At 35.7% G+C, this 72,089-nt stretch overlaps 2 protein-coding genes across 3 annotated transcripts; both read right to left on the reverse strand.

The window, feature by feature from the left end:
* Positions 1-9,686: 9,686 nt before the first annotated feature.
* LOC129266593 (transcriptional regulator Erg-like) lies at positions 9,687-17,752 on the reverse strand. Its single transcript, XM_054904441.2, has 4 exons — positions 17,552-17,752; positions 11,247-11,324; positions 10,390-10,479; positions 9,687-9,805 (listed from the first exon to the last, which is right to left on the reverse strand). The coding sequence occupies exons 1-4, from the start codon at positions 17,742-17,744 to the stop codon at positions 9,687-9,689; spliced, it is 480 nt and encodes a 159-aa protein (XP_054760416.1). The 5' UTR covers positions 17,745-17,752.
* Positions 17,753-26,240: 8,488 nt separating this feature from the next.
* LOC129266112 (transcriptional regulator ERG-like) lies at positions 26,241-39,704 on the reverse strand. Of its 2 annotated transcripts, XM_054903961.2 has the most exons (3): positions 31,453-32,007; positions 27,369-29,971; positions 26,241-27,304 (listed from the first exon to the last, which is right to left on the reverse strand). In XM_054903961.2, the coding sequence occupies exons 1-2, from the start codon at positions 31,555-31,557 to the stop codon at positions 29,426-29,428; spliced, it is 651 nt and encodes a 216-aa protein (XP_054759936.2). In that variant the 5' UTR covers positions 31,558-32,007; the 3' UTR covers positions 26,241-27,304; positions 27,369-29,425. The 2 variants fall into 2 exon arrangements, 1 of the variants encoding a protein (XP_054759936.2); XR_010294321.1 differs by lacking the exons at positions 26,241-27,304; positions 31,453-32,007 and adding an exon at positions 39,341-39,704 and having other exon boundaries at positions 29,402-29,971.
* Positions 39,705-72,089: the final 32,385 nt, after the last annotated feature.

Here is a 72,089-nt window from a genome sequence, read left to right on the forward strand (position 1 = left end):
ACGGATCTAATTTCCCCCATCTTCAAGAACATTTGTAATATTTTGACACGACCCCTTCCCTTTCTTCAATTCTTTTTCGTTTTTTTTATTTCTTTTTTCTATTTTAAACAACCGTTTTTATCTGTCAACAAAGACTGTTTTTCAGTAGTTTCCCCTTATAGATGGCACCCTTTCCTTATATGTATTACAAATCTTTTTTTATTTCTTCTCTCATTTAGAATTCCCGCGATGCCACGCACCGTACCTCACGCGACATGGACTTGGTCGGTACCTGATCAGCATAATCGATCGAGTGATCGATAATACTTTTTAGCAACACGTTTATTGCCAACTCTTAAACGCGCGCTTGAGAAAAACTCGAACTCCAAATGACGTCTCAATTTGAACATTACATTTCTCTTCCCCTTTCCATAAACAAAGGTAAAAGGGGAAAATACTATGGTGTAAACACGAAAAGTAAAATTCGTCATTCCAATATTTATTTTTGAGGTACTTGCAATTTTCCTCATTCCTCAAACAATAATTTTAATTCGGATATTATTTGCGCTTGATTAATTGATTGATCGATTTCTGTTTTGATTGTGTGTTTTTGCTGTATGTTGCTTTAATGTGTGTTTTTAATATTGTTTTGTCTTGTTTTGGTTTGTACCTTATGTTTTCATTGTTGGTTTCTTATGATTTTCTTTGATAAGAAAAGGAAAACATGATGAACAAAATAGGCAAGGATTTCCTTCGTTAAAACATATAATTCGATTTAGTTTTTATCCGTTTTTCTATATATTTCAGTGCATGATTTCTCTTCTAGTTTGTTACTTGAAAACAAAACTTATCAAGACGCCAGTATCGTAATGAGGATGTGACAGCAATGGCGATTCTGTGTTGGTTTCAGGAAGACTCGCATATGGTGATAAGTCGAGAAATGTTTGCTCAATACATAGTCAACAAACCACTTGAGTCTTGCTTTCGCATTCTTGTTTTATTGCCGGGCTTTTGAGCAGTTTGGCTCCCCTTACAGGCCAGCCAAGATTGTGAACATATGCTGGATGATGCGAATGCACATACATGGATATCTAGATGTGGGGCTGTATTACATTAGCCGCTCCAGGGCGAGGGTAGGGATCTCCGAAACAAGTCCTCCACTTCCTCGCCCGGTCGACTCAGGGGACGACTCCTCAAACGCCTCCATTCTGATTCTAACATCCATGACATGAGGGCAAAGGGCGGGCTCGGAGCGATGTTGGCTTAAGTCATACTCCGTATCGTAGAAACGGTGAAGTAATAAGCTTCATTGACCAACGATTGAGCGGGAGTAACAACTGAAGTTTCGGTGAACACCGTGGGGAGAGACACCGAGGTTGAAGGTGGAATCTGGGGCTTGGTCTGCCCGCCAAGTAGGGCAATGGTGACGAAATAAATGAACAGACGGTCGAATTTGTTCGGACGTGAGATATAATATGCGAACATTTGGCACTACCTTGTCATTATCAGACTAAATGAATGGTTATGAATGTTAAATGAACGGCTGATGGCTCTTGGAGGCACGTTAGATGCGTTGGGTTAAAGGCAAGGGAAATACAAGATGGAGACTGCCCTCTATACAAAATGGCCGCCACGCATGCGAGATGATGGCTTCCTTCCGTTTTCCTGTTATCGATATCAAGATCGCTTGTAGTCGATGTCTTGGCGCACGCTGTCATCATGAAAGTTCCACTCTCTAAGTAAAACATGTAATATGACTGGAGAGAAATGTTGAAACTTAGAATGATGTTCTCTATTCATTACTGGTTGGTCTTTGTTCTGGCAAAAACATTCCGAGCATTCGAGATTGCTTCTAATTCTCATGTTACATCCTCAACTCGTTCTCATCCATCTGTCAGATAGCTAGAGGTGTCTTTAAGTAGTTCAATTATTCATTATCATTCTAATTAAATCTCAAAACCTTCTTTTTATTATAACCTGTTGGATCAATTACTCTTCAACACAATATACCCCTCACTTGAACTGACTAATTATTTTCATTCTCGAGCCACTACCCCTATTTGGACTTGACATAATTATACCTCTTTCGACTTTGAAGTAGCAGATTATACGAAAGAAGAAGAACTCTAAATTTATTTTTAATTAACATTGTGACAATCCAAAAACACGTTCTTTGATATTTGAATTTTGGTTGGCTATGATTTCTTGTTTATAGTATCTAACATGAAGTAAATAACCAGTATGCACATAAATGGACATTACCCAGTTGAAAAAAATATTGTTTTATATTTCATGGTTACATTTTGATCCACATTTTTTAAGAGAATGATTGAAACCGACCCCAAGATAGAAGGAAAATATATATATTACTTTTGTTTTAAAATATTTAGATACGATTCTGCTCGTTAATTTCTAAAAGAAAAAAAAATAATTTGATCGTTTTTGTCCCGCCGAACGCTAGTTCCTATACAACTTGACTTTGTCTCCGCATGCCTGTTCGTCGGAACAAACTCACTAATTAAAATCAAAGGAGACTGTGAACACTGTTCAAACAATGCTCAAGATCATCCAATGCGTATTAACAGTGACTTATAAACCAGGGACACCACGTAGAAATTAGCACATTCATCATCCATGATGCAGGACCAGCCGACCCACCAAGCAAAGACCTTGCCCCCTCCGGAGTGCATCCATCCATCAAATCTCACCAGCAAGGGACTTTGATAGAGTCCTTCTTTGTTTTTATCCTCACGCATTCCCTGCAGACCCCTAAGCGTCCAATTCATATCTTTTTTATGTTGATCATGTTACGGTACGAAGTGTTTTATCTTACAGGTATCAGAGCGAAAGTGTTAAAAAATGATTGAAAGATAGGGGTATGGAAAATGACGAGGATATATGGAAGGGAGAGGGGGGGGGAAGAAACAAAAAGAACGATGATGACGCTGGTTATCAGGGTTATGGTTATCGTGTTACTCATAATAAAGTTGATGACGGCCAAGGGGAAGATTTTGGTGATTTGGAAGGGAGTTGCATCCCGGTTGCATCAGACAAAAAAAAAGTATTTTGTATTAGCATGTTCAGAAGAATAGAGGGGAAAGTGCCGTAAGGGTGATCCACGTTATTATCCAAAAATAGAAAATACACCCCCCCCCCCCGAATAAAATGAAAGTAAAGCGAAGGGAGACTTATCAATAAAATATCAAGAAATTAGACAATTTTAGAGGAAGGACTTATCATAATTCCCTTCAGACCACGAATCTATGTCAAAATATCAGAGCGTCGTTTATCTTATCTACCTAAGAAAAAGAGCGAAGGATTCGGTAAATGGTTGTAGGACAAGGGTGTATAATTTCTTTTCTACGTTATTTTGTCGGGCAAAGAGTTAAAAATCCCCCTGTTGATTTCATCCTTTCTTTTCTCCCCCTTAAATAATGTCCCTATTTGCACCTTGTCTACAGGACACACTGGAATGATCGCTGAATGTCATGTCTCCTCAAGTCAATAATGAAGCCCCATTTATAGAGGACATTCATCAAACCCTAAAAGCCACGTAACTTCTTCTTCTTCTTCTTCTTTTTTTTTGGTGGTGGAATGAGTAACAGTGAAAGGCAGAAGGCCCCCACCGCATCGGGACTTCAGCATCTCAGGGATAATCAATAAACCTCGTCCCATTCCCCTCTTCTCCATCACTGATGCCTCTCCCCTTCCCTCCTTCTCCCCTCTTACCCGTTCTCTCCAATGATCAGCATCCAATACCCTTTATTTGTTCTAGGGTCTTAAGGTTGACCCTCGTCTACTTACAGGACTCAATTTTGACTTGCAAATTCGACATCAATGCAGAATGACTACCTAGGACGCCGTGCTCCTCGTCTACTTTTCCATTAGCACTACTATTAGCCGTGCCTGGACACCACGGCAAATACTTGACTAAGAGCGCACAAACTACATCTCTCCCGTAACTTAATAGGAGGACAAACAGAGCCCGATCGAACATGTACGCGCGGCAGTCTTCCCCCTCTCCCCGCGCCGTCATTTTCGTTTAGTGCTTGCCGAAAAGGGGTCTTTTTGTCTTTATTGCTAAGTCATTATTCTCTTGAAGATGTGTTTTTCATGCTTTTCAGGGGCGCGATTTCTACTTTGGTGATTCCTCAATCAGTGAAGTATTCGATGTTCTTCCATCTCCCTCCATTATGCCGACAGGTCTATGATTAAAATATGTGTTGCCTCTTCAACCCCCCCCCCCCCCCCCTCCCCACATTCATCCTCGCTGACTAAAACGCCCTCAGTCGTTATATTGAACCGGTAAAAGGAAGGATGTTAGAAAGTGCTCAAATTTTCCGCAATCAATTCTTAAAGGGTGATTTCCTTCCTTCGATCTCCTCCCCGTTGTGCGCCCGGAGTAAGCCCGCGTATAACCGCATCCCTCACCGTCGATTTTGCCCCAAGAACCTGTTGATATTTTATCTTCCCCCATCATCCCATTGTCATATTAAAGAAGAAAATGATACATGATTGATGTTCACAGCCAACCTATCCTGACATAATCATCCTTTTTTTACAAGTTGATCAATCGAATAAGTTGTTAAAGATCCCGCTGGTGGTGGTTGTGGAATAAATTAATCCAACAACAAAAGTAGGATTCCAAGTTGGCTTCTGGGATAATGCGTTAGTTACATCGGATAAATCGATTAATGACCGACCAATCTATCCGGTCGGATTCGAGTCGGTTTCGTGACTGTATAATTATTATCAACTAAGCGTGTATAGCAATAGAGGATCCATTAATTCATTCAACTATAGAGTATCGCAAAACTGAAAACATTTTAATAATTTTCTATGATGAGCTACTCGAAAGATCTATGACGCAGCAGATTTTTGTCAGACATTGATTTTTATTATTTTAATGATTAATTTTATTATTTATGTAGACATTAAATTTGGTGATCTTTGCTTAATAGCAACACAAACTATCGATAAGAAAGCAAAATAATGTTATTCGTATTGAGAGACGGTAGCTAAACGGTATTTGTGAAAAAGTCACTATGTATTAATTATAATTAAATCTTGTTTCCCCTGTCTTGAAATGTCTTTTCGATGTTAGCAAATAACTAGTTCAAACAATAAAACGATTTCCATGTTTTTTACAAAGAGATCAGTACGCAGAGGTCAGTAGTTATTGGTTATTTACCGGTTGACCATCAGTGACGTTGAAGTATTTTCTTTAATTCTGATAATTATGTAAAATTAAGTAAAGGTGTCTTACAGAAAAGTTAACATATTTCAGATTTATTATGTTTGCATTAAGATTAACATAACAACATAACTTATCAGTTACATACCATATCTTGAATCAAATGTATGAAGATAAAATCAAATAGAAACGAAAGACTAAATATGTAAGAAAAAAATCACCCCTCCATAAACACTGCCTTAAAAATAGAGCCCTTTCTCCCCCCCCCCTCCCCTTCACCAGGCCAGGAAGCGCCGCCTATTCTCCATACTTCTGTCTGCCTTACATAATTATTTTTATCTTACTGATATAAGCTCTGTAAACTTGAACCTACTCTACCTCAGCATACCTAGAAAATAAACTTGTCCCATTTTTTTATGGTTTGTCAGTAAACCTCTCTGTTCAGCTAGTTTACTTTCTTCTAGTTTGTCTTCTTGCAGTTTTTCTTTATTATGATCAATGATTGTTTTTTATGTTTCAATCATTCTAAAAAACCATATACTTCATTAAGATTATAATGTAATTCAATATTTGAGCATTTCATCTAATTGAGCATCTCCAGTAGTATCGTTTTAGCAGAATTGATAAGAGCAAGTCAATATCGTAGATACAAGATATAGGTTCCAGCATTTCCCGGAATTATCTTTTTTCTTCCCAAAGACTCGTCGGGTTTAAACATGGTAAAGAAATCGGGCGGGACTGGAAAAAAAAGAAATGTTTAGAACGTTATGATTTAATTCCTAAATTTTCCAAACATCTAAGTTTTTCTTCTTTTCGTCTGTTATAATACTAAACTGAGTTGTCATTCAATCAACATTACCATTATAATACTCCATTCGTTTTCACTTGTATATGCAAATTCCATATATCTATCTATCTATCTATCTTGTATATGCAAATTTCATCCATCTATCTATCTATCTAAACTATCTTTAAATGTTTTTTTTATCTCATTATCTATCTGTCCGTCTGTCCTACTTTCAGCCAGCTACCTTCATCATCAGCCATCTTGTTAACTTTCTCCCATTTTTAATTTCACTTTTTTCTGTCATGTAATTCCATTTCTCCAGCCGTCCTACCCAGACCACTTTTTCTCCCGCCAAATCAGGCATATTTCCGGCGGCATCTCGTATGTGTAACCCTACCTCCCAGTCGACTCTTAATAATAGATTTCGTTCCTTCTTCTTTTTTATCATCCTCTCCTTCTTCCTTCCTTTGATATTTTCTCTCTCATCAAACTTTCTTAAACTTCTTCATGTAAGGAAATCGCAGCCATCTTGAGGAAAGTACCTCTTGATAATGTGCACCCTTTTCACAGTTAAACGTCACCTCATATTTTGTTTTGATTTAAAATCTTGTATCTACGCATCATTTCAAGCATGTAATTTACTTAATGTCAATTCAATCTATTTTCCACATTTCTAATACGTTTTTATTAATAAAACTTGGTTTTTCGATAAAATAAATTTATTTCCCATCTTTTTCATAATCTTAATAATAATTTTTTCTTTAAAATGAAATTTATTTCCCATAATTTTTGTTATATTGTTCTTTATGAAATGTTGTTTTCCTATTCACATTTCTTCATCCTTTCCTCCCAGATTTCCTAATAAGTTATATTCGCTAATTTTGTTAATGAGAGGGAGGAGATTCAACAATTTGGGAGGGGCTTCGCTTGCTCCCCTCCCGCGCTGACATGCTACGCATTTTTGCTGCTGTTGATCTCTTTTAATTTAGGCATGTTATAAAAAAAAGGTTTTTATTTTTCAATAAGTAAGTTTTCAAAATTAGGCACAATCAACATTCAAGAAGACTTCATATCCTCAATTAAAAACTAGGATTGGATCACGAAGATCCAAACTGCTGTTGAACCTAAGCAGCGTTTATAAGATAATTTGATTCTTCAAATACCCTTAATAATTCACATGTCTCGTTGACGGTCTCTGGGATGCTTATTTCGTATATAATTTACACAAGTGTTGCGCTTTTCCCCCAAAAAAGTGCCATGAATAACATATTGTATGAAATGCTCAACTAATGAAGGAAGTTACGTGCTTTAGCTAGGTTTTCCCCTCGAGTGCCCAGATATTAACAGTAAACCTTACATTGACGACAAGAGCATGATCCCAACCAGAGTTCAGGGCTTTATTAGTATTTGCATAGTCCTCTCTCCTGGAGCGAGGTGCTCTCGCCACTCGCACGGGGATCTGTCGGCCAATTAAGTCGGCGCGTGGCCGATACAATACCCCAACAATGTTTGGTTCGCGGTAAAAGGGGGCAAAGAGAGGAAAAACATAATAGTGACCAAATCCCCACCTCGATCGACAAAGCTAAACTTTCCAATCCGATCAGGATTCTCACTTTCCTGTCTCTTTCCTCTTCTTTTCAGAATAGTCAGGCCAATGAAACGATTTTCCGACCTGAGCTCAACTTTTTTTTTTAATAATCACAACATACATAATTCGGGCGCGTGGCAAAGCTAACTCTTTTGTATTGACAAGTCTCTCGTCTTATACACACAAACCACCGCAATACACCAACTCGAAGAACTCCTTTTCTTCGCGGTTTTCCTGTCAGCGATCTATGTAAAGAATTTTCCATTGGTGAGAAGTGGGATAATTTTGGTTAATTGACGTCTAGTCGGGGGTAAACTTAATTTCATTTTGAAAGACTCATGAGCAGACAATATTGGAGATGATCCTATGAATATGGCATAGTTACTGAAAATATCAACCAGGGTATTTATGTGAGGCATGTCACGGCATGCAAATATTTCAAAGAGGCCAAGGAAATATTATATTTGAACGAATACATCTATTGTACCCTTTACAAAAGGATATCAAAGGAGTCATGATATTTCGGAATAGATGTGTTAATAATAGAAGAAAGAAAACTTCAAAAATAGTCATTCCTGATGATTTATAGTACATGTAAAGGCTTAATACCTACTGGATACTTTCAAATCAATTAATATAACTTAGAGACAGATCAATATCTCATTGATTAAGAATTTGGTCTATGTTATTCGGAGAATGAAACATGAACTAAGTCAGACACAGTTACCCGATCTTTGCTGCACTCAACCCAGGTGATATTCCTTGAAATGTAGTGCGCGCAAACCGTTGCTTTGCTAATTAAAACCGGTGTAGTGAAATTGTACTGCATTACTGTAGAGCGCTTATAGATGCTTCGGAAAAAGAGAGTGTCAAGTGCTTTATAGCAAGTATCATTAATATGATTAATTCTGAGAGGAAATGTCATGTTTTATTTCATCAGGTCCTACATGCAGATGAAAAATTGTCAGTTATCAATTGATATGTGGATTATTGTCTGTAGATGCAAATGTCAGAGTATACTAGTACGTATTCAATTCATGCAATCAATAAATTACAGGTTTTTTTTCGACACTGCCCTCTCGATCCAGATGAATGCAAACCATTGGTATAATAATGGGCACATCAATAAATGCAATCTTATATGACTTTGTTGAGTGCATGTTTTTTTTTACAGGTATATCTTGAAATCATGTACCAGTTTCAGTGTTATAGTCATGGCTCAAACCCTCAAGGTCAAGGCCGAAGCCAGCACATGGAAACCCCAAGGACTGAAAATTTTAAGGTCAGGGCCAAGGCATTTCAAGCTTACGATAAACAGAACAAGGGGAAAAAAACAGAAGGAAGACATGCACAAAACATTCCATTTTTTTTCATCCTAGATTGTTTCTTTCTTTCTCTAGCCATTTGTTTATATCAGTTTCCGAAAAGAATGGTTTCATTAAAAAAAAAACGACGGACATCGTTCGTAAATAAACGTCGAGATCATCATGATTATTATAATTATAATTATTGATTCTAATATTATTATAATTATTATTACTACTACAACTTTTATTATTGATATTTTTGTCATCATCATTGTTAATATTATAACTATCATATTATTGTTATTATCATTATTATTTTCATTTTTATTATTATTATTATTAATATTATCATCATCATCATTATTATTATCATGAATATTATTATTTTTATTAACTCATTACTATTATCTGTATTATTATTATCATTATTAAAGCTATGTCTTCAATCAGTTTGTGTTGTCGTTGTTATGATGAGAATAATGGTGCTATCTATGATGTAAAAAAGTGGCACTTTTTGTCCACTTGCTATTACTATTGTTGTTGACATTTTTAGTTTTTTAACATACACAGTAACGTTTTAAATCATGAAGTAAAAACAAAAAAAATGTACAAAATCCAAAATGCCTTGGGCCTGAAAACACCTTGAAATGCCAATGCTTCAAATCATCAAGGTCAAGGCCAAGGAATGAAAGTCCAAGGCCAATGCATTGAAAAGGTAGACCTTAGGGCGCCTTAAGGCCAAGACGTAAGTGTCAAGGCCATACAACATTGCCAGCGTCCGATCATTTAATAATAGGGCATGCTCGTAAAGAGAGCGGGCAATAGTGTATGCTATACCATGTACCGTAGTGCTATAATTCTATATTTATTCATTTTACCTGTGCGAGGCAAGCGGTGTACACTATCAACAGTGGTAGTGGTGGAAGTAGGATATGGAAAGGCTGACCCACCTATAAAAAAAAGAGAAGAAAATGACAGGTAAAGAGATAATGATTCGGAGTTAAATGAAATCATATCGACCAACAAGATAATTATATATTTCACTCACCCCCTCTCCATCCCTTCCTCTCATGTACTCACACTCTCTCCTTACTCCTCTATACAACATCCCCTGCCCCCTCTCTTCCTAGCTTTCTTCGTCTTTTCTTCTTTTACTTCCCTTTTCTTGTTCTTCTCCATGTTCTCGCTCTTCTTCATTTTCTCCCCCTGCTTCCACATTCCTACCAACTATTTATTCATCTTACCCCCCCCCCCCCCCCCTCTTTGTAAGCCATTCGCATTTTATGTCTGTGTCTAATTCAAGTTTTTAGACATGTATCATTAAGATATGTATTTATTTTGACCGAAAGACGTGACAAGGGCTCGAACCATGACTCTGCATCAAATTGTAACTTTCCCAGCGTAGTGTGCACCTGTAGGTGCACACCACAACGCCTATTCATAACTTTCTTGAGTATTTTTTGTGTTTGCTTGTGTGAGTTACGTTCTCCCTCTGCTTCCAGAGGGGTAAACGCTGATAGAGGGCGTGCTTTACCTGATGGATTTGTGTCCAGTGTGGTTTGGTGATCTGCAGCGTTGTATTTGTCGTTATCCAAATTACTCTTCGCTCCTGGAGTGTAGCCTGCTGATAGAGTGAAGGAGAAATGGAGAGAAAGGGAACGAGAAAGAGATAGAGGGAAAGAGAGTTAGAAACAAAGATGAAGAGAGTGAGAGAAAGAAAGGGGCAAATTTAGATTTTAAGTCATGTATAAAATTAATCATTTCGAATAAAAGTAAGAAGATGAGGGTTTGTATGGCCAGAAACACAGAAGGGCCCAAGAGGAAGACAGAACAATGAAAAACAATCTTCCCGTTTTCTAGTAAAACGAAATGAAGAAACCAATTACAATTGGTTGAGACTAAATAACATGTTAATGATAACAAAAATTAACTTTCTCTTGAAATTATCTACATTCAAGAAACTAACTGATTACAAATTTCCCGAGTTCCCTTCAAATAATTTGAAGCACCCTTTAAATTTGACCATTATAAAGAAATTAAATTGCGCAGCAGGTATTTGAGGATATTTTACTGAAATGAGAAGGATTTGTCGTTAATGTTAATGGAATTTCGTTGATAGGAACAATGGTTTAGCGGCTATTTTTGGAAAGAAGGTCGCATATTTAGGAACTTCCTTTCAGCTCCCTCCGTGCAAGAGCATTTATTGACTCACTATAAAAGAATTTTGGTTATCACTATTTTACTCTATCAGTTATGATGATGTTAAGTTTAGTAAGTATTGGTCTGTTAGTTTCACGGGGTTCCGATTGTCTACTGCGCATGTCTGGTGACCCCGGGTGTGTTATAATCTATTATATGCCATGTATTGCGCATGTGTGATGACCTACATACCTTGTGAGGAGGGCGGGTTCCTGGGGCTGGGTTGCAGCGCTTTGTCTATATCATCTGAGGTTAGATTAGGCAGTGGAGCTGCAGAAAATTTAGACAGAAATTGTGAAATTATAAATAAATATGAAAAATCATAACGTCCATCTATTTATATACCGGTCATTATACGGGACACAGAAGGGAATTCGAATCAGCTAGTTTCTACACCCCCTATTTTATGTTTGATTATCTTCTCAATGGGCCCTGTTGCATAAAACTTACTATTGTAGCAATTATCCAATCCAATGGTAACTACTATAGACTCCTTGATTCTGATTGGCTGTTAAGCATCGTTACCATGGTAGCTAGAATTGGATAGCAAAGTTACCATTATAACACAATGCAACGGGACGTTGTTCAACACTGTGGTTGCTATGAACCTTCCCATTCTGACTGCAATAGTGAAAAATAAACATAATATTTGCAGAGAAAGCCATCTGAAGAATTACACAGTGATCACCATACGATTGTTCTTATTTTCGACATAGTGAGAGTTACAATAACGTTAAAAACCTCCCCAACCATAGAATAAAGATAACCATTGTCCATTGAGAGAATTGATCAAAAAGAAAAACACTGAAGGTGAGATCAGGAATCGTTTCAGATTTGTTTCGATAAAATAGGTATATACATTTCAGATGCAGGTCCGATAGCAACTGAGAATGTTAAACCATACCATACAATATGGTGATTAAAAAATACAAATTGTTAGTTTACATTTTTATTCTCCATTTCGATGTCCAGCTTGATTTGTGAAAAGACTCAGTCGTTCTTATAATGACCAATCGTGTGATATAGATATTGAAATGTGAAATGTTTTGCACAAAGATTTGTAAAAATTAATTTGATAAAATTGTGTTTGTTGGATATTCTTAAATAAACATGATATTCGCAGTAATGAGACGATTTAAAATAATCTGGGTAATAATATTCAAGCAAAATATTACGTTCCTTAACAGATGCCACTGAATACCATGCCGAGTTAAACATGAACTTCATGACATCCCTCGCCGTCTCTCCTGTATACAATTCAATCATCTGTCTTTCGAAATCTTGAAGCCCTTATTAACCAAAAAATAAAACCGTGTCTGTCTTTGATTTGAGCTGTTGAGGACTTCTTCCATTCATTTCGCTCCCCAGCGAAGACAGACGACGAGGTTGTGATGTAAGTCATATCAATTAATTTCTAACCAAACCAGAGCGGGAGAGGAACGTTCGATTGCGCCGCATCTCAAGGGCCAAAGCCCTCCAAGAATGCGATTAATTCAAATTTCAACGGGGAAAGGCCACTTCTAATCCCAAGCAGTTATTGGGGGTAAAGTCCACGCTTTATGACACCTCCTCCACTCTTATGTACCCCCCTATACGATGGCTCTCTCTCACTCCTTCATAGAATTCAAATGAATGTCGAGTAAGCCAATAAAACATGGCCATAAACATCAAGCTGTGGGCGTCAGAAAGATGTTCAAACATTGTCGCAAAATGTCGCAGTTTGTAATAATTGTAACATAAGTGCCCGCTTGGTTTTTTTTTTCTGTGAAAGGCGGGGTGTAGGGATGTAAATCGGATCATATTAGACCACGACTGCCATATGTTTTATTGTATTAACTCTGATTTTAGATGATAATCTAAAAGAATGGATTTGTAATTAATTGTCGGAGTAATTGAATTACATCCTTCGAATTGGGGTTTAACATATTCAGGATTTATTCTTCATATATTTAACGGTTGTAGTCCTCACTAATATAACCATTCTAATTAAAAAAATATATTATAAAATAAATGTAGCCATCTGCAATGGATTGTGATTTTAAAAAATATGATTTTAAGACTTTCAGAAACATATCACTCGCCTGCGCTCCGATATTTCGAATTCGCCAGAATTATTTCGGCAACATTTCTTCTTGTGTGTTTCTTCCATATTGCTGTTACGGGGCGTGAATTACTGTGTTTGTTAATATTGTGTGAGTCATGGCTTTTGCTTACTAAACTTCATTTCATAGCAATTATTTGTTTTTATTCTTTTTTTTTCAGTTGAAGTTTACATCTAGCAAAAAGTATCACATTGGCATTGAACAAATGAGTGCAGCTTGTATATTTTATCAGTGGTCAGGATCAACTTTAAAGTAAGCACTATAGCGCCATCTGTTGTCTTTTTGTTACCAACCACACTTGATTGTGGTGGCTCCAATAACTATACCTTGGCTGAAATACTTGTGAAGTTTGTTTGTATGAAAAACTATTCTCTAAGACTTGACAGAAAAACAATTTGATTGCGCATGCTGTTGCTTTTGTTTTACATAGATGTCGTAAGTACTGCTGCTGACTTCATCAAATGTCGCACTTCTAAGCATAAGTATAACAAAATACTCCTTTCTTACAACTGAATTAATATATTATACATGTTTTATCATCTGTTCAAATTACTGTAGTTATTTTAAAATGAAAATGGTCGAACATGTACTTTACATTCTAACCGTTTCAAACATCCAACCCTATACCAATCACTATGAAATTTACACAAGAACACTTGAGGGTCACTATGTTCGAAATAGTATGGACGGAATAGTTTAAAAATCCCTATTGCATGACCTGATATTTTGTTTAATAAATGTTATTTTATGAGTTTTCCACTTTTTAGGATAGGTGCAAAAAGTGCAATTTAAGTCTCCTCCCAATTTCTCAAACGTAGAGAAAGTCCAGTTTTGTTTTAGGCATACAATCTACTGACATTATACGTTACATTGTCTTTGTAGAAGATATTAAATTGCATAAATATTTCGGTCGATGCTCTTTAGACATTACTGGCCATAGTTACTTGGAATCTTGAAGAATTTCAAGAATTCAGTTAAAGAGTCGTTTCATGGTATAATATTCGAACACATATGACACAGGGAAATGCTTAAAGAAGCTTCCCAACGGTCTCTTCTTCTATTCCATTTCACGTAAGAATCTCTTTAAACCAAGGAGGGAAGTTGCTTGTTAGCGAAGCTTGTATTAACATACATCGTCCCCATAAATCCCTTAATTGCGTTCATTGGCAGGTTATGTATTAAAGCTAGAGGGATGTGGGACTGACTTATATGACGAGAGATACACCTTCTCCGCTGTAGGCGCCATTTTGTTTTCCCCTCAAATTTTAACTTTTTTTGTTTCTTAATTAAGCCGTTGATAACACCACTCCTGTAAATAAATCTGAAACAAATGCCAGTCTATATTATGCGTAAATGGAGGGTTAGTTAGTGTTCAATACTTAATTGTGTCTAAGGTTTAATCAAGTTGAGTTGCATTTTGACTGGGGGGGGGGGGGGGTCTCAGGCATACTATTTGATGAATAATTATTTCCTTAGATTGGTTTGCCATCCTTTCAGATTGAGTGTTAAACCTTTAAAAGTAACAGGACAATAATGTATGCATTCGACCCTATTCATGTATGTAAAGTTTAATCGTGCTTATTACAAAGTATTCGTGGTAAGGGACTGGTCCAAAGATACATAGGTTACTACCCCTCCCCCTTTACCATCCTCCGTACCTATGATATGCAGTGTCCCTCCCCCGCCCCCCCCCCCCCTTTTGCATGTTTTGTGGACCAAGAAAAAAAAACTCTCGTGTTTATTGTTCGTTTGATTGTTATTATTTATTCGTGTACGAATACGCAAATTATGGCGGAAATTTGTTCAAATTAAATTGGGTATTTTTTTCTTAACAGAGAAATTTAAAAAGGAAGGAAAAGAGGAAAGAGGCAATTACATTAGACAGACAGGGGAGATGGAGACACAAGAAATGAGAGCTAGGAAGAGATGATTGGGGAAAGTGAACTATTAAGAATAGAACAAGAGGAAGGAAAGGAAACGGAAAGTGACAATAATCATAAACAAGGGACTATGTTTTCTGCTTGGCTAAATGTCACAGAAGAACTTGGTTTCAGCGACAGTTACCAAGAAAAGACAAAGGCAAGTTGAGACAAAATAGAGGAAGAACTCAATGATCTCCCCCTTCCTCCAGCCCCCCCCCCCTCCCCGCATAGAAAAAAAGAGAAAGTCGATATACAGTAATCATGGTAATAGCTGACAACTTTAAGCGTAAGCACGATTAGAGTGTTGGTTCTATTTTATATTTAAAAAAAAATGTTCCCGCATATTCTAAAACACAATTTGTGTAACTTTAACAAGGAACTTCAAATAAATGTAGATTTATAATTGTTTAAATGTCTTTCCAGTCATTACACACTATGATAATTTAACGCTTTATAGATCGATGGAGGTACCTCCATGATAGATCAATGGTGATAGTGATAGGCAACATTAGGCGTCTTATATCACAATGAAATTTGAAAAGTCGCCCGACTGGCGATTTTTATTCTACAAATTACTTTACCATTAATTGTGTTTTTGTTTATAAAGATCGGAGAAAGGTTAAACAGCATACGGTATGAGCAGCTTCTTGTGCAAGCATTTATTATCTACGTAATATTTGTTGTTATTTTAGCGAAATGCAGGTTTAGATAAGGCTGGAGAGGAATATTCACGGATATATTTAAACTTTGCTTGAAGGAATGGAATTATACTCCAGGATTGTATTAATATCATCTTGGTCGAAATAATGGAATCTGTTCAAACCCGTGTTATCATGGAATGTGCCCCTCTGAAGAGATTATTATTACCCTTATCCGATAGGTGACTTCCTAATTAACAACGCGGTGCTATAGAGCCAATTAGAGCTTTCACGGACACTTGCAAAATAAGAACGAGCAGGTGCATGGCTTAGTCCTTGCAATAGTGGAAATGAAAGGGGGGCTGGGCCTACCCCTTGGAATGAAATAAAATTGAATTGAGTTTCTTCTCTACGGGGGGAGGGGGGGTAAGTGTGAAAAGTCTTTCATCTTCAAGCAAAGAGAGGTTATGTTTAAATGTGGAGAGAGGGTTTTCTTTTTCTTATTACAATGTGTTGCTTTTCATTGCACAGACGTAGGTCAATCGAAAAGACAAGAAATACTTTATCAAAAGAGTAGTAAAAAAAGAATGCCAATTTTATATAAAATAATAAGTGATAATTATGGTCAAACCATTAGCCGCGTTGCTCTTTGCCAGTAAAAAGGGAACATCTGTTTTTTTTCCCTCATTTTCCCCTAACCTTGTTTTTTGAAAACTTTATTCCACCTGAGCACGCCCCATTTTGAAGAACCTGTTGCCTTTTTCCTAAACCACAGGAAGTCAACGATTGCCTTGTAATTAGCATAGCCCCTCCCACCTCGTTTGTGGCGTTGTCTTAATGACAAGGTGAGAAATTGCAAGCAGGAAGCGCGTGTGTGATCAGGTAAACTGTAGCACAGGTCAGGTAGGATGGTGGCGCTATATCGCTCATAATACACACTGCAACAGGTGCAAGGGAAAGGTATGGGAGACGGGGGTCACGAACCGGCAGAGTTTTCGGCGTAATCCTTACTCTAATCGGCTGAAATATTGGTTTCATTCAGCAGTGATTGGTGGCAATCTAATCTATGTTCTACCCTGTAACATAATCATTATTTGATAAAAACAAAATGAAAATTGGAGCTACGTGCTTTGTGCCCATTGTTAATTGAAATTAGACTCTAGCGCGTATTTTTCGGTGATACTTTATCGCATAGGTCTACATGTTATCTTCACAAGATATGAAATTCGCCGTAGTTAATTGAATTTATAGAATAGCTTATTAAAGGTATTGGTTAAGCATTCTCATGATACAGAGAGCATGATCTACTCCCAATCTCGCATATTACTTTTAATTTAAAGCATTTAATCATCATTTGGATTGCAACTGTCCGCCACAAGATGGCGTGGTTGTGTTATTCTGGTTGCTCGAGCAAGAATCATCTTTCTTTTTCCCACTTCTTCTTCAATCATCTTTATGGTATCTCTTTGTATATATGTGTTTGTGCGTGTTAGTTTGTGTATATCCTACTATCATTCCAATACTTATTTTGACAACTATTATTTTGCTCATGCTGTTGAAATATCAGGCAAGACACTAAAACAGGAGGCCCTAATTAATATGACTTGATATTGAAGCTATAATTAGCGAGCAATTTGCTTAAAAATAATTTTCGCCAATAGGAAGATAGGAATTGCCCTTTGTTGTATTTTGTATTAATGTTATCACCTAAATTAATCTTTTTCCAGATAAGTTGGCGATAAAATGAGCAAAAATAACGGATATAATTTTTCTGTGCAATGATTGATTGATTATTAAGCAGATCATCATGCTGAAGTGAGCGAACATTTTCTTACTTTGTTTGAGGAAGTTGAGATGTGAAATGAGGACATCTACGTTGACAATATTGGTGAGTCTGCTGAAGTCATCTTTGGTCATCTTGCAGAGGTGTTTACCGTCCATGTTAAACCTTGCAACCTGAACATCTTGAAGACTGTATTCCCTGACAGCCCACTGTACCCACTGCTGCACGTGCTCTGCAGTCCACATATTAGGATCTGAGGACGAATTGAAAAGAACAACATGTAAAAATCAGCGAGTGGGACTAATATTGACTTTTGAGAGGTGAAATCCTGTGAAAATAACATTGCAATTACAGTAGTCATGGTAGTTGGCATTATCAGCTTTACAACATGATAGGAAGAAGCTAAAATATAGCTCATATCAATAAGGCTTCTTTTTCTTCCTGAAGAATTAGCGTCGATTATGGTTGTTAGTTGTTATTTAGGTTTAAACGTATTCCTCACGTTACAGAAAATACAAATAATCGACTTTAGGACGAAGTACAGAACATTGTTTTATACATACCAATGTTTTCCCAGCTTTTTGCCCGGAGCCCCGCATTTAGCACATGCATGAAAGAATCGTGAAATAATTAATGAATTGGTAAAAAAAAGTGAATGGGTGAACCAATCAGTTTTATCACCAAATTTTCAAGTAATCAATAAACACTATGGAGAAATGGATACTTGGATAAATAGAAACAAAATGTATTTCACGAAGAATGGTCGAACTTTCCTCTCACCTGAAAACATAAATACCATGAGTCCTTACACGCAGAATATAAAGTATCGGTCAGCACTAAGAAATAATCCCATGAATAGTCGAAATATCAACCTATCATTCATTGTCGAATGCAGCTCGGTAATTTTTTCAGTATTTGATACTGCCATCGTAAAATACAGATCATTTATGCATAATGTTTGAAATCAAATATATATCATCGTACCTTGAATGCTAGAGTGCAATTCGTATTCGTTTGCGTCCTTGTTCTTTATATTTAAACATTTTACAACAATCAAACTCATACAGATTTAAATTCTATATTTATAACACCCAATCGATTGTCGATATCGATCACTCGACATTAGCGATTAAAACGTCTGCGTGGTTTTATCTTGTACATAGCTGTAATGCAGTAAACACACACACGCACACAAAACCCCTATAGGTAATTCATACCTTGTTTGATTGAAATGTGTGTATGGTGCATCAATCTATTGATTTTTATATATTTATGTACTTTTCATACTGTTCAAATGCACCTGTTTGAGTTGTCCTTGGGCGATATTATTCAGGGTCGATATTAATACGATTCATGACTTATTGTAAGGGAATTTCTTTTCATGAATTTAAGACAGAGATTTGGACTGTCATAGCAACCGAACTCTTTATTCCAATATCGAGAACGTTACTAATAATAAAATCCCAGCGTATTTGAAAAATTGAACTTCAACCATCTATTGTTATTTAGTTTTAGAAAGTCAAAAAGGGGCCTAAGCTTTCGATCCTAGCAGAATCTTCGTCGGAGGCAAAATTACCTTATTTAGTTTTAATAACTTTTAAATTGCCCACCCCCCCCCCCTTCCCCCAGACACCCATTGCACCCTAAAATGATCACCTTTGCCCCATTAAGAGTGCAGAATTTTTTTTTTATTCAAAAGGGTGTAAATTTCTGCATTCCATATATGAGATAAAGAGGGGCAAAATATATATTTTTTGCCAACTGCCCCCCCCCCCCCGAGTAGAAAGGCATATCCAAAAGGCATATCAGTGAAAGGTCCCGACCTCTTGAATTTAGACATAGTGATTAAAGGTTTTACCAATATCCATCCATTATTAGATTTCTTTATTCAAACATTTACTTCTTGATAACTTTTATTCTATCTGAAAATAAATTTATTTTAGAAAATGAATAATCTATACATGTATATGATATTTGATTTTCCAAAACTTATAGAAGTAAATTTTTGTTATACAACACACATTTACGTCTTATAGGAAACTAAGCTATATCAAATAAACTTTTCGTTCAGTCAAATAAATAACATGGCCACAATTTGCCTACACGCAATCATTCCAAGAAACTTTCATCTTAAATTGAATGCATACTTGTGTTCTACTTAGGAAACACAAAACACAAGTCCTTTCATTACCAGAGGCAAATTATCGAAGGTGCGTGGGCCGTTATGCCTTGCCTGTTTTGTCAACAGAAATATAAATTCATCCCTTAACCTGCAATCAATTAGGGTTTCATTTTGCCTTCAAAATATTGACCTTTATGGAATTCCTCACAATATATATTTGTAGGATTCATGTCCAATTTTGTTGGAGCATAACTATAATTTCAAATTATTTTGCATGCAATAATTGTTTTAGATGGGACGTTCATACAATGGGGTTCAATTTTGGGGTGGTTAAAAACAAACTTCAGAGAGTGCATAGAGAGGGGGCGGGGTGATAAATGCTTCATACAACAAAGTTTCACAAGTAAAAACTTTTTTGTCTACTAGCGTAATCATCGGCTGAAAAATTGTCGATCTATTATGGTATGTAATTATCTACAACAGCTCAAGTTTTCAATTTTTATCCTGCTTTTTTCTACTTCATTTAATTTAGGCTATGATCTTGGTTTAAGATTAAAACACTCACTCACTGTCATATCAAACCCATTATAATTTTCAAAATTTCAAACATGCGAATAATTTGATGACAATTATAAATAGATGGAGTTAGATACATGTCATACATGTAGCATGCATGCACACGCTCTCTATCCCTCTCTCTTTCAACATTTATTTTGTTACACATTCAATCTTTTCCTCCCTCATCCACGCGCCCACGAGCGCGGTGCAGGATCCATCAGGCCGGCAGACACGGCCGACAATTGATGCCGTTTCCGGTAAAGGTCTGCCACTGAGGGACACGTGTCAAAACGAATTTACTTTCCACGGTTTCCTAAAACTTTCGTATGAAAGTTATTCCTCTCCTTCACAGTGATATCATTAACATATAACAAGACTTGCGTATGTTCAAAGGGTGCATTTAGCTCAAACCTCCACTTTCGGAAAAGTTTTGAGATGGCCTAAAACTTCCCTAAATTCTTTGAAAGTATTACTTGGCAAGAAAAGAAATCGCCCTAAAAGTTTAGAAACTTTAACGCTCTGTTGTAACCCCGCATCACTGTGGAGTTAAATCTCATATTTAAAACCAAATAAAGTTGATCAGATAAATGGTCAAAATTTTAAGAGTGTTTTTCTTTATATCCGAAATCTAAATAGCATACTCAGATTGATAAAATACGTTTTTTTATTGCAAAACTATTAACTTCTGCAATATATATTTTGAGGGTGTGGCACCCAATGTGTCCCAAGATGTGCGTGATCAATGGATTTGAATTATTCATCTTTAATATCAAAAACCTTTATACATTATAAAAAGTATCATATAGTCAAATATTTATTTATTTTAATCATGCATATCTTCATCGAAACATTAATATTCTGCTGCATATTTATATTTTACCGATTTTAAAATAATATACTCCTTCGTCAAATTGATGTTCTTAATTCACTGATTTTAATTGACTTTCCGATAATATGCCTAATTGCACAGGTGTATGAAGTTATAATTGTGAGAAGATCGCTGCAATAATTTTTTTAGTTTCAAAGATTGATTTTCATCAAATTAATGATTATCCAAAGAAGAAAATATTTGTCTGGAAGATACTGCATTTGTGGGGGTATTTCATGCTACACTATGTTTTTCATACTAGATAACTACGATACCATGCTAAGACTGGTAATAGAATGTTCTATCAAATATAAACGCCAGTATAACGCCAATAACACCAGTTACTAAAAAGAAAGGATCAATTTCGAATGTTGTTTATAATAGCAGTTGCAGACAAAATGGGATTCTATTCATGGCCTGGCTACTGCTCAGTGGGTGTTATTACTCACAGGTTTGCTGCTTCTCAAAGAAGAAACTTTGTTTATTCCTCTTCCCATTTCTCCCCCTTATACTCCCTTATTCTCTAGACTTACCAAGAATAGTGGCTCGACTCAGACTTTGTGTTTACATTTTGACGTTTAGATTGAAAAATGACATCCTATTTTTACCCCCGAGCGGCCCTCGGGAGACGCCCCGTAGGGTGCCGAGTATCAGTCGCTGTGTGCTTGATCGGCAACTCAGGGTATGAACAAGTGCTAGTATTGTACATCGTGAGATGTGGTATGAGTATTTAAAAAAACGTTAAATAGCTACTTATATGGGAATTCTATGTTACCAACGACTTTTTTAAAGATGAATGCACATTCTGTGAATGTTTAGTGTATATTCCACTCTCGATAAAGTTTACAAAAATCTTTAAAAAATACACAAAATGAAAAATCAATTTGTGAATTAACAAAAAAAAAATATATAGAAACATAAGTGGTACTATGAACATTACACCTAAAGTTAACATGTCAAAATCCAAGCTAAAAACATGTATAATTTAAAGACAAGCACATTTGAGCCATTAACAGATTAAAAAGGGGGAAAACAAAATAACCAAAAACCATGCTACAATTTCAATTGGCATTGCAACGAAAATCTATGGGTATATTGATTTCCTTGTCAGAGAAACAATTGGAAACTGTTAGAAATTGAGTGGTAGGCAATATGAATATACTACATGGCATAAACACGGTCAAGATCAACCATAAATTCAAGTCGATCGGGCCATGCAGGTAAAACCAATTAAAATCAAAATGCGAAACACCGCACAAAGAAATACCCATGCTGACAAGGATTTTATTAAATAAGGGGTCAAAATGATACGCTTTCATTGAAGAGTCTTGGGCATTGAGAAAGGGGTAAGTCGCAGGAAGAGGAGGGGAGGAAGAGGAAAGGGAGAGGGATAAAGGAAAGGGGTTTGGTAATGCATTCTCCGGGGTCGCTTTCTATCTTACCATAAGATAAATTTCACTCCTTAAAGGGGAAGATAAAGGAAAAGGGGGTTATCTTGTAATCTGAGAGGAGTTTAATCCATAAAGGGTGATGACGGAACTTATCGAATATTTACTAAATCTTACCTTTAAATCTGTGCATGTGCATTAACTATCGCCTCTGTAATGATTGTCGTTCCTCTCTTGCATTACGATTGCTTGTCTATATCGCAGGTTATTAGTTTGAATATGTCGATCAAGAGCAATTTGAGATTAAGAAGTTATAATTCATTCATACCATACTCAAGGCCCCCAATGCCCTCCCCCTTTTTCTTTACTTTAATTTCTTCTTCTTCTTCTTTTTCCTCTTTATATTATTAGTATTAGTATTAGTAGTAGTATTACTATTATTAGTAGTAGTAGTAGTAGTGGTGGTAGTAGTGGTAGTAGTAGTAGTATAGTAGTAGTAGTATCATTATTATTTTTTTTTATTATCATTATTATTATTATCATTATTATTACTATTATCATCATCATCATTATCATTATTATTATTGGTAGTATTATCATTCTCTTCTTTTATCCGCCTTGTGGTTAATTTTCTCAATCATGTTTTGATATTTCCTTTCTTTTTTCGTCCCCTGCTAAATATCCCCCTTCCCGTCTTCTTCAGGTTCTTTCTATCTTTAGTCTATTTTCACCTCTCCTTGTGCAGCCTTCGGAAGATAATATTTCAGAGGGCTCATTAAGCCGCATCCGTCCGTGGCTTTATTCTTCAAGACTGATGGGTATCTCCGCGGCTAGGGGCTTTCAGCTTCCCGTTTATGTCAAGTCCAATAGCTGATCAAAGTATGCGATGCATTGAACATTGCCACTAAAACCCATCGAACAGGACTGAGAGGTTGCCCGGCCAGTCGACCCCGAATGGTGTTGTCTAAAAACGAGGTCGCGCGGGGATGTCGGGTATATCGAGAAGAACACAAAACAGCGCAGACAGTAATAATTACTGTACAAATAGAAATACAAACGTAAAAACCTTGCTTTTTATCCACACTTTCAAATATGACACTATTCTCTTAGAAATAAATCATTTGTCATAATTATCATGAGTATCCCTCTTTAAAAGACTTAGGAAGTAGGGATTGCTGGCATTAACATACAACAAAAATATATGAAAATTCCTTGAAGGTAGGCTGAAAATGGCGCTTTGGCCCAAAGCGGCAAGACAGGTGGTATTGCTAGCGATGTCACGTGGGGTCGTCTTTGTTTATTCCCGCCTTTTCATAAGTTAAATTCGGGAGGGAAAAAATACGTCTGCTATAAAGCATACTGACTGCTAGACAAGACTTCAGCCACAGATCGATCGTCTGTAATAACAAAAAATCAAGGGAATTTGTGGCACTTTTTATCGTTCAGCTGCTACGAATGAGGTAATAATCCAGCTTCATTTTGCAGTCTGTTTCTCATAAACACACTTATTTTGTTCAATCATACATGATTTATGAAGCTACATGAATGTATACATCCATTAATTTTAAATTAGTCCTCACCAGTTCTCCATCAATCAAAACGCCTGAATGTGGCATTTTCATTGGAACCGACACAATTGCACTATGGGAGTCAGGTAGACCTCAAAAGCATGGTTATATGGAATCAAACTTTTTTCAAGATCTTTCTTCATTTAAATTAATTAGTATAGAGTATATAGTATAAACCCGGTTTCATGTATATTATTTTTTGCATATGAACTTTATTTTTCAACGACAACTATGACTTATTTTTATATTGGAAGATACAATTATTTTTATGAGATTATAATTTTGCTATGGACATGCGCGATATCAGTGTCTTCCCATATCTGAATAAAGTCATGTACAACAATGATGACAACTAAAATATGATGGTTTGCAAAAAAAAAATAGAACAGGGCCCAACATTGCCATGATTATTAATAGTTAATAATTCTTTGTTTTTATTACTTCATGTTTCGTGTTTATTTTCCAATTTGAAAACAATGTTTTGGAGGCGGTCGCCCCTCCCCCCCCCCCCCCCCCGAAGTAGTGCTGCTGGAGCTCCTACAAGCATGTGTTATGATTACATTGGTATTGAACAGCAAATGAAAGATATTAATATTTCTCCATTTAATCTTAATAATGATGGTTCGAAATTAACACAGACCGTGAATGTTATTTGTTCTTTTAATGACTCAATCTTACCAAAATGCTCAATATCTCTGCACTAAAGTTGATGTTAGACTCTCTAAAGGATTTAGAATATTTCCCTCTCTTCATTTGGCACCACGTGATGCCTTTTGTTGCGTGTGCCTATGCGTTCCCACAAGACGTTCGTGACGTCACGAGTTATTTCAAGAAACGGGGGCTAAATTCAGAACAAAACGAAAGGGGCCAGGTCTTCGATTAGATCACAAACGATTTATTGGAAGAGATACACCATCTCCAGAGAGCCCTATCAAGTGTGAAGAGCTTCAATCGAAGGGTTTGCTAAGGCTTCGCGACACATGCAAGATGTGCTGTGGATCAGTGGATATGTCTCCGGACTCTAAACCACTAGTTTCGCAGTTCCAATCCCACTGCGGCTCTCCCGGCCTTTGTGTTAATCTACATTTGCCACTCTCCACCCAGGTCTAGTAAATGAGTATCGGGTCGGAAGGAATTCCTTGAATGCTTGAGCGCCCACCACCAATATCGGGGTAGGCGTGCTTATGCCAGGATATTGGTATGCAGATTTTGGAAACATTGTGTTGAGCAATATATAAATATAGCACAAATTATCACACAAACTTTAAAGATAGGCCTTTACAGTGCTTCGCAACAGAAACCAAGAATCGCCGATGCTTCATCAACAGTCGACAATCGTAATTTATAAATCACTCATTCCTCTAAATCTTAGATATTCTTCTTCCAGAGTTTTGATACCAAGTGATACAATTTGATATAAGTTACGATTTGTATTTCACGCATGAGCGAGTTAAAACAATTTGAAGGGAAACCAAGAATTACCAATAATATTTCATCAAATGTTAATGAGAAGCATAATTGTTAAATCACACCTCCTTGTAAAGCTTAGTAATAAGCCAGTTCACGGTTAGCTCATGATCAACTTTTCTCCAATGACCTTTGTGATTTTTCATTAGGATAAGCACTATCATTTTCAGATGTAGATGTTGCGTAAGCTTTACCGGTAGAGTATTCGAATTCTAAGAACAAAAGGCATTGTATAGACCAGGTGACTAGAATAGTACATCAGGGATAAAGTTTGAAAATCTGTTTTATTGTCTGCCTTTGGCACATTTTACTATTGTTTAGGCTACTGTCAAATACCAGTGGTTATGAAGGCTCTATTTATTACTCTTCAGCTTGGACGTGATAAATATTTTGAAAGGAATACATGAATAATCATCAAATCACAAATGCCTATATCAGTGAATTTGAAAGCCACCTTCATGGTTGTCTCCAATGACCTTTTTCTGCTCGTGCGCAGTTCACAACCGTGAACAGGCCTATTCTTCTTTCTTTTGACATATTTTTTCTTGTCATATTTAAACGAGAAAAGCAATCTGAAGAAAGTGTACTATATGTGATTTTTTTTTCAGGCGGTAAATATGGTACATAAAGTCATGTACTTTTGTATATGAAATCCAGGAGATTTCCAATCAGAATATGACATCTACATGCAGCAAAACATAATGAAGCATTATTTGGTCCAAGTAGTAACCTGAAAGAATGGGTTTTTTTTTTCATTATTCTTATTTTCCCGTATAAAATTCATAATTTTGATATCGTTCGTCAAGTACATTCTCTTCAAATATTCTGACTCACTAATGCTTGAATTATGTATAACGAAATATGACGAATACAAAACGGTGGCCTAAGCTTCGCAATGATGTGCCAGTTATCCAAATGATTTAGCTTAACTTATTTTAAGACAATAATCGGTTTTCCTGAATAAAGGATCTAGACAAATGCAAGTAATGTTATTTCGTTATTTTATTAACCCTCCCCTCCAATTGACAACTTTGTAATAACATCCCACATTTAGCATGGGTTTCGAACCACAGACCTTAAGGTGGGACACAAACCACACTGTAACCTCGACATTGAGCCCGAAGGCATGGGTAGAGTGATGTATATGCTTTGATAGAACCTAGTAACAGCCTATATAAACCACAGTAAAGTAGTTTCTAGAGCGATAAGAGGATGGTTTATTTTCACCAGAACCCTAATTAATTGTTGAGTGAATTTTCCTCTCCCGGGTTCTTCTCTCCTCTCCTAAATATTAACACCATGAACACCATAACATACAAGTTTGGAATGGGACTGTTCCCATTGATAGTTTGTGTTGTGGCCACTGTGTGGGGGGGTAGTCAATATAAACCGCATATAATCAATGGTTAAATCACAAGAAAAACGTGAAAACAACGGCCAGTGAGGAAAAGGGGAAACAATGAATCAAAAGTGTTCTTTTTCTGACTGCATCCAATTGAGGGGGAAAATTACTAAGAAACTCTTTGCTGCTTAATTCCCCCAAAATAAAAAGTAAAAGAGATACTAAATAATCTGATTCCCTCAATATCTGATTTCTTTAACGAGCATGCGCGCTTAACAGTCAATATTGGCTAGATCGAGTAGGCAAGTAAATGAAATAACTTAATAACACGTATCAAAAGTTGACAATAAAATCAGTAAATATCTAAAGGTCTTTACGAGTTCATGTAGCCTAATTCTGAAATGAAAATTTAAAAAGTCGTGCAAGAAGCTTGAATTATGTCATTGTATAGACTACATAGCTGCATTTGCTAATTTGATTTGTAATTCACCTCTCTCTCTTGTATCCTTCCTCCGTTAAGGTCGGAGATCGCTGGTAACAGTTGAAAAATGTAGACACATCCGAAAAATCAACCGTTTGTTCGTTATTCAAGTCTTGCATAACTTTGTTTCTATGTGGCTTTCAGAATTGAATCTCTAATGTTAATCGACCCCTCCAAAATCAAATATATCCCAATCAATTTTGGACAATGAAATAAACAAAATTCAAGATACAAGAATAAACAGGGGTTTAACAAGCATTTTGTTTCTACTGAATGAAACATTTTAACAAACCGTTGACAACAAATGCGGGTCAATTAATGACAGTATGTATATCGGCATTCAATTAATCTCTGGACTTGTTTTAATTCATCATCGAGGGCTTGACATTCTTTGGCAAAGTTTTTGGCAATGGGGATACGTGAAAAACATGGAGGGGGTCTGGACCAGCAGGTAGCGGTGCACTAATGGGACACTTCCTCCGACCCTTATCAAGTCAAAACCATGATATTTATGATGAGCTAATGACTGGTTAACTTTTAGTTAAAGGTTTTATGCAAACTATATGTGTACCAATGCTGCCATTATTTGCTAGCTATGCAATCAACTGTTTCCCTAGTATTCCAATCTACCTATACAATATCACAACAGGTTGAAGGTGAAATACCCATATTCCATCTTTTATTCCATCAAAGATGTGTAAACAACTACTTGCAAATTTCATAATACGGGGTTTGAATATAAAATACAAACAAAGCCATAGACAATTATAGTGCAATAATCTTCCATTGCTACGCAGGAGAAAAAACATTGTTTTCAACAGTGGAAAAATGGGATAGTTTGGGGTAAGAGTAACACATGAATTAGTAACAATATCCTGAATCAACTTCTAACCAAATATTTCTACTAATATCATTCAATCGTCACCACCATCAAACCCCGATATATTACACCACTCTTATGATTATACCAATAATAATGATGATATAATACATCCTGTCCTGCCGAACTCCTTTGGGAGTTACCATAACAGAAGCAGAAACGTTTACACAATCTGTACAAATTGTTTTGGTATTATACAGGTGGAGTTGTGGAAAGTGGGGGTACATGTACATAATGATGTAGGAGTCGAGTTGGGAAGAGCGAAGGTAGTAGAAACAGACTTTAAATCATGCGGAGAGAAAATGAGTTACAGGGGCAGGGAAATCTAAATGATATGGAAAAGAAAATGAAAATGAGCAAAGAACAATGTTAGCTAAATAAATTACTTTGCATCATTATGCAATAAAAGAATAAAATACAAGGCAAATGAATCCGACTATACACAAAAAATCAGACCTGAAAAATGATTAAGCTTGGTTCCCTTTAATTAGGGTTTGAGATTTAAGACGCGTTGGATCACTTGGGCTTCTCTGTGGTCTGTCAAATCCATAATGGGATCTGAATGACAAATGTCATCGGCGAAAAATAGCTTCGATAGATTTGTACAATTGCTGACGACTGCAGCTTGTGAACGTCAATTCACTTAAGCACGTAATACATGTAATATGGTATTTCATCATATGAGTGTATAGGTTGTTACTCACGATAATAACAAAACAATGATGACTTATTTCGTAGTACAGTCATCGTAAGATAAAGAGGGACGAGAAATGGGGGAATTTTTAACTATTTAATTCTGACAGAAAAAGAAAAACATAGACCTATTACGAAATGACCATAATGTGAAAAGAGTGCAGAAGCTGCCGAATCATGTAACGTAAAAATGCCCTTTAAACGAATTTCGTTGTATGTAGTGGCGTTCGTGTTTCTACATTAGGGAACTTTCACTCCGGGGTGCACGAATGATTCAAGAATATTCTTAAGGTATTGAAAATGCCAGAAAAATGACAAAGAACAGCTTGGAGGTCGGAAAATTGGTGAACCAGAAGACCAGTTTCGTCCTTAGTTTCGGAGTTGACGAAAAATTGCAAATACAGGTATTTCCTTTTGCCAATGTCCAGGACGACACTGCTTCACCTTCTTGGCTTGGCTTTGTCACGAAGGGCATTTGACAATACATTGTCAATGTTCTTGAATCCGTCGCGCGTTGTGGAGCGATAACTCCTTATTGGGATACATAATTATGACGTCATTAAAGTATTGTATTTTGCTTACCTGCAGGGACTATGACCCTTTTCTCATTGGTGGTAACATTTGGTGGTGGTGACCTTCCTGTGGTACCAGCTGATGCTGATCGCTCTTCAGGTGTGGAACCTGTATTACCAAGGTACGGCTGTGGCGGACACGATGGGTATGGTGGTGCCGCCTGCGTGGGCTCCGCATTGATGGCGCCAGGTGGTGCTCCATGGGGCGGTGGCTGCTGGCGGGGTTTCGCAACGCTACAATCCAACGGGGACTCGGGTTCCCCTCGGCTGACCTGTGGTGGCGGGAGCCCGTCATGGGCGCCAGCGGTAGGTTGCTCAATCTCTTGTTTCATCCTTTGGTCCTGTACGCACGAGCTCCAGATGTGGCTCTCGTTGCTGGGTGATGCAACCACTGAAAGCTTCGGTTTATGAACGGGTGTTGTAAGGATGTGATTGCTGCTTTGTGGTGAAGACACGATGGTGTTCGATTTATTCACGTCCCGATAGGTGTTCTCAAATAGCGTCTGATCGTCTGAGACTACCGATAATGCTTCCTAATCAGAAAACACAAACAAGATGAAAGTTAAAATATGCTTACAAATATGTTCCTCAAGGTGTACGTTGAAACTTTTTTTTCCAATAATCGATTATTTCTATCAGGTATAGTTAATAATTATATTATCCTGGACAGGCGGTAAACCAACTTCTTACAGTCACAACAGTTCTTTCTTGATGAGACCGTCCGTGGATTGGAAATATTGCAAACTTGCGGAAAACCTTATTCTCTGAGTTCACGTTTGGCACAAGTGCCAATAAACGAGAGCATTTGAAAAGGAAATAATGCGAGGAATAGAAAGTACCTCGCTATGCTTTGCACCCCACCACATTATCTCCCAAACTTTTCCATCTCTTTCCCCCTCACCGCAAATCTTCTGAGAAGGGGAAACGCTTCAAGATTGACCTCTACAACTCCTAGTGGAATATGGGAAGGCGAGACGCCACTAACCACTTCCGGGTCAATTATGAACAAATTCGCTTGCCCTCTCAACTGACGTAAAACAGACTTTGCTCGACCGCTGTCAACTTTCATTCTATTATTTCAGCTTTGACAAATATTTTCTATCTTATACTACGGAAAAAGAATATCTCATATGGCTATGATAAGTAGGTTATTGAACCTCTAAAGTATAGGAGAAAAAAACGTGTTCTTCTTTTAGATGGGTGACCACTGATCACTTGAACACTGCTAAATGGTTTGACTGTTCTACTCATACTGAATGTAAAAAAGAAAACGAGTAGGGCCTATGCGATAAATACTAATATTCTAATACTAATATTTTATTATTTTTTCATGACCACTCATATCAACAAATATTTACGGACAAACGGGTATATGCAAGTAAAATGAACCACCATAGGTAAATGAACGAAATACACAAAAATAAACGAGATTAAAAAAAGAAAAGTGAAACCCCTGGTTTCGAGGATTCTAAAGACAGCTGGCACAAACTTCTGAAATCCTAATTGCTTGTGATTGGCTGAGACAGAATTTAAAAGACAAAATGGCCGACAAGACGTTCCGTGAAACAGCCCCCTGATGTGAGTCTTCGGCGAACAGATAATCAACAGAAATTTGATAACAACGTAACAAAAGAAATAGGAAAACCAGGATTCCTTTGGCCGGCAATATACTATCCGATCGATCTTGCTATAATAATTTATTTGATAGGCCTATATGGAAGCTGATTTAGAAAACTATCTTGTAAAAGCTGAAGTATTAAAACCGATTCAAGTTTGTCTCCCTATAGAGGACCTCATCCTGAGGTGTTAAAGTTACACCCTAGAGATTGAACATAACACCAAAGAGCAACCTACTAATAATTCACATTGGTGTAGAGCAACATCCTATAAGGTGTTAACACCGGAGTAAAATGACCGGTGTAGTGTTGTACGAACAACGTTTCTATGTGCGTCCTTAAGATTGAGTACCAATGACTTAACATTAATCTAAGATGCATTTAAAGGAGTATTGTACCAGTATGGGAAAGGTAGATATTGTTCCAAAGAAGCAGGAAGATGATGCCCTCGTCATAGTCAACGGTTCTTCTTCCACTTTCCGGTATAACTCGGTAGAACACATGGATATCGGTTAAGGTTCAACGAAAAGAAATGATATACAAACGTCCCTAAGTTGACGATTAGTACAAGAATCCCAAGAAAAGTTATTATTTGGAGTGATAGATCAAGACCAGAATACTTTGTACATGGTATACAGATCAATATTCTAGAAAGGCTATTTTTCATCAAGTGGTACTATTTATATTTGGGATATTTTCGAATAAATCTTTCTCTATATCATCACTTTCTAAATTCTCAAAAGTTTATTTTCTCAAAGGTCCATCTGCTCCACTGCCTCGGCCGAATGTATATTATATTCCTCGATGGTCCAGGGTATATCCAATGAGTTGTTAATGCACACGAACTTTACTCGCAGCGGAAGAGTTAATAGTTTTTAATATAAACCGATATATAGAACACCCATTACAAGACTGGTGAAAGAAGGTCTTTACTGTATGACATTTGAAGTCTCAATGCTTAAAGGACTATACATACCGACACAACTTAGTCCAAAGTCGGAAATAAACATTGTCATCTCTTTCCGCGTGCCAAATAGGGGGAAACTCCACGAGAGTTATAGCTAGAGAGAGGTTATAGTTTCCTTTTGCTACAGATATCTCCATGAAAAAAGACAGTTATATCTCACAATGAAAGTATGAAATCACGAGGACACTATATGCAAGGTATTGATAATGTTTTAATCTCAAAGGCAGATCATTTCCTTGATTGCTATCAGAAGATTAATCACACCTCGATCGATGCGTAGCAATGTGTGTTGCATTTCGTAGTATCAATACGGAAGTATAAGCTGTTGCGACTCGGTTTCTTCTCTTTATCGACTTATTTTTATGTTTATTATCTCGTCTTTTTATGTAAGAGTTTGTTTTTAAGCATTTGACACAAACAATAAACATAGCTTACATTAAAATATGTACAGACACCGAAAGTTTGACGAAAACTTGAAAGCGGAATAAGAACAGAGATTATCAAAATTTTAATTATCAATCCATTAAACCGGGGCATGCTACCGTTCGCTATGCTTTTACAATTTCTGAAAGTAATGAAACTGAAAGTGAGATGCTGTATTTTTTTCGTGTGTGTATGTATTTCGAGGGAGGGTGGGGTGTATGTCTCCCTCTCTCTCTCTCTCTCTCTCTATATATATATATATATATATATAAAAGGGTGTGTGTGTGTGAGGGTGTGTGTGTGTGTGCGTGTAATGAATTTTTTTATCATTAATGCTGCTATTAAAAAATTATAAACTTGTTTGGTTGTTTTCATACATTTTGTAACTTTTGTTTTACGGACTTGCTGAAAAACAGCCTTGTCGGCTGATAACAAATAAATTCAGAAACTTATTGCATATCTCCTGATTTTATGCCTCAAGAGGTTTCTGTGTTTGTTATTTTCATTATCGTTATCATCATCATTTGTTTGCAAGTTCTATGTTCAACGTATTTATTCATCTTCTCAAATTAAAGTCACTTATGAAATCCCTGTTTACCTAGTAACAATAGAATATGAAAAAGTAATGCTTACGCGAATTTGTTATGGTCCTATTCATACGTTGTTGTTTTTTTTTCATCAAGAGGAATGACTTGGTGATTGAAACAAATTTGTTTTCTCAATTACGATGATACCCCGAAGTACTTAACCATAGTATGCTGAAAGAAATATACCAACCCAGAAATCAGTTTTTCGAAAACAAAACTATGCCGGAAAATGATCATCAACGCGGCACGCGACCCGGGACATGTTACAAGAAGATGTGGTTTAAAAGTTAGAAGAAAACAACCTCGCTCTCCCCCTCCCTCTCTCCGTCTCTCTCTCTCTCTCCCCTCTCTCTCTCTCTTGATTGTTGTATTTTGTATGTGATGGTATGTTCTCCGAAAGACCGCTGATGGTTTATTAATCAAATATTGTTTCCTTTCAAACATAAATTGTAACAAAAACAACAATACCAAAATCCCGGACTTATTGTTTTAAATGAAAGGAAAATGTTTAAGATTAAGCTTTGAACTATTTTTAAGTTGTATAAGCTTCCAAAACTGTCGATCGAAATATAAAGTGCATACAAATCAAGTGAAAAGATCGCCAGGATATGTTGTATTTTTTCAGATTAGTGAATTACTGTATTTATCTTTCTCTTAAATGTAAGATCATGAACATTATCAAAAAGAAAAAAATGGTAATAACAACAACAGCAAAAACAACAACAACAATGATAATCATGATATTAATAATGACTATGATGATAATAATAATGATAATAATAATAATAATGATAACAATAAAAACAACATTGATGAGAATAAATGGAATCATACAGCGCGTGTCCAAAAAAGAGATACAACGCGCTTTTTATGGCCTAAACCGAGGTAAAATTTATGATTTCCTTTTTAGATAATAAATAGTAATACCCTCTAGCGATTATTTCAATCCGCAATAATGAACCTATTTAGTATCCTTGATTCTATTAGAAATGTGTTAAAATGTGAATACATTGACAAAAAAATCGAAATGTTGGTCTAGAATCTTGGATTGTTATCAACATAGAGTAAAGTAAGTGTTAACTTATTATAAGAACGGGATCCTGTAACTGTGTGTGCACTTTCGTACTCCCCCCGCCCTTGTTAAAGGATTTATTTAGGGGAGAAATGTTTGGTTATCGTTAATGATATTATTTTTAAAAATGATAAAAAACTGAAAATATCAGCTCACCGTTGCGATAATCTGTCAATCAATTAATTATGTATCAGTGTTATTCGCCATATTTTATCACGTCTTCATACAAAAATCAAATTGATATATTTCTACTCAGATTGATGACATTTGACTGCTAAACTCCTACGATTGAATATGAGAATGGCCTTAAAAGGATTCTACAAGAAAAAAATGGTGGTATATACTTAGTGCATTGCGGATCAAGAACGATTAGTGATCACACATAGTTAAACACGCGTCTTAATCCGATCTAAATCCCGATTAACAGGTTAATCCCCATTTACTCTATCGCTATCGTGGCTATACGGGGGATGAAGGAACGCACCTTGATCAGAAGTGTTTATTTTCACCTCACAAGAATATTTGATTTGCAATAGTATATCATAACATGCTCTTTCATAAACGACCGGGCCCAAAATTATGTTTAGATACGATAGGTTCATAAATGGTAAATTAATAAACACGGAATACAAACGAATTAATAAATGAAAGAATGGATGAATGAATGAATGAAATAATGCATGAATGAGAGAATGAATTAATAAATGAATGGTAAAGATTAAGATATATAGAAATCAAAATCAAATCAAATACAAAAACAAACAAATAGATAAAATAAGGAAATCTATGAAAATAAGTATAAGCATAGATAATGCAACTCCGTCACACATATGAATGTTTCAGACATGAAGAGCTGGAATTTACACCTTTTTTATTAATATTCTCGTATAATTTACAAAGAAACGGGAAGGTTGATAATTTCCGCTATCGAAGCAGGAAAGGTCTAAACGGAAAGGTCGCACGCGAAACAGGTCAAAGGCCATGCAACTACAATACAGGACGCCCTTGGCAGATAACGGTCTGTTGAACTACCCTGATTTTCAACACCTATTCAATGTAGGATACAAAGGACCACCTTTCACAATACCCATATAGACAATGACCTCACCCTTTAAGATACCGCCACATTCTTATTTTGGTCTGAGCGAGTTGGAATTGCTTGTATGATGAATGTGACGTTATTATGCTGGTTCAAGCTTAGAAGAAAGTATCATTTATCATTGGATAGAATAAGAGATTGTATTCTGTATTGAAGCAATCAAATTCACACGGGGATGAGTTAACCAATACAGGTAGCATGTGTAGCATGTGATCTTATCTAGGTCTACAAATTGTGTCTTGGTGTACCATTTATTTGGGCATGTTGTCAATCGAAAAGAAAATGTATGATTATCTTTTAATTCAATTCATTCAAAAATGGTCTTTATTGATAATCAAACATGTTAACAATCATACATGAAAAGACAACATGAGCTGGAAAATCATGTTTACAAGTTGGTGTTGGCACAATTAAATACACAGTAAAAACCATTGTAAAATGCATTAAAAAGGCTATACATTTAAAAGTTAATACAATTTAGATAAAGCATAAAAGGCAACAAATTATCCTTTGTACCGCAAGTAAAACGTTGTTTAAATCCACAGATATCTCAAAAAGAAGCTATATTCCCTTATGGGAGTATCCCATATATTGATTCATTCCGGAGGATAAGTAGTATTTGAAATTTAAAAAAATCACAAATATTGGGAGCAATAATCAGCTGCCTGCTAGGCGCTACCACGGTCCAAAACTGAAACCGTCGTTTCAGTTTTGGACCGGGCTTTATTTTTAGTTTATACCTCGGTCACATTTGGTCTACGGCGGCCGTACGGCGAGTCGAAAACAGCCGTTTTATTAACTTTTATTCAAACCACCTATATGTAGCTGGTACAAACAAAACAAAAATGTTAAAATGGCTGTTTTCGACTCGCCGTACGGCCGCCGTAGAGCAAAATGTGACCGAGGTATTCAGCTCCAATATGACTTTTTTTGAAAATTGTGTTGGTGTATGCCTTAAACATGAGAATTGTGTATTGACAAAGTATACAATGTAAGCCTATTCATAAATGCATAGTATTGTTTATCATTTTTTTATATGGACGTTCCATCATATATCTTTATGAAATTGCACGAAGGACAACATATATTTTGATATGAGTATGAAAACACTAAAATTTTTAATGCAAATTGAAATTAGACCTTCTTGATCTATAGATCAAAGCATGATTATCTTTTTTTTCCGAAAGCAAATAAAATACTTATAGATTTTACAACGGACTTAAGTATGAATTATATATATTTCTCATACATCAGACATGTATATTTGATATCTATGCGATGATGATGAATCTATACCTGTTGAATTTACTATATCACCTTTCTGCATGCAAGTTATGGATATATGCTGTAAGATAAGACATCCCTCTTTCTAAATACATCACACAAAAGGAATGATTACAAAACTGATAATTTTAAGCTATATGTAGTTTATCGCCGGCAATGACCATGATTACATCGCGCCTGAGCACTTCTGAAGTCCTTTCGCCTTATTCCTGTTCTTTGTTGTTTCTTGTACATGTTGTAGTACGTATTCCTCGACCCATTCCTTTCACTGCCTTACTTAATTCTCCTCTTCCGAGATAAATCGGATAATTTGCCCCAATTAAAAACGAGAAGGTCGCGCTACACCATAATAGTTCTTACACTCGGATTTCTCAATGCAATAATCCTAAAAAGATGCAGTGCAGATTGATATTCCACACGAATAGTTACCATGATTTTTTTATGATTCCCTTTGTATTTTGATAAAAAGTATCAATATCCATTTATCATTATATTTCTATGTTTAGACTGCAAAGTTATATCATCAACTTCTACTATCAAAAGTGAATGATTTCATTTGCCCAATCGTTTGGGTCTTATTTCCCGAGATGCAATATAATTACTAACTAATAGCTAAATACTGGTATTAATATGGATGTTATAATGGCACTACAGTACCTGTACTTCCTGCATTGTTTATTTATATAATAACTCCAATGTGATATGACATAAGTACAGAAAACGTATACATATAAACGCATAACTTTGTAGAATATCATTACGTTTGAAATGTAATATATGCATGCATATACACGCACTTCCATTTTATGTGCTTTATTGAATGAAACAAAGTTTCAAAGTTTTAGGATACAATAATTTTATAGAATGCTGGGCCGGCTAATGTATGAAACGGAATATACACGTAACAACTAGATGCAAGTAAATGTCTTTGTTGATATGACGTTTTACTTGACTTATGGTCGATATGCCATGCATTCATGTTTCGGTGTGTGTGTGTGTATGTGTGTGTGTGTTTGTTCTGGTTTTTTTGTGTGTTTTTGTTTGCTATTACACGGGTAACACGTGCAATATACATACAATACTACCTGGGAATGTACATGCTAGCAACTTACAGTACAGATGTTTTAGGAATACATACTATATCACGTATTATTCACCTGTTTTTGGCGAGTATTTCTATAACGTAGAAAGCAAGTGAGGCATTTTAGTTTAAACCTATACAGAGTGATAATTGACACTTTGGAGGTATACTTCCGGTCAAGAGTGAGCGATTAATAGCGCCCCAGCGGAAGACTTAGTTTTGCTCAAAAGGAAACTCATTATTTTACTAGGTATATCACAAACAAAACAAGGGATCAGGAAAATACAAAATATATTAGTTCTAAGCAAGTAATTATGTTTATCTTTTAAAGCAATACTTATCATAAAGAACCTCATGGTTGTCTAAAATATAACACTTTCTTTCCAAGGGGAAAATATGTATAATCTGAAGCTTTCAATTTTCATTTGTTCTGAATACGTCTGCTTGGTCAAAAGGAAATGAATAAGTGTGTACAGTTTTAAAGATATCGGCCATTTTGAATATTTGCACTCCATTTCAAATGGTGCCGTTTGAAATGTTATGATCATAATGTGTACATGGAATTTGATGGAAATATGGAACAAAACAGGAGGAAAAAAAAGTATATGGAAACTAAATCAAGTTCATCCTCCCCATTCCCCTTGCGCATACATTATGTATATTCGATAATTAGAACTATGATCCTTGTGAATCAAGTAAGTATTATCTTGTTTTTGAACTATGAATTAGAATATAAATTACTGCTTGAGATTCACCCGTAAGTCACAAGTATTTACACTAAAGCCCCACCCGATTGCCATAACATCATCATTTAGCCGAGCCATTTATTACAAAATAATGCGTGGGAACAAGTCAGATCCGCAAAAATATGTTATTCTGCAGAATAATTTAGAATTTAAGAGGAAATGGCAATGGTTTGCCCGGATAGATTATAAATTGATGGAGATCGTAAATTTAACGGTGAAGGGCAAGATTTCTATTTTCTGGAATACGGATGAAAAAAAAAAAGGCTATTCGAATCACCTGTTCCGTATAGATTGGATTGATGATAATCATATTGAGGTAAAGCCATGATCGAATAAACAAATCCTATATCATCTTCGCATGTATTTTATCTCCTTATTAAATGCCATGTACGGACTTTGTGTGAGCTCTGTATTTTATATATTTAGAACCAAGGGGCCAATTATCGTTTGAAAATATCAAAATAAAAGGAATGGGCTTGTGTTTGTGACTAAAAAGTCATATTGTGTCATCTTCATGGAACCTAAATTGAGGCATGCGTGGTGTATATAGGAAGTACTTTCTTTTCAAGGAAGTAAGCGAAACATACATATTATATAACGTAGAAATATTAATAATTTCTGATCAGGTAAAAAAACTGAATTGTCTGAACTTCTACACTGATGTCTCGGTATTTTTTTTCCAGCTGTTCCATGTAATTTTCAGAAATATTAATTCGGTCGAATGCAATCGTAAATGTACAAAACGCAATGTACTTATAACACGAGAAGCTTTTGAAGGTATTACACCCGCAAGCCGTCCTGTTTGAGTTATATATTGATAGATAGAAGAATAATCATTCTCGCGATTGCTAGCTCAATATGTATAATTCAGATAAGAAGATTGGCTCCTTGAATGGCGAAAATACAGAAACAAATGATGATAATGTTGAACTAGGGCGCCTATCGAGCAGATAAAGCGGCGACTATTTTATAACCGAGAAGAACGCATCGCGCTGACCATTACTACTAGACAGATGTAGACACTTACCACTTTATTAGACGATGTGCGATCAAAACTCCCAAAATCATGAATAAATAATCACCAATCGTACACGACGTTGCTTTCCTCAAAAGGCAGTCGGATGATAATACACGACCGATACTAATATTGCACGAACCCCCCTTTGGTAACAAGAAGCGAAAAACTGAATGGGTATCCTCCTCAAATCTCCTGGTTCATTTGACCCCCTTCCTCGTCTCTAAACTCTTAGCTCGTATTACCCCTCAGCCAACAACAAAAAAAGTTTTGAAGGAGACACTTGCAAAGAAGTTTTTTTGAATTGCAAAAAGGAAAGAGCGCCGGCGATTCGTTAATGACCGGACATAATATAAGTGGTCGCCAAGAAATTACTCGTCCGGTGTTTACGTGTGTATCATATAGGGTGTAGAGTGTGTATAGAGTTTGTATATGGAATATTGTGTTAGAACTATGTGTGTGTGTGTTTGTTCTTTTCAAACTCAAAAGCGTGCGCGCTAATTCTAGTGAGGTATGGACTCAAATCACTACTTTGTTGATGACTTGACTTAAGTGGGTTCCGAAGATGCTACAGGTATTTTAAGGACATGGAGTCAAAATGCCAGTTATGTTACCTTCTTTCTAATTTCATACAGTTATACATTCATAAATTACTTTTTAAACAAATTCATTTGTTTATTTATTTATTGAAATCCTAACTGCATTTGTATTTCAATAGCTTTATTCGCCAATTGTGTCATATATCAGTTTATTCAATATTATTTTTTAATATCTATATTTATATTTTTACAATAAAGCGCGTAGAAAACTACTCAAACACTGTAAAACTCGTTTTTTAATTTAGACAACGTTGTTAATGCCTGTCACTCTTACAACTATCATCTAAATTTTCAAACAAGTCGTTTTAAAAAGTATATAAAGATTTTGTTTTAAAGTTTAAACAATATGTGCTAGAGTGACGGGCTAAAAAAGCATTGCTTAATTTTTAAACAGCGTTTTTTAAAGTGAGGTATTATGGAATTATGCGCTTAATAAGCATTCTATATTTTATAGCATCCGTTTATTATTATGAAAATATTTATATGCTTATATACGCTTGTTTTTAATCATTCATATGAATTTACATATTTCTTATTTTTTATACAAATTGATGTATATTACGTGTATATAATCATTATTTTTCACTTCCTAATCCAGAAGCAGATTTGTATCAATTCTTTATTTTCCTCATATCAATTATCTCTATCTATATATCTGTCTATCAATCTATATATCTATTTACCTATCTATCTGTCCGTCTATCCATCTATTTATATATCTGTCCACCTGTTCATCTATCTATCTATTTGTCCATATATTTATATATATGTACATCCATCCATCTATCTGTCTATTTATCTATCTATCTATCTATCTATCTATCTATCTATCTATATCTATCTATCTATCCATATATTTATATATCTGTCCATCTATCTATCTATCCATCCATCTACCTATCAATCAATCTATCTATCTATCTATGTTTCTAAATGTCTTTCTGATAGTTTTATGTCATTCTTGTCTTCACACGTGACCAAAACCTGAAAGATGTAAAGGGTTAACTGTTGTAAGGTCCGTTGAGGGGGGTTAAACGGAAATCGTCATTTCTTATCAGGCATAGCAGCGCGTCTTCACTTCAACAGGAAGTTAAATAGCATATGACGTATTATACCGACCTTCCCCTCTCTCTCCCCTCTCCCCATCCAAACTTTCTTTGCTACCCCCCCCCCTCCCACACACACATTCCTTCCAGTCTACATCTTTTTGTATTATTGATATTTACATCTATTGAATTATCAATCTTTCTTATTAAAAAAACCCACAAGTACAATTCATTTCTACCTTTACCATTCACAGTGACATCGCTCTACTTTTTGTTTTATCATTAACAATATATAGAGATGTAATTTAAAGAAAAAAGTTCCGTCGAGAGTTTGAAAAGTCTCAATTTACTTTCTGATGGGATGCTCAATGTTACTTCAAAATTACAGGTTAAAGCTGCGATATAACGTTTTAAGTGTTTTGTACACAAAAAAACTTTTTTTTTTTCATTAGTTCCCTTCTAAGCTCAATATGTATATAATCAGATAATTGGAAAAAATTGTTGACACATATAACTTATTCAGTTTACAAAGAATAAACATTATGACAAATAAAGGATGAAAATACATATTTCTATTTTTTTTTGTCTTTGTATACTTTTGAACTGAAATACTGCCAAGCAGGCTACATATCCTTAAATATTTGACTGATTTACTCATATCCAAAATAAAAATTGTTATTTGACTTTGACAAAGAAAGGTATTGTGTAATAAAATGTCGTATTGATAATTATATAATAAGTATGTCGTCATAATAATCATCATAGGTTTATACTATGTGAGAATGGCAAGAGTCAAGAGGCTACTTTTCATTAATCAATATAATTGATGTCACATTTCTGTGTGGATTAATCCATACTAGTCTTCAACAAAATGATATTTGCTTCTTATGACACGAATGGGCTCATGCGCTTGAAAATTTGTCCTCATTTTGAAATATTGTGTTATCACTTTAGTGAAACGATTATAATGCCAACTTGATCAGAAATGTTGTAAATAAGGGAGAAGAGCCCATTACTATTATTTATTTTGTAATGCATTATAAAATTATGAATATTGACTGTTCCAAATTATATAAACATGATAAAGCAAGGTTTTCCTCTTCATACAAGTCATTTGTTTGCAGATTTGTAAATCCCCTCAGAACATCTATTGAAAGTTTATCAATAAAGAATTTAATTCAATTCAAATAATTACTATCTGTATTAGGATGAGATAGATTTGATTCTGCAAAATACGCAATATCAAGCGTCATTTGTTTGCAGAGAAGTTTGAATTGCGCGTCACATAAAACTATTCTATAAATCAAAACTTACAGCCCGATCAATCAATTTGGGGAATATTTTCTTTCTTGTTATAATTAAGCAACAAGATTTGGTTGAAGGGTCCCTTTAAGATGCACATCAAGTTAATTTTGGACAGTGTATGGACACATAGTACAGCGAGCTATAAATACTATGACAGGTGAAAAAAGCGCGCGCTTTTCACCCCTTAACGCGCCAAACAATAGACGAACAGGTGAAATGTACGAGACGTTCCAATGTGATGTGACTGTACATAAATTAACGAGGGGCAAAATTTTGGTATGTCATCAAAAAACATGTCATGGAAAACAATATTTCCATTTTCTCTGTTGGCAAATTTGTGTTAAAAAAGCTACGGCTGCTCAATGAGGAAATATTTTGTTATATTAAACTATAGAAATACTTAAAAAAAAACACTAAAGTAGCAGGACATCTTACCTTTAAACATGCCTAAACCAACTCCACCCCCTTATGGATGTCTATAGTTACTTGAGCATTTTGTAATTAACTATAATTACGCATATGATAAGAATTTGTTTAATTCTTGCTTTCAAGTCTCAGGATTAGAAAGGCCTTTGCCCTATGCTGGCTCCCTCATATTCTCATTTATTCTCTTGTTAAATGTATTTCTGTTTTTTTTTGTATCTTCATTTGTATATAGTGTATTCTATGATTCGTATGTTGTATGTATGGACCCCTTGAAAGAACAGTATAGTCATGTCGACTAAACTGAATATGGGCTATCCATTCGTTTTGCATTTGTGTGTGTGTGTTTTTTTTTATACGGAAAATAAAAATATACTATGAGAATTTGGAATCAATGAATAAATGAAATGAAAAAAAAAATGAAAAGAAGCTTCAAGATTTTGCTGGACCCGGTGCTGCACGAATCGATGGGGAATGGTCATAATCAATCACGATTTAATTTCAACATACCTTCCGAGATATCGTTGAAGTATGAACTACATAAAGCAGGAAAGCATTCACCCACCCCGTACACCTGTGTTTCCCTCAATAGCACGACGACCGAGATTCTCACCCCGGCCCTTTCGGGGGAATTAAACCCGGGCTAAGCCAGGATACCGGGCTTAGCCGAATTTCCTTCAAATTTTGACTCGCCAACTTACGACAAGAAAAAATCTCTTTCCGTTTGTTGACGACATAATTAGACCGGATTACTATGTTTATTACCTTGCACAATTTTTACCCTCTCTGCTTTTCGTTCAGAATTTTCTGGCATCTTTAAAAAAATGTTAAATATCTTATAAGTGTTCTACGCGTTCGCTCTATATTCTGGTGAGCTTAGTCTTCGTATGATAATGTCAGACAAGTCGGGTGATGACAATTCTTTGAAAATAGAAAATAGATTGTAGATGTAGAGATTTATAGATATGATTATGTCTATGATGTCCTGTAAGTCACTTGAAAAAATGGGCTATACAGCGTCATGTACATATTATGGGTTTACGTCATGTATCATAAAATACTTTCTTCCCTGATGCCTTTCATTTTGTTTCTATCTTCACCCTTATCATAATAAATAGATAACCCCCTGTCCAAATTGCGATCTACTCTTATCCCTCTAAGCGTTTGGCTATACATTATTGTTAGATATTCCTTTATTTAGATTCTATATGATGCTACCATCCTAATTCTTTTGGGTATTTTGCGAATGAAAACACACACATTTTTTGTTCACTTTTCTTAAATTTAGTAATCAAAGTTAGCCTATACATTTTGTATTACTTTCTATTTTATTTTAAACAGAATATTGGCAGATGCAAACGCTGTTTTAATAATTATTCATTAATCCACCCCCTTCTCTCTTTATCTCACTCTCTGCTTCCCTCTATTTCTGTCTTTCTCTTTCTTTCTCTTTCTTTCTCTTTCTCTCCCCCCATCTTGTTCTTTATCCACCACAACATTTTACCCGAAGACACCCTCTCCATGTCAAAGTTGTTGCACGGGTGACCAGCGGGGTGACCACTGTCTGGCCCGCCGTCAATTGTAACTCTTCCTGCTTTATGCGTGTTCATTGTCACTCCACATCAAACGCACATAAATCAAAACAGCCATTGTCTGTCGCTATGGTAACGCATCAAATAGGGGTCATTCGATCGAACGCGATAACTGCAGACGTTCACTGTTGCCAATTCTGTCAGGCAAAAGTTGTAAACGCTTTCCGAGAATAAAGACGCGCATGCGCAATGGTCCAAATGATGAGAGAAATCACTCATATGTGACATTACAATATTTGAAGTCATAAGAATAGAACAAGAAAATAGTGACATGGTATCATCATTAATCGTTTAAATACCCCCCTCCCCTCTATAACTTACAGCTATACAGGATGAGTGCTCAAAATGTATTTAAATAGCATCTTCTAAACATTAAGAGTTGAATATACAAAACTTGTTGCGCATTTATTCCCCTTTAAAAAAAATTCCTCCCATATTTGTAGATTTTGAAAAGTTAGGGGGTTCGATCTAACCCCAAGCCCCTGGCTATTGGCTTGGTCTTTAACACCGTCGCAGATCAACTGTTCTTAAGTAATCATTGTCATTGATGCTATAGGGTTTCTGCGTGTGTTATGTATAATGTACTTTGTTGTATCGATATTTCGTATCATTTTGTATCATGCATTTGTATTCTTAATGTTTGTGACTCGGGTGTATCGATCGGTCATAATTATATCGCGTTAATTGCTGTAAATGTTAAAAATTGTTATTTTTTGTTAATATTATCAAACAGGGACTCATAGCTAGAGGACAACCAATTTGGAGAAATGTCATGTGACACCCATATGTACTGTACATGTACCAGAAATAAATGAATAAAAAATATTCCTGCTCTATAAATTAACACTGTCATGGTATCAAAATCATTCTTTTTTCGAAGGTATATTGGGCAATAGTGATATAGTGGATTTGCAATAAACTTGTTTGTTGGTTATACCATCCTCAATCATCACTCAGAACTAACATAGACTTCCTCCATTCACTGACCTCTTAAATACTTTATAACGAACGAGAATAATTGACTTGATTATGAATGACAGCCATAGAGAGTCGAGAAAAAAGGGTAGTCTGTTTCCAAGACCAACGACTATCATCTAATATATACTCCTGAATAATCGCCACTCACCTGGCATTTCAGGTTATAACAGTTTACGTTGTTGTAGTTCTTGTAAGTTCGTTTGTTTGTCAAATTTTGTTTTTCCCCTGTTTTTATGCTTCTTTTAATGTGATCGAAATATGAACTATTAAGATGATTGAAAAAAAGCTTGCTAGTCTGGCCCATTCAGACCTGAGAAAAGTTTCAGAAAGTTTACTTGGCGTTTCTTTTCATTGTATATTTTCAATATCCATCATTTTCCATAAAAAGTGTCGGTATTGGCATAAAATAACATATATCAGTGAAAGGAATTTTATCATTAAAAAAATAGTTTATGTTTTTTTTTGTGTGTCGAAAACACACTGATAACAGTTCTTTCTCAATTAATCCGTAAGTTATCAACTTCTTTTCTCTGAACTTTTATAGGAGAATAATACTTTTATTCATATTAAAAAAAAGTTAAATCATTGTGGTTTGATTCTGCATGGATCCAATCCTCTATCGATTGTATAACAATTCAAATCCTATGACATCAATTACGTAAGGGGTTAACAACCCCATAGCAATGACATAGAGGGTTTCAAATTCAATATCAATGAATATTGTGCATTCGAATAAGGATTGTATTCCCTATATCACTGAGTTATTAAATTCCCCATGTCATTGAGTTATAGGAATTCAAATCGATATAGCAATGACACAAGGGGATTTTTATTGCGTCAATGACCTATACAACATATTAACTAACCCATATGAATTGGCCGCATCCCATCCTTATAACAAATGTAACGGTAATGCATAAGAGATTCAAATCCTTATACTGACATGGCTGATATAGGATAGGGCATATGGGAATCAAATCCCTTTATCAATGACGAATATTAACGGTTAAAATCGATGACAGTGACAAGTGGGGGCAATGGCCCTTATCTTGATATATTTCAAGTAGTAGAGTAAAGAAAAGAAGGGAAAATATAGAAGAAGGAAGGGAAAATGAAAGAAAATTAAAAAAAGAGCACGATAAAGGGGATCTCTTCACCAAATACCCACTGCGCCTCCATCAAAATACACTAACACCGTCCCTGATACAAATCACCCCATCAGTATTCACCAAAGTGTATTTTATTTTGGAGTCAGTATCAGGTTCGATGGTATATTAATCCAAATCTCCCAGCGGATTTACAATATTAGGATCGTGGCATGTACTTTACCTTTCGATTTCATCTTTGAACTAGTTTTCGTCACCTCTCAAATCAATTTGTCTTCAGAGTCATCCTACAGAAATCATGATAATGCCATTTTTTCTCATACAAGATAGCGAAAGGCAATTCCTTGTGGAATTCGATATGTATGTGGAAGAGCCGTGGTGTAGTGGTTCTGACTCTCGCCTTGTAAACATAGGGTCGTGTGTTCGAATCCCACCGCGGTCTAGCGTCCTTTGGCAAGGCGTTAATCCACACTTTGCCACTCTCGACCCAGGTGCTAAATGGGTACCCGGTAGGATGCGAAAGATATTGTATGTTTGAATTTGCCAGCGCCATAATGAGGCTGCGATGAATGCAAGGAATGCTTCCCAGGGAGTGGAAATTGTGCACTTTTAGTGCGGGGATTGAAAGGAATCCAATGACCGGGGTAATAATATGCTGTAAAGCGCTTTGAGCCGTTCTGGGAAAAACGCTATATAAAGATTGGCTATTATTATTATTACTATTATTATTTTGTTAGTTAAGGATTTATTGTGGCATAATAACATTGTATATAATCCATTTTCGCGTCATAACGTTTAAAGACTACCGTCTCCTAATATATTATTTTATGTTATATTATAATATATTTTATTATATTGTATGATGTTACATTATATTATATTACATCATATTATATTACACATGTTACATGTATATTATATTGTATTGTCATGATTATTTACATCTTATAATATGTCACTATACTCATGATGTAACCTTGGTGTATTCATATCAGCTCTTGATAAGGAGTGCCGCACACGTTTTTGTTTTGTTTGTTAAGTTTCATCTCGCACATTTTATACAATTTATAAATTAGGCTTTGGAAAATGGCATATATGAAAGCAAGTAGGGGCATTAACATAGACAAAAGCCGACGCCCATCTCAAAACGAATGTATGAAGTTTCTTGCTAAAAGACAAATTATCATTGTTAACATGTTTGAGCGCCCCACAGCGATGTGTACTTTTTGTTGGTGTATGGACTGGGGACCATTTGCGTGCGATCTCTCATCTGCCTCAGTAATTATATAGTGTCTGGCGATGATAATCTTGATTTAATCTAAGGGAAAAAAAGAAAAAGTAAAATCAAAAGTCTGATTCTGCAATTTGACAGCTGCAATGTATTTTAAGCAGCGACTTCGAGTTGAATATTCGCCAAATAGAAGAACATTTTATGTTCATGAAGGTGGTGTTGCAGGAACATATTTTAAAAGGGGCAAACGCAAACCACTGTGGAAAATTGTTCATTAATCCTATGAAATACAATCATCATGCAAACATAAGCAACTATAGCCTGATTTTTAAAACCAGTTTTTTGCTAGTCATTTTGGAAGAACCTTATCCCCTATCCACCAAGTTGACCTATTTCTAAATACTTCTGCGGAGATTTACCCCTTACCAGGTATAAACCCCCATATAAAGTATGAATAAGTAATATCTTCATCAAAATATGTATAATAAATTGCTGTGTACCATACATTTGTACATGTATATTTGTGTGTGTGCGTGAGTTCTTTTGGGGGCGGGTCGCGCATGGGATTGAGCTTTCGTGTCTTTTACATGCCTAAAAACTATTTTATAAAGCATGTAAAAAAAATTGTAGTAAGTTTTTGAACCGTTAGACGATTCCAATTCATACCAGTTTTCTTTCCATCTTCACATTGTATTACGTGCCCGTTTATCGTTTATTGTACATATCACTCTTTTGGGGGCTGCCACATGCGCCCCTGTTCCCATGGTTCCCTTCCCCATTCGCTGTGCACCGAGTATCCCCCGCGCTCGACAATGATCAATGCGGACCTTAATATGGAAATCATTACGAATCCTCTCGACACAGACAGCATAACATACATGTGTCACTGCGCGAAGATTGAAGTTCACTTTTATTGCAAAATTTGTTTTATCGTGAAGGGGGAGAAATGGGGGAAATTGGAAGAGTAATCCGGGAAGGAAAACAGTTTTAGGACGTTGAAACTCGAAACAAGAAGTTTATCAAGTGAATTGTTCACATTCATTGGGTTCATTTGTTGAAATCATGGATGGCATTACCTGATTAGATTTGGCCAAAATGGAGGTTCAATTGAAGCTCATAAACACCGAGTTCTTATTTTATTGGCTAAATTCGAATTTCGATAAGTTTGCCATAATTTTTTTAATTACTGTTCGTTATCTTATGATTATTAGTTTTTATTATAGGATTTCTCTTCTCTGTCATATTAGCTAGCTGACCCTACTAGAAAGATCACAGTGCCCTACAGTGTGTTCACAGTGTGGAACACAATGTGAAATCACGTTCAGACTGTTAAATATGAGCATTTGAACAGTGTGAATCACATATTCACATAGTCGACCATGTGAACACGGTGTATACAGTGACGCCGTCGAGGTGGTCACAATGTGAAAATATCTCCACACTGTGTTGAATTCGAACATTTTAACAGTAAGAACACATACATATTCGACAATGTGAACACGCTGTGGTTAGTCACACCGTCGAGGTGTCCACAATGTGAACATATATTCATATTGTGAAATTTGAGAATTTTAACAGTGTGAATAATATTTCCGCATAGTCCATTGTGTGAACACACTGTGGTGTTTCCAGCAGGAGAACCATTTTTCATCATCTTGTACCAGTAATAAGAGTACAATATAAATATCATAAATATAATCAAGTCTCCGTATTATTATTAAATTAATCATGCATACCTTGCGCACTGTTGACATGAAATTTAAGAGTTTTAACGTCAATGTCAAATTTTTTCAAGCAATTATTTCTGAAAAAGGTCGAAAATATATAATATATATATTTGCAATGATCGTGAGTCACTTTATTTTTTGTTTCTTTTTTCTTTAAGATGAACTCCTCAAGAAGAGTAATGATTTATAATCATTATCACGAGTCCAGGTCCAGACATCGTGGCGGAGAACCAAAATGATGTTGACATCGCGACAAATTGCAGCTCCCATTGCGAATCTTATCATAATTATATGATTTACGACAATCGGTCACCAAGCATCCCCCGCATTAGCCATGTAGAATTAGGTCGCTAATTAACTAATGATTTTCCAACTATATGCTCTTCTTAAGTTTCTCAGGGCAAGATGTTTTTCTTCCTACTTGCTCTTACAGACTTCTGATAAAGTATTAGGTGCTATATAAGCAAGTATGACCCCTCCTTTCATTGTGTACACCTTTTATGTTATTTTCAGTAGCTTAGATACTGTATATCAAGTTTTACCCCATTTTTACCCCTGTGAAGAAACCTCACTTGTCATTATCCACGAATAGTTGATTTCTTTTTGTAAGTAAAACTTTATTTAATGTTGAGGCGGTTTGTTCGGATTCAGAGGACATAATTTCAAAATAAAAGACATGTTAATGAACCGTTATCTGTTGAAAAGATTTGAAATCTAACATAAAGTAAATAAAAACTCACTCCTTTATATCTGTCATAAATAATTTGTAAGCAATTAATTGTGTAAAGTTACAATATATGCGGCAAAAAGGGTATGAACATTATCAGAATGTTTAACCAACCCCAAAGTTGGTTAGAAAATCCAACCAACTTACATTTTAGTTGGTTATCTAACTTAGAATATGAATCTACCTAACGTTGGTTAAAAAGTCATTCAAATTTGCATGTGTAATTTTGTTTTAACCAATAATTGGTTGGTTCATATTCTAAGCAACTAATAGGCTGGTTAAACAATTTGTGAAAGTGTAAACGTATATTTTATGTATCTATAATATAGATACATAAATACATAAATAGGCATATACCTATGTCATGTCCAGTTTAGTTATCACATACGCTTGAAAAATAACTACGTTTTACGACCCTACTTTTCCATCTGTTTCGGGTTCTGTCTCTCTCTGCATTTATCTTTCTTTCTCTCTCTATCCTCCCTCTCTCACCGTCTCAATTATTGTTTATCTATAATCCACCCCCTTCACAAAACAACGGTTTTTTTCTATTTTCAATTCTTTTCATATATATCTCAAACATCATGAGAGTAGTTAAAAAGTTGATAAATTATTTGTGACTCGGGAGGACGGACTAACACAAATCTTTCCTTTCCGCTGTCTTCATCAAAACCAGCCGAAATTCTTAAAATCTGCCTGCGATTTTATTCAAAACACATACAACTCCCTTAAGGTATAAAACCCTCCGAAGGGGACAAGTATATGGTAGCTCTAAATCTGAAAATAAAAAGGACAAATTTTATCAAGCGTTGCTCGGGGGTTCGGGGTAACTTTCATCCATCGCCCTTTTCTTGTCTCTATAATCCCGTTAATTCTTCAAATCCCTTCTTAGCTTTCATATTACGTCTACGCGTGTCATCATTTTCATATTTCGAGAGAGAGGGATACTTTTGAGAGCTGTCAGTTGGAATCAAGATTTTGAGGATATCTGGATCACATCTGATCTAACTTCAGGTCCAATCAGACACTTTCAAAGTGATACGTACGTTTGGTATCTTGATGGATCCTTCTAAATCAACACCAAAGGCGTAAATTGGCACGTACTATTCTCTCATCTTGTCTCAAAAACGTCAATAAGGCAATTGCCAGATTAATGTAGAGTTCAGATCCAGAATTATTGGCGCATAATATTGCTTGAGATATTGTCAATCGCTATCATCGTCATTTCATCCACTATTAACGTGATTAAGTTAATGTATTATCAGATACGCTGAATGAACGGATTGAACTAATTCAGATTTATCATATTATATTCTTCCCCGATTATTCATGTCATATTAACGGATTAATACACCGATGATAGTACATATATTATACATGTTATATTCAAGGTATGAAGTACTGTTCGGCAGGGGCATCGACCTATGTCCAGTACGGTTACACTTCGTAATTCCGAAGGTTTGTAATTCCGAAGGTTCTTTATTCCGAAGGTTCGTAATTCCGAAACACGTAAATTGCCTATACCTCGATGTTCGTTAATCCGAAAACGTAAAACGGTTCGTTAATCCGAACATTTGTGGCGTTATTCCGAAGGTTCGTTATTCCGAAGATTCGATAATCCGAAAACGAAATAAGGTTCGATGTTCCGAAGGTTCGTCAATCCGAAAACGAAATAAGGTTCGTTGTTCCGAAGGTTCGTTAATCCGAAAACGAAATAAGGTTCGTTGTTACGAAGGTTCGTTAGTCCGAAAACGAAATAAGGTTCGTTAATCATTAGTTTTCGGACTAACGAATCTTCGGAATTACGAACCTCATTTCGTTTTCGGATTAACGAACCTTCGGAATAACGAACCTTCGGAATAACGAAGCTTCGGAATTACGAATGTATGCGGTCCAGTACACCACATTCACTTTGAATTGCGTCTCAAGTTCAAGCCTACTCAAATTGATCCCGTTTCATTATCAATAATGCATCAATGATCCACTGCGCTGAATAGTTTCCCAGCTACTTATTTTGCCAAGAAACATTATACGCAGTCCTTCTAAGATTTCTTGTTTTGTAATACAGATCGAATTGACAATCATAATTTCTTAGCTATAATTTGTAATTTCCAATTGTGTTGAAGAATATAATTAAGACGATCCTAAAACACAGGATCTTATATCTAAGGCGATTCATTGTGTGATTCAAGAGGACAGACACCCCTCCCTCTAAAGGGATGGTCCAGGCTGAAAATATTTATTTCTAAATAAATAGAGTCAAATTCCCAAAGCAAAATGCTGAAAATTTGATCAAAATCGGATTACAAATAATGAAGCTATTTAATTTTAAAGTTTATCAATATTTTGTGAAAACAGTTACATGCACACCGTCATGAATATTCATTAGGTGGGCTGATGATGTTATATCCCCACTTTTCTTTTTGTTATGTTATTACATGAAATCATAATTGTTTCATTATTTTCATACATGTGTAAATGATGTGTCTCCATTATGATGAAATAAATGACTAATGCACTTAATCAGTTTGTCAATCCAACTGCTTTAGTTCTTGGTAGAAAATGTTTGAATAAACCTAATTTTATTTAATAAAATACAAAAGAGCAAGCGGAGTTATGACATCATCAATCCACCTAATGAATATCCATGAAGACATGCCTAGAACTATTTCACCGGAAAAATGCAAATCTTTAAAGTTCAATAACTTCGTTATTTGTTATTTGATCAAATTTTCAGCATTTTGCTCTGTGAATTTTACTCTATTTACTGAGATATAAATATTTCCAGCCTGGACCATCCCTTTAAGTTTTGATGAAGTAAACATTTAAATGGTGGAAAAGAATAAATAGCAGATATAGATTTTTTTATCGAACAATGATAATTCTAATCCAAGCCTAGACACATTTTTTGCATTAGAAAGTAATAAAACGAGAAATTTTGCTGTAGATCTGATTGTCACTGTCTTGTGCTTTTGAACAAAGCAATTAACGTTCTAAAATAAAAATGGGTCAAGAGTAGGCGGGGAGACTGAGGAGCTCTGCGCACACTACGCACAAAAGTGAAAACAGATTGCGGGGGTATATCCACTGTAATTTCCCTCACATATCCTCTGTTTACCGATTTAGCACTAACTGAGCTGAGGGGAGGAGAAAGGCTCGACAGGCCCAGTTTATCATGACGTGTCTCGTTTATCATTTTCTCTGAAAGTTTGTCTCTTGGCCAATCAGATTAGAGTATTTCAGGAGCTTATAACAATTGACGGTGAAAAGTACAGAAAAATCTCCTCGTGAAATGCACCCCCAGAGCTTTTTATGCATCGACGGATATTGAAGAAGTAACGTTCCGTCTAGGGATAGATAAATGACAATCAGTATTATATCTCTGGATAAAAATATTCTTAAGAATAATAAGTAATATACATTTTCTATTGGAATTGCGTTTTATTTTCGAAAAAAAAGCCTACATACAAACTGTATCCATTTTCACTACATATAGTTAGGGTTTATATTGTGAACAGATTGAAACCCAATAATTAAAGTATATGACAATAGAGAGAGAGAGGTGTGTGTGTGTGTGTAATAGGGTGCATTATTGAAAAAAATATATATAAATCGTATTCATTAGGTATACATGAATCTTGACAAGAGATTGAATAAAAATATTGATTGATTGATTGACAACGAATTTATTCATTCCAAAATTTCAACAAAGTTACAAAGTAAAGCAAAATATAATATAACATTTTGAAATGAAATAGGAACCTTCTGGAAAGCAAAGCTTGTTATTGAAGGTTTCCTTTAATAAATAAGACTTAATGCAAAAAACAATATATATATATAATATACTAATCATATCGTTCTTGTTGAGGTTCAAAATAGATAGAATAAACAAGTCATCATATCTTTCTTGTAAAAATTATATGTAAAAATTATATGTAAATCCTTGTTAAATGTATTTTTTTTTTTTTTTACATATTCTCCCAAGTAAAAAAATAAACAAGGCTGGATTATCTTACAAGATATGAAGAAAAAGTGAAAAGGACACACAAGACAAAACGTTACGAAAACAGGACGTGACAGAACGGTACAAGATCAAGACATGACAAAAAGTTATACCAAAACAAGACAGATGAAGTATTACAAGAACAGACAAATTGAAAAAAAAAGACAACGACAACAACAAAACAAAGGACAAAAACGAGTGAAAGAAAGAAAGAAGAAGGAAAGAAAAAAACCAAAAAAAAAAAACAGGTAGAGCGAAAGAAAGGAGACGGGAAAAGAAGCGAAATAAAGGCAGGGTGGGGGAGGGGGGAATCCAGAAGAACAGAAGATCCACAAGATATCCTAAGTAGGATGAATGATGGGAGTGTTATAGTTATTGGTTAGATTTTTTTTAAGTGCTCTATTGAAGCTATGAATAGTTGGCTTATTTCGTAAAGTTTGCGGAAGTGAATTCCAAAGTTTGATACCAGAAGATATAAACAGTTTGTTTGTTAATAATGTCCTCGTTCTAGGTAAATGGAAAAGTCCAGCAGATCTTGTAGGGTAGTGATGTACATTGATATTTCGTGTGAACATAGAATAAAATACGTCTGGTAGTTCATCTTTACTAAGGTTGAACATAAAAGATCATATTGCACTTTGTAATGTGTTTTCTCGTAACGCAATTGTTTATATCAACTCATTTTTCTTTAATAGAATGATGAGTGTATCGTTTATCGTTCATGTCGTAATCTCGATTGTTTTCTTCCAAATAAGATTGCAATAAGTTTATTAACCGTCAATTTGTTATGATTATAAATTCCTAAAATTAAGTTATTTTTTTTTCTATGACACCCCATCGATAATTCGATCAACATAAACCCTTCCCCTGCTCCTTCGCCTGTTTCACTACCCCCCCCCCCCATTATCTCTCATTCGCATCAACCTAAATGACCGTTATTCCTGGAAATTATTTCGACATGAAAAATTATCTTTCTATCCTAACTTCAAACTTTCTTTATCTTTGTTAGTCTTTTGTTTCTTTCGTTTGTTAATGAACTGGACCAGGAAACAATAGGGATATTCTAAAACTGATACTGGCAACAAAAATTGCTTCCTTCTTCCTCAATCCTACATACGCTTCGCAATCTTGATAGATTCATCGGATCTGATCAAATATTCATGCATCCCATAATATGTTTTTCTTTGAATGAAACTAGGTTTGTTTCCTGTAACCCGAGAGTGAACCTGAATGAAATATCACAGTTCAAAGCTTGAGAAATTAGGTATATATTATAATCATCTGGATGCTACACCGTAAAATCTAATCTAAATATGTATCTATCCAAATTTCCAACTGAAAGTGCAAAGGCAAAAAAAAATCACGTAAGTATACTTTAAGTTACAGATCAAATACACTAAATATACATAAAGATATTACCATTTTGATCTTATAAACAAATAAAAAGACGACTGTTCCATTTAGATATTTCTGTTGCAATTTACAAGGAATATCTCTTTTATCTATTTTTCATCGCCATGTTTTTCAACCACATATACTTTGGCTCTGGAAAAAAATCATCCTAATTTGTATTGTGTCTCTCAGTCAAATGCCTGCATATTCCTATCAATACTGTTCATTAAATCTTTATATTTGAAATGATGATGGAGAAAGATATTCTTCTTTAAAACTTGAGGACATTGAGGACTTTTTTTTTTTAATGTTCCGGTTATACTTAACTTCTGATGGTTAATGTATCTAGTCCGAAGCAGGATTAGGATTGTGCTTCCTGAATGATGACGTCATGGGCGTGACCTTTGACAGCCACGGCGGAAATGGGTGTGTCATCATTGCTCTTTTTAAAAACCTTCCAGACATGCTCTCATCTCTTCTCTCCCTTATCTCTCTCTCTCTCTCTCCCTCTCTCTTTCAATATATCTTTGCTGCTTCTCATCATATCCACTAACTCCGTTTCGCTATTAATATCCAGTAACTGTCAATATCTTTCAAGGATAAATGCACTCCAACATTCATAACCTATCCAAAATTCCAATTTGAATATGGCCTAAATTTGAATTTGGTTAAAATCATGCATCGTCGTCATCCATCATGTTTATATAAACTAATTAAACAACAAAAGGCAGCATTAACGTCAAAATATTAATCATTCATAATGACTACTGCGAGAGAAAACTGTGAATTTAAATCAGAAATCGCTTGAATGGAGACATTGATCGAGTCTCGTTTTAATTTCATAGTTATTTTTAAAAAGAAAACTACTTGTGAATAATTTTACCGAACACCGTAATGATAAACTGGAAACGATCACTTAAAAAGCTACTAATTTTGTTTGTTTGGTCAAGTGTTTGTTTGTCCAAATTGACTATCAGTTCTCATCTCTACGACATGCTATTTTCTTTAGAGTACTTATGGAACATCAAAAATAATAAAAACAAATCAATCATCTTTTACCCAAAGTCGCTGAGTTTCTGTTCTCAGTCACAAACAAAAAATTTACAATGATGCTTGTCATTTTCTGCAACCAGTTTTCTTTCATTCAGGTATTTCTTAACAATGTAGTGACATACGATTTGGCATTTTCCATGAAAAAATACTCCTTTCCTTTCCTTCCTTTTGAGAGGGAAGGAGACAGAATTATTTGCTCAAACTTCGATTTGTCAATCAGTGCTCCTTTTTTAAGATAAAACGATCGCTTCCTGGTTAGGGAAAAGCCATGTCGGTATGAAACCCACAGGCATTGTCATTCGTATTAAACAACCATTCAATGGGAAGATGAATATTTCCGAAATATCAGTAATAGAATATTTGAATAACCACCCCACCACTCCATCCATGACAATGTCCCTTTGGAAATGATTACAAGGGGAATGTACTATATAGGGGTAAATGTATCTCTTCCCAAAGAAAGATGAATGATAAACGTGTATGTAATATCTGTAACATTCCGAATTTATTACACCTTACTTGCCGACTTTAACGAAGTCTCTCAAAAACGTTTTTTTTGTGGGTGAATTAACCTAAATTTGTAAAGGGTCTAAGAGTAGTAAATTCATTGTCTAGGATTTAAAAGGTTATAATATGTTGTTTGTTTTTCCAGCAAACATTTTAGAAATATGGTCACCTCTTTACAAATGTTAGTATTCGTTTTATTTTATCATGATTGTATATATCTTTCCGTATTTAATTTGTCAGGACCTAAAAATGTACACAAAGAGTCTTGCGAATATGTATTATAAAGAATAACTAAAAAATACGCGTGTCTTTGACATTTACAATTAAGCAACCATGAAAAACTGTTGCACATTTTCCCTACCCAACTGATCGTGGATCTACTCTGTTGTAAACAATACAGTGTTCCACAGTGTGTGCACAGTGTGTGAAGCGCAATGTGAAATCCCTTCACACTGTTAATCAACAATACGACTCACCGTTCCACATAGTCCACTATGTGAACACGCTTATTATCCAAAGTGAACTCATTGTTTGACAATGGCCCGTATTCTGAAGTCAGGTTTAACTTAGACCGCGGTCTAACTCACTACTTAAATCAATTTCTGATAAAAATTCCCAAAAAAAACTATGACAAATTACTATCGACAAAAGAAATAGCAGAATTCTTATAGTTTGTAACTGAAAACTGTAATCGCCATTGTAACAAGCTATGTGAAAACATACCCCTTACAAGCTACAGCCATACCAATAGAACCGACTCCAGACCGACCGGTGTTATGTCATTGGTAGTAATGTAATAGCTTTGGCCGGGTTTGCTGTCGGTTTCGCTATTAGCTGTGTTCTTGGGACTGTCTAGGTCTGATTTCTGCGACCAAACAACGGAAATTTAAGCAAATGAAAACCGGGGATGGGAATCATGCGGCTGTAAATCGGGTTCCGAGAGCTACCGACATCGAGATGCGATGCAGAGAGAAGGAACGGTTACTTTGATGAGTGAATAAATGTTCCATAAAATGGAGAACGAGGAGGAGGAGAGGGGAGAGAGGGATAGGAAATCTCGACATATAGGGGTGTGTCGATTATGATAAGCTTGAGCTGAAGGAATAGAGGGAGAGGCAAAGGGAAGATAAAAATATAGGGCCTATTGTCACATTAAATAGCAAACTGCCCCCCCCCCCAAAAAAAAAAAAAAAAAAAAAACTGCATGAACCAGGGAACAAAATGGTAGAATTGTTATTGAAACGAAATTCATTTTTTTTTTCAGCATACTCTTCTTTGAAATGAGTAAAGTTGCCTGTATGAGATGGAAAAACATAATGGCCACATTCTACAATAGGGCGAACCTGTGTGCACAATGGGTCTTAATTAATTCACTATTCTTTTTCCAATACATTTTTTTTTTCGGTTATGCAAAACGCATAGTAAATTCATGATTCAAAATGATCTATGACCTTCACAGTAGTCAAACAAATGATGCTTGGCAGAACTGCAGAAGGAGGTGAAACAAAACCTTGAGGGACACCCCTTCCTATTAAACCTTACTTGTTTCTTATAATGACTTCTCATGGCAAAGGAACTACTTGAATCGGGGTCACAGAGATCACCAAGGAACTAGCACTGAGATCGATAAGAATCTCATTTTTATTTGACGTGACAATGATGATGAGGCAAGTTTCTATTTAGACTGTTGATCCGATCCGCATGAAAATAATCAAACCTGATAACTTGGTTTTGTGTCTTTGACGGAATATATCTAAAGGCGGGATTAACATGGAATAACGTCATATATTTTCAGGGTAGATTACGGAATAAACACCTGAATCTAGGGAGTGTTTCTTGAAGCGATTTTGGGTGATAAGTTTTAAAAGCTACTGAAATCGATGCATCTGATTGGCTGAAAGCAGACCTGTCGGTTAAAATTACTGACAAGACACTGTGTGAAAGGATCTCCTGATGCTGTCATTCTCCCGTTCTGGACGGTTGCAAGTGGAAATCCCTTTCTATTATGGGTGCATTATTTTCATTTTTGAAATTATTTTCGCTGACGTAATATGATGATTGTAATGTCTGTTGGTATTATGTGACGTGACAGCTGATTTGGTCAAGCGGAAATCGAACAAAGAAATAACGGCGAAAAAGGGAATCGGATATTGATAACTCCATAGTTCTATAAGGGTTTCTTGGGAGAGGACGCTTCGAAATTCGGGGAGGATAGTAGGTCTTCCCTTGAATTTAATTGATAAGAATCGGGGATATAGCAGATGAACGTCCATATCAGAGAACAAACTTAAGTATGAATGGAATGGGAAGAGAGGAAGAAAGGAAAATGAGGTTCAAGTTCGAGAAAAGAAACATAGCACAGACCATGGGAAGGTTTAACTATTTTTTCCAGGGAAAAGAGGACAATGTGTATTTTTGCGAATATGGTTGAGCAATATAAATAAAGAGAATAAAGAATGTTCCTTGAAAATAATTTATAATAGACGGGAGGGAGACAGTGAGAGATAAATGAAAGTAATTTAATTGCCTAGCTTCTGTACTGCTAGGAACGGCTACCTCTTTCTAGTGTTTTATTTTTTTCCATCTTGACTTCTTTACCTTTGCCAACCTCGACCTCTGATTTGTTTTTCCTGTGGTTTGTCCTATTGTTTTTATTAATCTGTTGCTATAACTCTCCCTCTCTCCCACTCACTCATTTATTCTCACTTTCTCCCCTTCTCTCTCTCACACACACACACTCTCTCTCTCTCTCACCTTTCTTTTGATCTTAATTGGAGGAAGCGGAGCTGACGGCTCCAATCGGATAGGACATAAAATATGAAGATTCCTTGGATTTCGGTAAGGTTTCCCCCAACAGGTCTAGGTCCTGTCACTTCACGAGAATACCTATTTTCTTCATCTTTATCATCATTTAAATCTAATCACCTCTCATCTCGTCCACTGTATCCGCGGTGGATTGCATAGGTAACGCAGGGGTAAAGCACAGATTTTGTGAACTTTTAATCCGAGGGAAAGCAATGCATGTGGCATGCGTACTTTGAATCACCCCAAACGATTCAGACTTATGTGAGTGGACTATGCACATAAAACAATCCATGCTAATTTTCATTTTATTTAGGTCTACGATGGCACTAATTAAAAGAAAATATTTAATATATTACTTTCAAAAAGCATGGCAGTATGTAGTTGAGGAAATACATTTCAGTGAGTGTGTTCTTGTAGTTCCGTAGGTGATTAGTCGGTTCACCTGTTATCAAGGGGCCATGCTCAAAGGATAATTTTCAGATAATTCAGGCAAATGAATACACATTTATATTGGCTAGAGTTCATCTTTTGGTGTCTCACAGTTGTTTTATTTTTGTTTTAATATTTATGTTACGTCTTCCGTCAGTGCTTTATGCATTATGGTATAACCTTTTCCCCTTTATATTACTTTTGTAATTGTTGATTTTTTTACTATATTCTCTTAAATGTTTGTCAATTTATCCGTTCTACCGTAGCGACGCGTCGCTGTTGTCATGTTGTTGGGCGCGATTTTTCCGCTCGCTTTCTCTTTCCTGTCCTGAACAATGGAGTTATCTCGAATGCTCGTCATCACACCGTTGTTTTACTGAAATTCTCTGGTTTCCACGATCCGAATCGTAACCATTTACAATACCTTGTCCTTATCTTATCAAATTCAGTCTCCGTAATTTGCCCCCTTTCTTATTATCATTAGTATCTTATTTCGTCACTGTGATTTCTTACCTCTCGGTTACTGGTTACTGCGTTCAAATATGTTCCCCTAAATGGAATGGTATTCTGAATAGTTTACATGTACGTCATCGATCTGTTTGTAATGTTTGCATTTCTTTCTCCATCCATTGACCATCAGTTCATCGAGAGTTATGTTCGTTTCTGGACCTTCCATTTGCCAAAATTGTCATCACCCCTTTGTCAAGACGTTCGTCAACCGATTTGTCATTCTCTTTGTCACCACTCGTCACCCTGATTATACTTTCGTCCCCGTCCTCCGTTCGTCAATCTGTTTGTCACCACCTCCTAAACCATTTCGTCACTACTTCATCACCCTTTTATTTCCATCTACCTGTTAATCGCCGTACCGTCCTCATTATGTCGTCACCTGTCTGTCGTGCTGTTGTCACTTTTCGTCATCTTTTCATTACATTGATTCCAATTCGTCTGTCCGTCTATTCGTCACCATTTCGCTATGATTTCGGCATGCCTTTGTTGCCAAGCACGCCTTTTACTAAGTAAAAATGTTCGTCACATTTTCGTCATCCTGTCCGTCTCTTTTCGCCAACCAATTTTCCAATCACTTCGTCAATTTTCGTCACCCTAATTATGTTTTCGTCCCCGTCCTCCGTTCGTCAATCTATCCGTCACCTCTTCGTCACCCCTTTCGTCCATCTACTTGTTAATCGTCATACCGTCTTTCTATTTGGTCACCATGTCTGTCGTGCCGGTTGTCCTTTTCGTCATCCTTTCGTCACCTTGCTTCTCTATGTCTGTCCGTCTGTCTATTCGTCACCATTTTTGCCACGATTTCGGCATGCGTTTGTTTTCCACACTCGTCTTTTATTTTGTCATAATGTGTGTCATCTTTTCGTACCCCTTCTGTCTATTTTCTTCACCCTATACCTCACCCTGCTTTTACATATATTCTTCACCCTTTCGGCACCCCGTTGGCTACCATCTAGCCACTGATACTAGACAAATCTTTGATCGTCTCCGATGACATTACGTCATATTTCTTCTTTTTTAACCCTAGGTATTTTTATTTTGACATTCATCTTTTTTAATCAGTTTCGTCAACCTTACATTTAACCTATCTTTTCTCCATTATCATCATCATAAGCCTCTTGTCCCCGTTTTGTTTTCCGTCGCATTTGTTTTATTTATCACGCTTTTCCAACCAACAATGCCAGCTATTACCAGAGTGGCCGTCGACACGACCTAATGATAATTTAGTCAATTTTGTAAACATTATATTAAATTACCCTAACAAACATGAAATTGGTTTGGTTTCTTACTCTTTTGATGCCGTTTGAGTATTGCAAGAGATATTCAAATCACCCCTACGTCCTAGTTACCCTTTACCGTGACTGCATGTTCTCCTGTAAACTTGTATCGCTATATTAAGGCATATACTTTATCCCTCCTATCCGTATTCCCCTTCCCGTTCCCCACCCTATCGTTGCCTTCATCCAGCCCCTAGATCAACTCTAAACCACTCAGGTCGATTTCTCGCTGACAGTTAACAAACGCCTCTTGCAGATTGTCACTCTCAAAGCTCGAGCAGACAAGCCACAAAACAGGTGCCATGAACGCAACCCGCTTATTTTGACAATGTAAAGATTATCATCCAAGTACTCGTATCGCTTTATATGAGGCCTTGTCTGGCTAATAAGATACTATCCACTAAACATCACCGCTAACACTGTGTACTACCGTGAATCATTATATTCCAATTACAAATGACGCAATAGATGATTACACTAAACAACTGCGGGCCCAAAATGAAGGCACAGACCATTTTGAAAAGGCAGAAACTATTTCTGGCATGATTTCAGAATTATCGCTCATCGTCGGTGGTTTCTCATAACAGGTGAAATATTTTTCAGTAATTAATCGACAACAGGCAACGTTTTATTTGGCCTACATTGGATAATTATGTAGATGTATTAATCACTTGATTACGTAATCTCGTCTGGATCGGTCCTATCTACCAATCATGTTAATTCGAACAGGATGCCATTCAAGTCATACGACGCGCGATCACTCACGTACTGTGTGTCGAACGTTTCAGATTGCACCATAAAATTATTTTAATGTTGAATGTAACTAATCATGTCAACCTCCTGATCCTCTCTCAATAGTTTTATATTTTTATGTCTGCTTTGTGCCTTTCCCCTTTTTTAACTGTAATTTGCTCAAGTTGATAATGCTCGTTGCTTTTCCATTTCTCCTCCTCCTCTTCTTCTTCTTCTTCTCCTTCTTCTTCTTCTTCTTCTCCTCCTCTTCAACCTCCTTCTTCTTCTCCTTCTTCTTCTTTTTCTTAATCATCTTTCTCTTTTTCTTCTTCTTCTTCTCCTTCTTCATCACCTTCTTCTTCATCATCTTTCTCTTCTTCTTCTTCTTTTTCTTTTTCTTCATCTTCTTCTTCTTCTTCTCCTTCTCCTTCCTCTTATTCACTTTCCCAGTCTTCCCGTTTTTTCTCACTTGTTCAGCTTTCACGCCCTAGGTTCCTATACAAAAAGTAAAAGTTTGCAATCAATCGCAACCTTACCTGGGTCTGTTTCTTTCTATACATCTTATATTATCGTTATAATTGTTTTGTCTTTCTCCATTCGGTAATAAAGGACAATGCCCCCAATCACAAATTGAAACCTTCTTAGTAAAAAAAAGTCTTAAGTAAATATATTCTAAGAAAACAAAAAGAAATGGCTGTTATTGACCCTAATACTAGTCAGGAAGGTCCAAGCCAGGAGCGAAATCCAACTTAATCCTGTCCGAATACTACCGTTTTATCATGGCATAACACTCTCATATCCATCATCGTCATCATACTTTAAAAAATCCCGACAGCAGAGGGCGTTCGACAAGTAGACATTCAGCAAGAAACCCAGATTTCGCAGATCCTGCACACAACTTCCTGCTTCGGATTGCTTATAAATAAAAACAGTATCTTTTTAATACATGGGTTATTTCCAAAAACACATGGGGTAGTTTTGATGAACCGATAGATAATAACCACCACTTGTTTTACTCGTTCTCCTCTTTCTTCTTCTTCTTCTTCTTCTTCTTACCCTTTCTCTTTTTATCATTATTCTGTTTTTTTTATTCTTATCTTCTACCATGTCATGTGTTTTCTCTATTTCTGTCCTAACCATATATTTATGTTATTATCGTTACAGTTTATATACATGTAAGGTAATTCTTCTTCTTTCTTCTCCCATTCGGTCAGTCATTACCAGGTCTCTCTACTCACTCATTCGCTCTCTCCCCCCCCCCCCCTCTCTTCCCTCTCTCTCTCTCTCCTCTCTCTCTCCATCTCTCTTCCTCAAATAGTCGGACGAAACGGGGGGTAACGAACTATACACAATCAATTGAAGCTTGTCGAAATTGCGACTGAATCATAACAGTTTTCCCTTTCCTTCTTTGAAATAGATGCAAAGACTATCGATTGAGTGTGCTGGTCGGCAGGTGAAAGCACCCAAGCTAATATTGAACGGGGCAGCCTCGGCGGCGAAATGTATCTCTCTTCGCCGCTCCGATCAACTATGCTCTCATATGAGAATATACATCACAAAATATAATAACGATGGTAATATTAATGTACGTATGGATTCGGGCGCCGACTGGATGATATGTATTGTGTCATTGGTGAACATGTATTAATGATAGGGGTACTGACACTGGCTACTGAAGATCACCATTTCATTCTTAAGGATTGTTTATAGTAAAGTTCGTCGAGCCGCATATAATCAAAGGGGAAATCTTTATTTATGAATATTCTTCTGGAAACAACATGGGGTAGGATGAGATGCTTCACTGTACAAGAATGACATCTGCTCTTCAAATGCATTTGACTATTTACGCGCAGTTAATCCGAAAAAGAAACCGAATTTTCCTAAGGGTATTTCCCATTATTCATGTGAGCTTCGGTATGAATGTATTCTTCACTAAAGAATTTCAAAAATGAAAGAAAGAAATAATACGTAATCTCCTTTTATATGACTAAAATGTGTTGGTTGATAAGTTACATTCGTGTGGCTCAATAAATTCTAGTTAACATCAGAATATTATGAATACGTAACGGATGTTTATCACTGAACTGAAGTGAAAGAGATTTCACGACTTTATTTATTCTGTTTTTTCGTCAATCTAAAGATTGTCTAGTTCAGACCAGACATGACAGAGGGTATGTGAATAATATTGTTTTATCTTATTGATTGTCCGTGAAAGATAATGCATGAAATAGAAAACTCGGAATAAGTCTCTAATGCTTCCTATGTTTCTGAATGTATAACTGTATAAGTTTGACGAAAAATCTGCCAATATCAACATATAGCATTTCTATTGACACCATGGGCCCGTAACACATAGCTTAGCAATGATCGTAGAACATTTATCTACGATTGATTGCATTGGCTACAATGTACAATCAATCGTAAAAATCAAGCGTACGATTAATCGCTAACCTTTGTTTTACGGGACCCTGCACTGCAAAAACTCCGGTGTTGATTTAACACCAGCCCGGAATCTATATATGTCCACACCAGAGAAGTATTGAAGCAACACCAGTTTGGAATCTAACTGATGCTGTTTTAATACTAATTGGTGTTGTATAACACCTATCTGGTGTTAGACCAAAACGAAACTGGTGTTTTTTAACACTTCTCTGGTGTGGACCTATAGATTCCGAACTGGTGTTAAATCAACACCAGAGTTTTTGCAGTGTGGTCACTCTCAATAGTTAAACAAATCAAAGTACAAAGTGAACACCCCGCCCCCTCTTCCTTCCGAGCCCCTCCCCCCCCCCCCCTACATGCCTATATTACTTGGTCCTAAGCTCTTCGTCGGCTATAAGATAATGTAAGGAATAAATCATGTCATTCTGATTACGATATTATGTTCTTCCGCGGCTAATTCAACAGTTGCAACAATTCCTCAAATCCTTTAAATAATCGTCGGATTTACACCATCATGGATAAACCGCGAAGTCGCTCTCGCTTCAAATATCCGTTGGTCCTCTTGTAACGTGCCACACGCCTGCTAAGACGTGCCATCAACGTAGACACTAATCACTGGCAAACATAAACGCGTGCCTGTCGGCAGTACGTCTTTCATATACAGGTCCTAGCACTCTGTTCATACAGATATTTAATTCTTATTCAATCCTAGTTGATACCCATAAATATATGTGTAATACTAGTATTATCAATATTGTCTTTACATTTCCTTATTACTTTGAAACAGAGCCTGAACACACCAGTCCCTATACAATTAGTCTACAGGGTATAAAGAGTCAAATTTGTTTCTTTTAAAAGATGAGCGAGTGAAATAAACAAACACATTCAGTCGTTAACAATGTATTCGTACATTCACACAATACAATATACCCAATTATTTGAGAAAAAAATTGGATAACATGTATACGATTTTGTCTATTTTGTTTTGATTTGTATAGTAATTGTTTGACCTTATCAATGGTTAGCGGTTAAAATCTCAGATCTACAGAATAGAATTATCTTTGTACGGACGCGATCAAAGTTTTGTCATCCATACTCTGTGGTTTCTACCATCGAGAGCCACGAAATTGTCGTCCAACATCCGCCGAACCTCGTCGGGAGAGTTCTGGCTTGAAAAGAGCATACCAACCTGGTCGATGGATCAATTTCTCTTAATCTGGGAACGATTTTGACAACATGATTCACTTTACATCGTAGAAGCATCATCGTGTAGGCGTTGAAAACCAGACGCAATAATCAATATGTGGGCACACTGGTTTTGAAGAGTGATCTTTAAGGAGCGACTCAATACCCAATAAAAGAGATGAAAATAGTTTGGAAAAATACCATGGAAAAAATTACTCACATCGCCTTCTAATTTGCTTCCGACCCAACACACTCACGAGGTTTTCTTTACCACAAAGAGACATTATAGCTTGAAGAATCATGCCCCCCCCAAAAAAAAAAAAAACATTTCAAACATTTTTCCCCTTAACTTATAATAACGTGAATGTAGATTAATATTCATATTGATCCTCTTGATAACATTATTAATTATGACAAGGTATATGTGCAATTTATATCGATAGAAAATCAGAGACTAGCCGTGTTCGTTTAAATCTGCAGATGGACGATTTTTATTCATAATACCATGGACCTATTTATTATTGTAATAGGTCCATGGTAATACATACTAGAATGGGTGCTTGTTTTGATGTTAGGTTTAAGATAAGATCTAGATTTTAAAGATACACCTCTATAAAAACTCCAAAACGAAAACCACTATTTATCATGATTTTCTTGTTGCTTTGACATGTAGTATTTCATTAGACATGTCAGCCATATAGCCGACGTCTTTTATACTTGAAAGGCGCAACATCTTCTATGATTCTGAAAACCATTTGTTTCGTTGGTGTTACTGGTGAAAACCCTTTAAACCGTTGGTTTCGTTGGTGTAACTGGAGTAAAAAAAAAATTAAACCAATACCTTCACCCGTCATAACAGTGACAGTAACGCGGGCCGTCACCTGCCGAGTTATGTCAAGACGAGGTGCAGATTTGGCAATCGGCTCCCATAACCAGCTCCTCATCAAAACACACTCGTCGCTAACGCGTTCAGCCCTGATAAGGAATCGCCTTAATATGAAAATTAGATTTCCATAAACGAATTACGCGGATGCAATTCCATGGATTTGTGTATGAAGTTTTGATAGGTGTTAATGGATGTGAAGATGAAATGGTTTGACGTGACTGTGGTAGGTGAACGCCTCTATCAAACGTTTTATCGTTTTACTCTTTCTCAACTTTTTTTTTTTTTATCTATCTCAATTCCCTTTTGCCAATCGATTTATTCAGCTTTCTCTCTGTATATTTTCATATCTTTACTTTGCATTGGTCTTTGCCTAAAGTTTATTGTCAAGTGAACGATTTTTTTCACGGTATTCACATATTTCACGTCTGCGCCTGCGCATTTTGAAGACGAATGTGTCAACATTCAATTTTTTTTGGACGAGACAATGAATTGATTCCGATAAGTGAGTACATACGTTTGATATAATGTATCTTTTATTCCTACAGTTCTCAAAATGTTACTTCCTAGCAGACGATAAAGTATTGTTTAAAAATGAACATGTTATATCAAAAAATATATAAGGGATAATTTGTTCTGTTTGATTCAAGTAAATTTTACATTACGTTACCATCTTTAAATCTCTTTCAATTTGGTAAATACAATATTTGGCTGCACATCCCGAGCTTCAATTAATTTACACTTTTTTTACAACGCAAGGTTGGTCAAAATAGAACGTTCACATTGGTCTTGTTTTTTCTTGCGTTGTATACAATCATTTACCCCTTCTCTTCCACTTGTCACGAACTTGAATATACGAATCACATGCCTTCCAAATGATTTAATATAGTGGATTTAGTGGGTTTCAAATATTTGGCCCGATCGACAAAATCTCTTCCCCCCCCCCCCCCCCATATGCTTAATTTGGCTAAAAATCTACTCAAAATGGTTTTATTTCATTGAAATCTTCCTTAAAAGGGGACTTATCAACAAGTATTTTGAAATCGTTGGAGTTCTCATAAGAAATAATTCACACATTCATCAGTTTAATGTTTTCGGGTATCAATGTTGATCCTACATGCCATGAGTTTGTTGATACATCACGGTACGTCTATTTGAAATTCACATTGTGACGTTTACAATTCTTGATGACAGGTTGTCTGAAAAATGACGAAGCTTCTTAAAGGGGTTAGTTAACGAAATGTTTGCATTCACAAATGGGACCATTGAAAGAAATGAACAAAAATACATTGTCTAACTTGTGTTACATTGAGTTCCTTAACAATTATACATAAAATTGTTACTGTATACGCAACACGAAAGTCAATAAATGGGAACGTATCCCTTCCTAAATATAAGTTGTACCCCCTTTCCCGCGTTATTCAATTTAAAAAGCGCCCCCAACCCCCTCATATAGTAAGCAGGAAAGTAATTCGTGTTACTGGAAATTGTCCATCAGAGTTTGCTTGATTTCTGGAGGGAGTTAGGGCTTGGCAAGCCACTGATTATACAAATTAGACTTAATTCTTCCTTCTTATTTCCATTTTGGATGCACTCCGACCTAGTCTCCGATTGAGAGTCATAATGTATATAATGGGTTTTTTGTGTTTTTTTTGCAGTGAAACGCAAAAATCCTCGACTTGAATCGATGTAATGAACCAACAAAACGTTTGAAGATTCGATTGAATTTAATGGTGCTCCGACCTTTCCACGTATATAATATGATTACTTCAAAGAAAGATGGGTATTGAGTGCAGAGAGAGAGGAAACGGAAAGGCCTATGTCGTGTGGTCAATTTAATTAGATTCATTTATATAATCGTTATAGCTTGTGTTGTATTGTCTGTTTATTTGTTTGTTTGACTTTATTTATACACGGTTAAAAAATTAGTTGCCCGCAATCCGAAGAGGTGTTCCTCAGCGAGGCTATGATAAGAAAAAGCACAAGTATACCGAAATCAAAACAAACAAAACATTACAAAACAAAATATAGGATCATAAAAACAAAACATCCTTGTTTTAAAAAAAATCAACAAAGAGTAAAATTAAGAAACATTAACAAAGAAAAAAAATCATAAAGTACCATAAAAAGTAATTAAATCATATAGACATAAAAGAAATGCAAAACATCATAATGTTTGAAAGTTAATAAGAGAAAGAATATTAAACTTGAAAGAGAATGAGGAGGAGGTGCAACAGTCACTTGCTTTGATTTCCATTTCATCGTCGTTATGTTTTGTCAAATAATGTCAGGATTGTAAAATGCATAATTACATATATACCGAGGACGTAGTGTTTGCATCTCATGTATCGTTGTGCCGTTAATGGTGATGAAAAGAAATGTCGGAGTTAATCTTAATTTTAATGTCAAAGTTAGGAACTACAATAATTAACATATACGAAATAAAAAAAATAAGTAAATATAAAAAAAATGTCAAAATTTTTTGTTTTAATATACACAAACAAATAAAAATCAAAAATAGAATAAAATCTAATAAATCTGATATATTTTAATGAATAACAAATAAATTGTAAAATAAAGATTTATTAGAATTAGTCAATCAAAGGAGAAAAGACTCGCCTGTGAACTTGAACTATGTTAGATTGAGTTTTTGTATTGTGTCAAGTCCAGCTGGCAGGTTTGTTTTGTCAGACCAGAAATGACTCGGAGATAACTCTTGATTTAGGCGGGAAGCCATTGGAGCGTTGAGGTGTCACAAAGGAAGGATACATTGTAATAGCACATAGGAACCGCCCGTCACGAACCTACATCCTAAACAAATATGTGGGACTGCACAACTCATTTTAGACCTAGTAGCTGTCACGATTTTAGCTATTTGCTGCCAGGAATAAATAGGGGTTATAAAAAAAATATATACAGCAAGAAAATTGTCACATACAATACAAACATGGGTGTAACGGATGTTATAGGCAAAACGGAATGAGGCCAATTATTTGCTCTAAATCAATTAACTAAGATATCCTCATTTCATTTCTTTCGACACCAAATTAAATCTCAGATGATGATGTAGCGAGGGATGGATTAACCCTAATTACATTACTGATTTTAATTAATAGATTGAGTTTTAATTCTATCAGATCAAATTTATGTATTTTTCTGATTTATTTTGGGGGGGATGTCACTAAGTGCAACCCAAAGATCAAAGGGTAGGCCTTTACTTTTAAATAGTGTGCTATCTCTTCATAATTAAATACAAATTCCTATGATGAATACACCTTCCTATAGTAGATATTTATACATAATATATTCATAATGCAGAACGGTTGTCAATTATCATTTTCTTTACAAAAAGTACAATAAGATTTAATGAAGAAAGTGAGGTACTGTTGACCAGAACTGTGAGAAAACAATCGATGGAAATTACGTTGAAGATAACTAATGATTAAAAAAAACAATACACTTTGGTAGTTTGTCTTCTTGTTTTATCTACCCATGCATCCATTTATTCCCTATACCAAATCCTCCGTATTAGTCACTGCATTACGACAGGGATTCAGCCTCGTCTTTATAACATGTTATTATTCGCTAATAAGACTCGACCTTACCGCGCTTTTGATAGCATTGTCTGTTTCACTAATTAGGTTATATTAACATAACGAGTATATGTTTGTATATAGGATGAGTCTTATTCACCCTACAACATGACTAGTTACGTGAAACAAGGTCGATCGAGCAGGTTATATGTTTTATGAATCCCACAAGAATTCATAAGTTATTCTTCATTCGTAAAAAGGAAACGTTGGTGTACATCTTTGAACTGAAGGTTGGCTATTTTATCAAGTTAGAAGAAAAGATTAACTCCACATAAGACATGAGGTTATGGATTGTAATTATAAGATTCCATGATTTTGAACGAGCAGAATTATGTTTAGGGTCTGAAGTAATATTAAGTAACATCCAAATGTAAGCAATTCCACGAGGTTTGTAATAATAAAACATTGGAAAGATTAAATGTTTTCCATTTTGCTTTTTTTTATAGAAATATTCTGATTGGACAACAATTCTTTTTCGGGGGAGGGTAGTCTGTTGGAGAATATAGGACGCTTCATATCCCTTCGGCTATTCGAAAGCAAACGCTGCTTAGCAATGTGTGCAAGGTTTAGCTTAAGATTTAAGAGGCTCTTAAATACAAGTCTGCATGATCTTGTAGTTTGGTTAGATGGGCGTATAATATTAAGAAGTAACATTTTATTTGTTTCTTTTCTGGGAGGAAAAAGAGATTTTAATCATATGTAAGTGTGAATATTACCGCTTTTGGGCAATAAATGCCTATAAAATAATTTATGGGCTTAAATCCAAAATGTCCGCATGCAGACGTAACATCTCAGTTCCCTGCAGGGCGTAATGATGTAATAATCATTATAAAAACATGACCACACCCTAGCCCTACGGGTTGAATCTGTTAAATGTGATTAAGGATGCAATATTTTCAAGTGAAGATATACAAAGACTGATACCTTTACTGTGTTTACTGTAATTGACTTTGTATTCATGATTTATCCAAAATATCACTTCATATTAATAGCTTTTTTTTACATTTCCTCTGTGATTGTCTTCTGCAGACATTTTCTCTCTTTGTATTTTTGTCTTCCTTACTTATTTTTTTCCTTCATTCTATATTTTCTACATGTACAGTATATGCATCAGTTTTTTAAAGTGTTCGATCAAGTCTTAATGTCTCTATCATTTCTTTTTCCATTTACTGACATTTTTTCTAGTATACGGGCCATTGAGATACTCCACTACCAT

The sequence above is a fragment of the Lytechinus pictus genome, chromosome 8 (genome assembly GCF_037042905.1).
Source record: "Lytechinus pictus isolate F3 Inbred chromosome 8, Lp3.0, whole genome shotgun sequence".
In the NCBI taxonomy this organism is placed as follows: domain Eukaryota; kingdom Metazoa; phylum Echinodermata; class Echinoidea; order Temnopleuroida; family Toxopneustidae; genus Lytechinus; species Lytechinus pictus.

What these genes read in the sequence shown, in the direction of transcription:
- LOC129266593 (XM_054904441.2), bottom strand. Translation starts at nt 17,744, where the DNA reads ATGTGGACTGCAGAGCACGTGCAGCAGTGGGTACAGTGGGCTGTCAGG. An exon ending in GAACCCGCCCTCCTCACAAG is followed by an intron (nt 10,480 to 11,246) that starts GTATGTAGGTCA and finishes TCACTCTATCAG; the next exon opens with CAGGCTACACTCCAGGAGCG. An exon ending in ACTGGACACAAATCCATCAG is followed by an intron (nt 9,806 to 10,389) that starts GTAAAGCACGCC and finishes TTTTTTTTATAG; the next exon opens with GTGGGTCAGCCTTTCCATAT.
- LOC129266112 (XM_054903961.2), bottom strand. Translation starts at nt 31,557, where the DNA reads ATGTGTTCTACCGAGTTATACCGGAAAGTGGAAGAAGAACCGTTGACT. An exon ending in TATCTACCTTTCCCATACTG is followed by an intron (nt 29,972 to 31,452) that starts GTACAATACTCC and finishes TTTTCTGATTAG; the next exon opens with GAAGCATTATCGGTAGTCTC.